The sequence below is a fragment of the Mustela putorius genome, unplaced genomic scaffold, assembly GCF_011764305.1.
Source record: "Mustela putorius furo isolate JIRA1106 unplaced genomic scaffold, ASM1176430v1.1 tig00000592_pilon_pilon_pilon, whole genome shotgun sequence".
NCBI lineage: Eukaryota > Metazoa > Chordata > Mammalia > Carnivora > Mustelidae > Mustela > Mustela putorius.
Window position 1 is genome coordinate 12,684 of NW_025421426.1, and position 69,853 is coordinate 82,536.

General features: G+C 55.1%; 1 protein-coding gene across 1 annotated transcript; it reads left to right on the forward strand.

The window, feature by feature from the left end:
• The first annotated feature begins 1,412 nt into the window (after positions 1-1,412).
• On the forward strand, positions 1,413-57,277 carry LOC101685224 (bone morphogenetic protein 7). The gene is made up of 6 exons (XM_045082044.1): positions 1,413-1,657; positions 27,306-27,454; positions 41,447-41,644; positions 50,325-50,401; positions 51,819-51,929; positions 55,208-57,277. The coding sequence occupies exons 1-6, from the start codon at positions 1,428-1,430 to the stop codon at positions 55,355-55,357; spliced, it is 915 nt and encodes a 304-aa protein (XP_044937979.1). The 5' UTR covers positions 1,413-1,427; the 3' UTR covers positions 55,358-57,277.
• The last annotated feature ends 12,576 nt before the right edge of the window (positions 57,278-69,853 follow it).

Sequence of the window (69,853 nt, forward strand, 5' to 3'; positions counted from 1 at the left end):
CTGGGCACATTTCTCCTCTATTTCTTGTATCCCTGGTTGTCCCCCCACCGTAGGCAGGAAGCAGAGATGGGGCTGTGTCTCCCGGGAGAGGAAAGGTATCTGCAGATGTCACACACTTGCTTGAACTTGGCCCTTCTGCATCTTTCCAGCCCTTGATTCCCAGCTTCATCCTTGCTCCGTTTTGGACCAAAGGATACATGAGCCTCGGGAATCACAGGCCCCTTCCAGAAACACTCTTTTGGGGCTTACATCCATTTAACATTTATTATCGATGAAATGGGCATAATCTCTCAGTCTAGTCTTACTGTCAGTATGAAGGAGAAGAGTTGAGGCCTTTGCCTTGTTTTATCCTGAAGTCATTTTATTTTATTTTATTTTTATTTTTTAAAGATTTTATTCATTTATTTGACAGAGAGATCACAAGCAGGCAGAGAGGCAGGCAGAGAGAGAGGAGGAAGCAGGCTCCCTGCTGAGCAGAGAGCCCGATGCGGGGCTCGATCCCAGGACTCTGAGATCATGACCTGAGCCGAAGGCAGCGGCTTAACCCACTGCGCCACCCAGGTGCCCCTCCTGAAGTCATTTTAAAAAGCATACGCCCGACCTTGCTGTTCGCTGCTTTTTCTGCTTTTAGTCTAAGGCCGTGGTTGGAAACTCTGGCGGTTGTTAGAAACATCTGGGGTGCTTTAAGAAGTACGGGTTTTTGGGCCCCCTCCCCAAAGATACTGAGTCAGTTGGCTCAGAGTGGGATGAGCACAGCCCAGCCCCCCATGTCAGCCTCCCACCCCCCATCTTCAGTGATTTCGCTTCGGGAGCTTGAAATCGGCCAAAATGGAAACTAACAGACACGACCGATAAGGTCCCAGAGACCCAATTCCTCAACATTGACCAGCGCACCACTGAGACAGGGCGTCAGCGTTTTCCCACAGCCCCCATGGTGATTCCCACCTGCTGCTGGGGCTGAACACCATTGGGCCTCAGGGACCCCATGACAAGCAGAGTGAGGTCTGTCTACACGCGTCATAGCTCACCGTTGTCAAGCCCTCCCAGACGCTAAGCTGCCGGTGTTAGGTTTCTTAGCTCTCCCAACAACCCATGCAGGATAATGATCCTCATTTTTGGATAAGGAAAAGGAGGTCTAGAGAGATTAGCAGGTCTTGTGCAGGCCTGCCAGTTAGTGGCTGACCCTGGATTTGAACCCAGGACCATGAACCAGAGTGTGTCCAGGGCCTCTGGGATGGCTTGGTCGGTGCCCCACTCTTCCCAGAGGGTTGATGCCGAGTCACTGCTCTCGTTCAAGGGGACCACAGGGCCAAGGCTGTGTGTCTCCAGGCTTCTGCGGGGCAGCGTAGAAGGGGTGGTGAACACCAGGAGGGTCCAGCCGTGGGTGGGCTTGGACTCTGCGGTGGGAGAGTGAGAGCCGGGAACTAATGAGCCCTTGGTGTGGCGTGTGCTTCCTCCCTCCAGTGGAGCACGACAAGGAGTTCTTCTATCCACGCTACCACCATCGGGAGTTCCGGTTTGATCTTTCCAAGATCCCGGAAGGGGAGGCTGTGACCGCAGCCGAATTCCGGATCTACAAGGACTACATTCAGGAGCGCTTTGACAACGAGACGTTCCGGATCAGCGTTTACCAGGTGCTGCAGGAGCACTTGGGCAGGTGGGTGCTGGGACCGGTGCTGGGGAGGGGTGCTGAGCTGCCCTCAGCGGCAGAGGAGGGAGGGAGTGGTGGCTGGGCTGGGGCCGGAGCGGTCGGGCCATGTATGTCCCGGGCTGCCAACCATGTGCCGGGCCCTACACTGCACCGTGAAGCCCAGCACATGACCTCAGACAACCAGTGAAGGCGGCGATCCGTAAGAAAATGGGATCAAAACTCTAACCCAGAAATAAACAGGCAGAGAGAGAACTCGGCCTTCTAAGAATCACGAGGTCAGGAACCCAGATCTTGGGTTGGAAGACTTGACTGTCTGGAGACCCTTTGGTTTCGAGGTCTCCTAAGAGGTCAGGAGGCTCAGAGATGGGCCAGAGCATGGAGTGAGCATATCGGTCCTTCCGGAGGTGACTGTGACCCCACCCCCCCCCCCCCCGCCCTGCCTCAGTGGGGCTCAGGCTAGTGGACTCCTGTCATGGCCGGATGCCATTCCCCAGTAAGGCATGGCGGGAAGTTGCTGTGGGCGCCTCCTGATGGACAGTCCCAGCATTTGCAGTGGGAACGGGGACCTGTTACCACTCTGGGGACAGAGGAGACGTCACCACCTCCTTCACGGGTCATCTTAAAGACTAAGACAAGACTAAGACAACCAAGCCTCTCTTTCTAAGGGTTTCCATTGTTTTGCATTTGTTACCTGGTTTGTATTCCCGCAGCCCTGTGGGGCGCCGCTCCTGGATGCGGGGAGCTTTAGGAGCTGAAAGCCGAGGGTGAATCATCTGCCTGCTGCCACCCAGGGAGACAGTGGCCAAATTAGGACTTGTACCTGGGTGTACAAAAAGTAGTTCTTTTGAAAAGACACTTTTGCGTAGGTAAGACTGTCACGTTGTCACATGGACAAGAGAACAGCAGCTACAGTGGCCAGGAAGACTCCATCCCGGCTCTGGGCCCCGGGCCCCACCCCCCAGGACGCCTCTGCTCCCTGTTCCTTGAGGTTCTCCACCCGTGTGACAGGCGGGAGGCGCGTTATTTTTGTGGACAACATTATTTCACACCGGCGCGTGTCCGTCAGCTACAGCCCCAGAGATAGAACCGTGGGGTCCGAGGGTGCACACGTCGGTAACGGTTCGATTTTGCTGGACGGCTGTCCTCGGAGGTTGTGTCCGTTTATAGCAACAAGCCAGGGGGAGGCCGATCTCCTGTGTGTCACAACATCATCTCTGATCGAGCTGTTTTGGTCTTTGTCAGTCTGATGGGCGGGACCAAGTCTGCACTGAGGGCCCCGGCTTGTGTGCACGGCCCCACTCGCCCTATAGGGAGGCCAGCAGACGCTCCTGGAAGGAGGGTACCAGAAGGAGGGTGTGCTGCGGGGGAGGCGGCAAGCGGTCTTGGGAGGCACCTCCGAATCCTACGATAGGCATTCCGGCCCCCCAGTGAGCCCCGACATCGGTGCCCTGCCCCTCAGACCGAATATAGGAAGAAGGATGGAGTTCGTTTTGGGCCGTGACACCCGTTTGTTTGCTCTGGACTCTGACAGACCCCCCAGGACTCCTGAACAAAAACATGTTTGACTTTTCTCCTGAAGGCTGGCGAGGACGCAGGTACCACCGGCCATTTGTCACCAGCGCCCGATCGGCTGCTTGTGCCAACACCAAGCCGCACTCCCTCCCCGCCCCTCCCGGCAGGCTCCCCACACCTGCCTCAGGAGCGTCCTGCAAGAGGCTTCACCTCAGGAATGGCTGCTCCGAGTGGGTTTGGCTGAAGAGAATGCAAGGGTTGGCTGGTGTCACCTGGGCCGCTCTTCTCCGAGTTTCCTGAGATGCCGGACAGGAAGGCCTTTGCCCTCCCTGGCCACTGCAGTGTCCCCAGGGTTGCCTGGGATGCGGCCGCTTCCCATGAGGGGCGTCGCCACACATCGGTCCCTGAAACGGGCAAGCCTGGTGTGACAGGCACAGGACCTCCTTTGTGGGGGTCCGAGGCCGCTGTACTTGGAGAGAGACGTGTGAGCCCAGAGATGTGTTTCGCCCACCCCCCTGCTGAGCACCCACAGGCCAGGCGCTGGATTTGGAGCTGGTCTCTGGGGACATTGGTGGCTGAGGAGAGGACTGGTTTTCCGGGGCTGTGCTCACAAAGTCCCACGAGGTGTGTGGCTTAAAACCATGGAAATGGGCTCTCGCAGGGTTCTGGGGGCTCGGAGTTGGAAGGTGAGGTGTCGGCTGCCTCTGAAACCTTTGAAGGGCAGGGGTGGGCTTCCTTCCTGCCTCTTCCAGCTTCCAGGGGTGTCTGTCCATTGTCAGTGCTCTTGGCTTCTAGCTACCGCTGTCTGTCCTCTCTCTGCTCTCTTTCCACGTGGCTTTGCACCCTCGAGGGACCTTCTTCTGTGTGCCTCTCTCTTCTTGGAAGGAAACCGGCCATCTCGACCTCGGGGCCCTCCCTGCTCCCATGCGACCTCACCTTACTTAACCAAGCGAATTAATCTGCAGAGACCCTTTTCCCAAATACGGTCACATTCACAGGTACCTGGGGTGGGACTCGAGCGTATCTTTTTGGGGGGTGCACTCCACCCCCCAGCGCGGGCTGGAGGAGATGGGCAGCAAACCGGGAGGCAAGGATGCAGACAAGCTGGCCTCCTGAAGCCATCAAGCGGTCATGGGTGGCCGAGGCCGTGCTGAGCTGGGGTGTCGGAATGACAAGAAGGCTCTGGCCATGGGGCGTGGGCTGGAACGGCAAAGGCCGTGGTCCTAAGGTGGGGACAAGCACGGGCTCTGGGGAGGACAGAGGGACGTGAGAATACCCAGATGGGGCGAGCCACTTGGTCCTTGCTTAATGAAACACGAGCCTTGGCTTCTTCCCCACCAGGCTGCCAGCAGCTGCTTGTCTTTCTGCCTGTGTCAGCCTGTTGGCATCGTGGGCTCGTGTCCCGTCACGGTTTGAGGCTGCTGCCTCCTCGGCCCTGTCTTAGTTCCGTGGGGTGGATCCAGAGGCCCTCGGGGAGGGGAGAAGGCCTGAGTCACCGTGGTTGGAAGAGGGACGGGCAGGGCAGCTGTCTGCGGCTCTCCGGCAGGTGGCGAGGGGCAACGGGCTGCCCCTTGTGAGCAGCTTAGCCACAGGCCCCCTTTGGGGGCTGTGAGCCTCGCTTTGCGTTCCTGACTCTGGGGGCATTTGGTTTGCTGGGAGACCAGGTTCCTCCTTAGCAAATGTCTGATCACCTGCTGTGTGCAGGGCAGCGGCAGCAGACCCACACCCCTGCCCTCCGGGAGCTCCTCGGGCCGAGGAGATGACCTGGCAAGTGCAAAGTAGAAAAGAGGCAGGGAGCGGAGCGCGGGGACGGGGCTGCGTCTTCAGGTGTCTAAGTTTCCTTTCTGTCCCTGAAAGAAGGCTGTAAGGCCTTTATTCTCCAGAAGTTAAAAGGTTAAAAAATTTTTTTGAATTATTTATATGTGTTTTCTGGGTGGGTTGTTTTTTTTTTTTTTTTTTTTTTTAAATCCAGAAGCCATATGATTGTATTGTGTAATTCCCCGGGTGCGTCACCCAGCTCTTGAGGGTGTGGATTCAGATCCTGACACCACCTACCAGCATGGCCTCTGGAAGCAATGACCTTGGAGCCTCAGGCTCCTCCTCTGTACGATGGGGATGATAACGTCATCCTACCTCCCAGGGCTTCCTTAGAACTCAGCGGGTGCTCAGTAAAGGTTCAGTGTTATCAGTATCACCACCATCTCTGTCACCACCATCAGTATCACCACCATCTCCACCACCACGACCACCACCACCACCACCACGACCACCACCACCACCACCACGACCACCACCATCGCCTACATCCCCGCCGTCTGCTTCACCATGATCCCCATCATCTCGGGGAATCAGGGGTCTTCAAAGGAAAATGGGGGTGGGGGCATCCAAGATTTGGCTGCCACGGTGCTCCCCCCGCCCCCCGCAGCCGTCTCTGCCGAATGCCTCATTTTGCAGTCTCCGGTGGGCCGCAGGCCGAAGCGTGTGTGGCGGCGGGGGCTCGTTTGCGTTCCCCAGCTCTAGGGCCCGGGGAAGGGACACGCATCCTCTTCAGGCTGAAGGCCTGTGGCTGATCTGATCCCCCGAGAAGCCCAGATCCTGTGGCTGCCACCCCACTTCGTGGCCAGCCTGCTCCCTCTGCCGAAGGGTCTGGGGTCTTGCTGCCGTCAGCCGCCCAGCTGTGTGGGGCCGGGACATCTGGCTCACTGGCGATTCTCTGCCTGAGCTCCAGGAAAGCTCTGCGGTGCTGGGGATTAGCCGGCTTTGGTTTAGCCTCAGCACCTCTCCCCTCGTGGCAGCCACTTCCCACCAAGTCCTCTTGATCTCTCGGAATCCAGATTAAATTCCGATAATGAGCCGAGCTGGAGGCCTTGCACAGCCCTCGGGCCCTGCTCGCAGCGTTGCCCCGGACAGCTGGGGAGGCCACTGGAGCCACCCTCGACGGGCTGTGGGACGAGTGGGGCTGTGAGGGGCTGTGGGACGAGTGGGGTTGTGAGGCAGGTCTAGGGACGGGGGCCTTGGCTCCAGTGGCCTTGCTGGGGGAGTAGTGCTTGGGGGAGCAAGGGGTCAGAGCCTTTCCTCCTCTTCTGAACCCCAGGACTTAGGGTGGACCGGCTTGGGCCTGGCTTACAGGGGATCGCATCAGTTAATCGGTTTCATTCTGGGCTGGACTCGGCATTTCCATCCTTACCCCCCCCCCCCACACACACCTTGGGTCCAAGCTTGCTTCCCCCAGGGCTGCCCCATCTGTGGGGGATGCAGGTGCTTAATGAGAAACCCCCGGAGGGGGCACACAGGCCTGCTAGGACAGCAGAACCTCATCAAAGGGTGTCAGTCACTGCCAAGGTCGAGATGATATTGGCAGCTGGATGAAAAGTGTCCCTCGGTCAGTCTCAGGGACTTTGGTTGCCAGGAGGGTGACCTCAGAGTGGTCTCCGGGGCCAAGGTTGGCTCAGCCACAGCCTGAGTCACTGAGGAAGAAGGAGCTGTCCCCGTGACAGGCTGGAGTGGGGGCCGAGGGGCCGTTTGCCAGGGCAGCCGGCAGGCGAGGAGAGGGAGGAGGCAAGCATGTGTCCCTTTGTTGCTGGGGCCGGGGGAGGGCTCTGTCACACCCAGTGGCCCTCCCCGGGTTCCCCCAGCGCTCCCGGCTCCTCTCATGGAGGGAGCATCCTGGGGCTCCTTGGCAGTGTCCTCAGCACCCCCAGAACCCTCACACCTGCCACAGCTCTGACCCCTCCCTCTCGAGAAGGAAGCCCAGCAGTTTCCTTGTCCTTAATCAGTTTGGTGACAGGGCTCCTGGAGATCTGGTGAAAATGCAGTCAAGTTCACTTCTATGGGGCGGGGCTGGGGTGTGTGTGGGGATGAGCTTCTGCATTCTGGCAAGTGCGCAGGGGATGCCCTTGTGATTTCCATTCAGGGAAACAGGGGTGGGGGCAGAAGGTGCATGGGTGCTGGGTGCAGAGCTGGTCTTAGTGGGAGAGCACTGAGGGCTCCGGGGCACAGCTCTCTGGACCCTTCGCCAGTCTCCCTCGTGCTACGTAAAGGTTAAGGACTTGGTAGCAAGACTGACTCTTTTCCTGACTTTCATCACCATGAGCATGTCTGGGCAGAGGGACACGGTCACGCACCAGAGCACCTCCCCACCCCCTGCTCTAGGCTTGCCATCATTTGGTGCTTTCTGGAAGTGACTGTGCCGGCCACTTCTGCTTCCTTACGTACCTTGGAAAGGATCCTTGGAAAACTTGGTATCCCCACTTTCCAGAGAAAGTCCCCAGCCAGAGACTGGCTCAGGGAGAGGGAGTAACTTACCTGGGCTCACACAGCTAGAAAGTGACAGAGTTGGGACTTGCTTGAACTTGGGTCTCTGGGGTTCCGGGGCTCGCGTCTTTGGCTACGACAGCACCGTGGTGCTTCTCACGTGTCCTGATTTCCTCACCTGGGCCTCAAATGGTGATTGTGATTCCCCAACTTTGGTTCTCGCCCTTGGCTGTGGGCTAGAATCACTGGGGGGAGGGGGAAAGCAGGTTTTTTTGTTTTTGTTTTTTTTAACTCCAGATAAGTCAGAGTCGTGGGGGTGGGGCTGGGCATTTTTGTCTAGCTTGCGGGCTGTGGACAGGAGGCGACCAAGAGCTCTCTTCGCTCCTCTCTGTGAGCCTTCTTCTTTGCCTGACAGACAGAAGGGGACAGACAGACTGCTGTGTTCCCTTTAGCCTGGTTTCTCAAAGATAACTGTTTTCCTCTGTAGGACCGAGCCTGAAGTGCGGTCCTGACCCTGACTGACAGTCTCAGTGGCACAGGGAAGGGGCTGGCTGAGGGTGGGGATACCCTCGGGCTCTGGCTCCAGAGGCTTCCGGAAGCTTCCAGAAGCAGTTTTCTGCTGCTCCCGAAGGCCTACGTGCCTGGTTCCCCGTCTCCTGGCTTGCACGTCTCGCCACTACACCTCAGCCCCAGGGCGGGAGCTCTGGTTTTGTGCTGCTTTCTCAAGAGCAGCCGACTCAGCTCTCTATAGTCTTTTCAAAAGGCAGGAAAGTAGGCACCCGCCAGACATGCTGGAAGGTCAGGGGAGAGCAGGGCCTGGGGCAGTCTGGTCAAGGACCCTTTGGTACGTTTCTTAGTACATTTGTCAAACCCCAGTTCGGAGCTGCTTGGACAGGAACAGAGGCCCCTGATGCCTCTTGGGGTCCCCTTGGGGTCCCCTCCCGTGTCCGGAGGGATCACTCTGGAAGAAGCCTGCATGTAGGGACAACCTGCTGGGCAGAGACTGTGTCCAGTTAGCGCCTCTGGCTTCCGGTCCTGCAGGCTGTGGCTGACTGGTGGGCCTTGGTGGTTTTCCTGATCTTTGTGCTTTTGTTTCCTTCCATCATTCATCCCAAGCTTGTCTTTGTGGGGAGAGTCGGGTTGGTGGGGAATCAGTGACGACAGGTTCTGTGCCTGTGACTGACCCGGTCAGCGCTTCGCAAGCCAGGGCCCGCGTCCTCCCAACCCCCTCCTGATGACCTCGAGAAGTCCATATTCTCCCATTTTGTGGATGAGACCGTTGGGGCACACAGAGTGTTAGGTGACCCTCCCGAGGTCACACACGAAGGTGGAATTCAAAACCAGGTAATACGTGCCAGCTGGGGTGCTGGGGTCCCACCTGGACAATTCTGATGTAGCTGGTCCTGGTGTCACCTTGACACTGATAGTTTTTGAGGCTGCCCGGAGTGGACTTGCTCCCTGCCCTGGCTGTTCCTTTGAGGATCTGCGGGACCTTGGATGAGTCCCTCATCCATCCCGTGGGGGCGCGGATTTCTGTCCTGCTTCCCTCCCGGGCCTCGAGGATGGTGCGCCGCGCAGCTGAGTGGCAGGTAGCGTTCCTGAGGGGAGTGGCCGGGCCCAGCCGTCTTTCTCCAAGAGGACACAAACGATTCCACCACGGGGCATGCCTCCGCCGCTGCCCCACTCTGGTCACTCCAGACGGGTTTCACGCCTGACGGCTAAGGTCAAGGTGAACAAATGTCCCCCCATGAAGTGGTCCCCTTGCAGACCTGCCTGCGGGTAAGGGCTGCTGCTTGTCCGTCGGCATCCATTTGGCTGATGCCTTCCATTACGCTTGCGCGACCCTGGCCCCGCCCTCCTTGGGGACACCTCTCTGAACGGAGAGGAGAGGCCGGCCTTCTGGAACAGCAGTGATGCCAGAGCTAATTGCCTGGAGTAAATGCCGTGCGGCCCTCTGTAGTCCTTCCCGTCACAACCCCCTCCCCAGGGAGGTACCACTACCCATCTCACTTCACGGACAGGGAAACTGAGGCACAGTGCCAGGTTAGGGATTAAGGAAAGGAAGCTTGCATCTCTCTCCTGTCCGATCTGTTTTTCTTCCTTTGCCCTTACGGCAGTCCTAGGAATCAGGAAATGACGGGGGGAAGGAAACTGAGGCAGGGAAGACAAAAGACCTGACCCGCGTGTTCCACGATCCTGCATGATGAAGAGGGAAAGACTGGGGGCTTTGGAGATATCTGGATCCACCCCCATTCCACCCCTTGGAAGCTGGGTGGGTCAGAGACCCTGGGGGAGCCTCCCCGAAGATCTGAGCCTGACAGTTGCCCAGGGGCTAAGCAAGGACAGGTGTCTTGTGACGGTGGGAGTTGGCTGTATTTTCCCCATTGTTCTGTTCTTTGTACCAGGAGCCTGGGACACAGCAGGTGCTCTGTAAACCCTGTGAGTGTGTGTGTGTGTGACTGGAGGAAAACGTGTGTAGCCTTCTCCCAGGCTGTGGACTTCCTGAACTGGGGGACCATGGCCGCCTCCTGCCTGCAGGTGTCCCTAGCTCCAAGCCAGGGCCTGGCATGAAGATGCCGGGGACAGCCCAGTTGTCTGAGTGCTGGCCGAGGAGCCCCGGGGCGGCCTCGCGCTCTCCCAGCTCCTCCCAGCTCCTCCAGCCTGGGACTGGTCCCTCCCGGTAAACCTTCCAGCGAGTTCTCTCTTCCAGGGCTGAAACTCGAGAAGGCCTTGTTTGCAGTCTTTCTTCAGCATTTGAGCCCAATTTCCAAAAAAGTGAAAATTGCCTGTAATTATAATACTTTTCGATCTTAGGGAGGTTTCCCTGTGATGATTATAATTATATTATTTAGAGCTGTGTGCCAGAGGGTACCCAAGGGTGGATTGGTTCTCGTCTGCACATAGGGGAAATGTCAGCATGTGTGCCGTGGCCCTGGGTTTCCCACACTGGAATGAATTTCGGGAGAATGGCTTTTGCATCGGGGGCTGTCTGTATAACTTGATCCGGCACTTTAATTCCAAAAGCACTTCATACTTGGACCTCTGCTTGCCTATAGGAGCCTGTTTTTCCAAATGTATTAACATCTGTGTTTCATATCAGGGCCTGTAATTGCTTTAGCCTTTTTGGCAGGAGACAAAGAGAATTAATATTTTTCAATTTGGTCATGAGCGGTCATCTGTAGCTGGGAAGAAAAGGGCCTGCTCAAATATGAACTCAGTGAGAATGGGAAAGGCAGGCTTACCCAAAAGATGATGTTTTGAAGGAATCAGCCATGCTCATGGAAGTCCTTGGTTGTTTCAAGTTCATGGTGGAAATAGGCGTCTGGGCAAATGCCCAAGGTTCTTGCAAACACTGGTTCTTCCTTCCTTTGTCTTCCTGCCAGCCTGTCAGCACCATTTTCTTCTCCCAACCCCCCAGCCCCTCACAATGCCCAAGGCATTCCGTTTTCCCACTCCCAGAACGGAGGAAGGAAAGCCAACCCGAACCGAACCCGGCCTACACGCCCCCTCCGGGATCCAAGGCAGGCATTGCTAATGGATCACGGAGCTCCCTCCTGCCTGATCCTCAGCGGGACCCCCAGGCAGAGAGGAGAGGCAGCCGCTGCTGGCTGAGCGAGTTGCCGTGGAGTGAAGCCCACTGACCACTGGAAGCTTGCCCCAAGACGAGAATTGTGTGTGCAAGTGAGTAATTAGAAAATGTTTCCAGCAAAGGAAGGAGCACCGGGAAGTGGTGGGCAAAGGCACGCAGCCAGGCCACCTAGAGTCTCAGGAGGGTGACTTTGGCTCCCTCCTCCTGCAGAGGCTTTGGGAGTCAGAGTCGCACCCCTTACCACCCCTCCCCCCCACCGTCAGGGCTCAAGGGGCTGCAGAGTCCATGCCGCCACCTCTGTCAGTAGGGTGGGAGGCTGGGTCTCTCAGGCGTGGCTGCGCCGACGTGCTGTGGTGTCCCTGCGGACCCCTGCATGAGCTGGGCCATCCTGGGCATTGCGGGGAGGTCAGCAGCGTCCCTGGCTTGTACCCGGGAGATGTCACCCCCAAGCGGCAGCAACATAAATGATCTCCAGGTATTGTCACATGTCCCCCAAGAGCAGGACGCCCCCTGATTAAGAAGCACTGGTGTGGAGGTGGATAGGCAGTCCCCAGGCACTTCCAGTCTGGATGCTGATGGGCGCAGAGTGTGTGCTGGCATCTGGGAGGGAAGCTCCTGGGGGCCGTGGAGCCACTTAGGAGGGTCTGAGACGCTGGGGTTCTGGACAGGCCGCAGGGGTGCTGCTGGCTCTGACGCATGCTCGGCATAGGAAGTTCTACCCCATCCCTGTCTTCCTCTGACCTTCCTGTTCACCTTGACCGCTCTCCACTCCCGAAACACTGCTTCGCACCTGTCACGCACCTGCTCACAGGCTTCTATGGGTCCCAGGGTCTGGGATTGTAAGGCCCAAATTGAGTTGTCCTTGGAACCACATGGGAGCAGGTTTAAAGAGAAACGTAGAGGGGCGCCTGGCAGAGGCTCAGTTGGTCAAGTGTCTGCCTTCAGCTCGGGTCATGATCTCACAGTCCTGGGATGGAGCCCACATCGGGCTCCCTGCTCCCTGCTCCAGGATTCTCTCTCTCTTTCTCTCCCTCTGCCCCTCCGGCCACTCAGTCTTGCTCTCTAGCTCTCAAATAAATAAATAAATCTTTAAAAAACAGAGAGGAAAAAAACCCCAGAAATTCTCATTTCTAACCCCAACAGGACGGGTGTTGAGACTAGAAGTCTTCATGTGTATTCTTTTTATTTTTTTAATCTTATTTTATTTATTTATTTATTTGACAGAGAGAGAGAGAGAGAGAGAATGATATCACAATAGGCAGAGAGGCAGGCAGAGAGAGAGGGAGGAGGAACCTGGCTCCCCGCCAAGCAGAGAGCCCGATGCGGGGCTCGATCCCAGGACCCTGGGATCATGACCTGAGCTGAAGGCAAAGGCTTTAACCCACTGAGCCACCCAGGCACCCTTTTTAATCTTATTTTAGAGACATTTTAGGTACAGAGGATTCCTCTTAAACCCCCTCGCCCTACACATGTCAACATCCGCAGCCAGAGTGGGACCACTGTTACCATGGGTGAACCCACATGGACACGTCATCATCTCCCCAAGCTTGTAGTCCACAGTAGGGTTCCCTCTTGGTGGTCTCCATTCTCTGGGCTTTGTCCATTCTCTGGACTTGTGTCCACCATTATGATGTCATCCTGAGTATTTTCACAGCCCCAACAGTCCTCTGAGCTCTGCCTCTTCATCCCTCCCCTCCCCCAAACCCTGATGGCTCCTGTTTTTCTTTGAATTGTCTTTATAATTTTGCCTTTTCCAGAGTGTCCATAGTTGAAATTGTACTGGAAGTGGCTGTTATTATCTGATGGTTCAAAACAAGCACCTAGGACTGGCCGCATCATTTGTGAGACCCAGAACAAAGTGAAAATGTGGGTCCACTTGCTAAGAATGTACCTTGGATTTCAAGCTGGTGGTGGCAGAGCATTAAACCATGCAGGGAGTCTTTCTGTGGGTGGGCCCCTGAGTAATGGCACAGGTCCCCTGCCCGCGGAATGGGCCCTGCTACTCTCTGGGCATGGATGTCTGCAGATGTGTGCGGATAGCCGTATTCACCTGCACACCCTGCAGCTTTACCTTGAAATGCTTCAGTCCGGGGCGTGCCTTCCACAGCCCAGCTCCCGCCTCATTTCCAGCTGCCTCCCGTACACAGACACATTGACACACACACACAGACACGTGCACACACACACACACACACACAGGCACGCCCATCCACAAAGGCACAGGGACACACAAAACACACAGACATATACACAGGTACACCGTGGCGGCTGCACACACATACGCGCACGCACACACGCCCTCCGATATGGCCAGGCTGGCATTTGCCTACCCCCTTTGCTCTGGACACTTCTTGTTTTCCGGCCCCTGCTTTGCTCACCCCATCTCCCTGTCCGTCTGGTCTATTCTAGTTTAATTCCTGCACCTATACTGCCAAACCAGCTTTTTGAAAAAAATATAATTTACTTTTTCTTATTAGACTATTTTTCTTTTTAGAACTTTTAGACATAGAGAAATTGGGTACGTACGGAGAATTCCAGTATGCACTGTGCCTGGCTTCCCCCATCAGCCGATGACATCAGTATGGTGCACTTGCTGTGAAAAATAAACCCATGTTGGGGTGCCGGGTGGCTCAGTCGGTTAAGTGTCTGCCTTCGGCTTGGGTCATGATCCCAGGGTCCTGGGATCGAGCCCTGCATGGGGCTCCCTGCTCAGCGGGAAGCCTGCTTCTCCCTCTCCCACTCCAATCATGTGTTCCCTCTCTTGCTGTGTTTCTCTCTGTAAAAAAAAAAAGAACCGATGTGGATGCATTGTTACCATTAACTGAGGCCAGTCATTTATCCAGATTCCTTTTGGTTTCATCCTCACGGCCTGTCTTCTCTTGCAGGATCCCACCCGGGATACCAGCTGACTTGTCCTCGTCCTGTCTCCTTAGGCATCTCCTCCTACGAGTTTCTTGGACTTTGCCCTTTTCTGAGACCGGCTTTTCGCCGAGTGTGCATAACCCTTTCCCACTCCGGCTGGTCTGTCTCAACCCTACCTATCGTCTTTTTAATCTGACTGTTTTTGTAGTTTTTCTGTTTTCTTTGTATTTTATTTTTTAAGTGCATTTCCTTATTTCAGTCATCGCTACACCGGGAGCGGGGCTCACACTCATGACGCTGAGGTCGAGAGCCTTGCGCTCCTCCTGAGTGGGCCAGCCGGCTGCCCCCACGGCACTGCCTGCTTTAAAACGAAGCTCCACTCCCCCGTCGCGGCGCGGTCTTGCTGTCTTGAACCCGGGCAGCTGGGAGTCCAGATCACTAGGTCCTCAGCCCGGAACACCCGGAATCTTTGGGGCTTTCAACCGCCGGCCCTCCAGGGCCCGGCTTAGAGCGGACGGTTTTGCTTTTTGAATGAAGACTGGATTGTAAGAGCCTTTTAAGGAATAGGACTTCTTTGGCCACTGACTCTTCTTTAGGGCTAAATTAAGGACTCTTTGAAGATGATACCTAGGTCCAAAAGCAGACGTCGTTTTTCCCCTGGATGTTGTGGGGTTGGGGATTTGCACTCGACCTTTGGCTCAGGGACTGGGCCGGCAGGTGGAGACTGTGGAGGAGGGGGCAGGGTGGTTCGGGAGTCAGGTAGGACGAAGAGCCAGAACCAAAAGCCTCCAGAGAAACCTATTGTCAAAGGAAAGGAAATGGGGGTTCTTCTTGGAAAGCTTTTGCTAGCAGAGTCCTGCTTCGGATCCCTTTCCCGTCAGAGGGCCCGGGGTGCATGTCCAGACCCTGAATTTCCAGGTGAACCTGTGACCCCCCAGTCTTGCTTCCTGGGTGTTGCCGCCTTCCTCTCCATCACCTTCTCCGCTCGCTGGCACCACGGCCACGGGTGTCTTGGGTGGATGTCCTGCCCGCTGTCTTCCTCCTCCAGCCCCTACCGGCCATCTCGGGGGGGTGTGTGTGACTCCTGTCATGTCGGCCTTGCCAGCTGGGCCTCGGACAGAGCCCCCGTCCCTCCTCAGTGCGGTGGCCACAGACCCGGGTGCTTCCACTCAGCACTGGCCTCTCCTGCCCGAGAGTCTTCTCAGACCCTGGGACCGTCTGCAGCCCACGGAGGGGCGGAGGCCCCCGGGGGCAGCCCTCCGTTGCCGGTGGTCAGGGATCAGTCCCGCACTCTCCTGTCACCTTGAGGAGCACCACGCGGAGAGGTGTTCGCCCTCGTCCTGGGGGCCCAGAGGTGTGAGCCCCAGCTGCACACGGCGTCCTGTTGGGGCTTTCTTTCATTCCTTCCTCACGCTCTCGCTCGTGTCCAGGTGGTTCCTGGGGGGCGCCTCTCGGGCTACTTGCATTTGAGTCCTTGACTCGGGATCTGTCTTTGCGGAGGGCCCCCGAAATATGACAGAAGATACGATGGGGTGTCCGGCCGGTGGGGCCCTCGGTGAGCTGTCTCCTCAGCCTCCCCTCTGGCCACCGATCTTCCGTTTCAGGATCTGTGGCCAGAGTTAAGTCTGAGACACCCCGTCCCACTCTGCATGGAGGCGCTCCCATCTGGCCTTTGTTTCTGGAAGCCTCAAACCTGGCGATCGTGATCCCTGTGTCTGTCCGCAGACCCTGCTGCAAGGCTCACTTCCCTTGCCCGTCATCTGCCCGCTTCACTTGACTTCCCTGCCTCTGGGTTTGGAATCTTAAAACAGCCTGTGGTTCTTAAAAAAAAAAAGAAAAAGAAAGAAAGGTAGGGAGGGCGACCAGCGTGAAAGCTGTGTTTGTGTCGGTTTGTTTATTCCCTGAGTGTGCGTGGAAGAGGCAGCCTTGACCTCGGTCTATTTTGGTCTGGCGCTGGAGCTGGAGGAAATGGGGCGACCGGGGAAGGGCTGGGGAGATGAGTCTGCTGGCCGGGGAGTCTCCTCCGCCCGCCTCCGCGGTGCCAGGTGGACGCAGCCGCCCAGCCGCGGGTTTCCAGAGCCGCCTCCGAAGCCTCTCGGGCTCCCCAGCAGGCCCTGGGTCTCTGCAGGGCACCCCTCCCCCCCGCCCTGAGGCCTCTTGGTTACTGACGTCACCCGCACGGCTCACCTCTTGTCCTTTGGTGTCTGTGTGGCTTGTTCCTCGGTTGGACGGAGTGACAGGGCCTCCAGTGTCTGGCAACTCGGGGGCCCAAACCCAGGACAGGAAGCAGAGGGGAACAAGAGTTGGGGCCAAAAGTCACTTGGCCTTTGGCTTTCTTCCTAGCTGTGGCTTCCTGTCCATCCGTGTCCTCCTGGCTTCCCCGGACACATCCCGATGAAGGAGCGGGTGCCGGCGGTCACGAGGGCACAGGCATGGAGGGATGGAGCCTACACCCCCGGCAGCTTCCCGCTGGGGCTCTGCTTGGGTCATCCGGCAGCCCCCCGAGGGCACAGGCAGGCCTGGAGGGTGGGCTGTGCAGGGCCCGGGGCTGACCGGTGGCCAGGACCAGGCACCCCCCATGGGCAGTGGGGTAGGGGGGAGCCGTGGCCTGAGGCCCTAGGAACTGGGGGTGAATCCGTTGCTGAAAACACTAAAGTCACTTGAAAAGGAAACCTTTGCTTTTCCTCTTTTATTTTTTTTTTATTTTATTTTTTTTTTTTTAAAGATTTTTTATTTATTCATTTGACAGAGAGAGATCACAAGCAGGCAGAGAGGCAGGCAGAGAGAGAGAGAGAGGAGGAAGCAGGCTCCCTGCTGAGCAGAGAGCCCGATGCGGGACTCGATCCCAGGACCCTGAGATCATGACCTGAGCCGAAGGCAGCGGCTTAACCCACTGAGCCACCCAGGCGCCCCGCTTTTCCTCTTTTATTAACACAGACGACAGGACATGAGCCCAGAGACCGCCCCCTGGGCTGGTAGGAGCGCACCGATGGCACAGCACGTTCGCTCAACAGCAAATTGAGACCTACTGCGTGCCACGCGGTGTTAGGTGCCCGGGCTACGCCAGCGGCCGGCAAAGCAGGCCATGTTCTTGTGGCCTCGGAGCTCAAAATCCTGGTCGGGAAAGAGGACGCTTCGAAGACCTCTGCAGACTAATTTAAACACCAGCCCGAGTGCTGGAAAAGAGAGGCTCGGAGCGTGTCTCCGGACAACGTGCCTCTCGGGTGTCGGTGGAAGCTTCCCCGGGGGGCCGAAGGAGGCGCAGGTGTGCGGGAGATCAAAGGGCGGGGGACCGTGTTGCGGGGGCCTGTGTAGGCGGAGGCCCTGCCCAGACGGGCGTGACGGGAGGCAGGGAAGGCTGGAGCCGTGGGGCCGGGCAGGGGTGTCGGGAGGCAGGGGGAACACGTTCGGGACTCTGGGCTTTTTGTTCTAAGAGCTAATCAAGGGTTGAAGGCAGAGCAGTCACCTACTCAGATAACGAGGCTCCGAAGGCCTCGAGGGTTGCTGGGGGCCGAGGAGGTCGGGGCAGGAAGGCAGGGAGTAGGGCCCCCGGGGATCCTCCTGGTGGCAGCTCTCCCTCCACCACCAGAACCACTGCTGGCTTCCCTGAACCTTCGCCTCCCACCTGTGGAAAGGGCCACAGCCCCTGCCTCGAAGCTGTCGTGGGAATCAGCAGCCCCTCTCAGGATCGGGAGCCAGGCCTGTTCCAAGATCGTTGCATCCTGAGTGAGGGTCCCAGCTGGGCTGTGAGCTCCCTGCTTTGGGGCTGAGGCAGCTCAAATCCGGGGCGGGGGTCGTTTCACTCTGCCTTTGAGGTCTGCTCCAGCCCAGAGCCACGGGCCTTGGACACTGGCTGGGCCCTCCTGACTCTGTCATCCCATTTAATCCATTTGAGAACAGTCCTTATAGTTAACCCATTTTATAAATAAAAGAAGCTGAGGGAGAGGAGTAGGCTTGCCCAGGGTCACTCCCCTGGGATTTTACTTTAACTTTCCTAAGACCCAAAGCCTTGTGTTACAATACCTATGTCCCTGTCCACCCAAAGTGTGACCCAAGGACCAACCAGGGGGCTTCTTCACAAAGAGGATTCTGGACTTCACTCAGACCTCTTGATTGTTTTCTTCTGTCGGTTGCTGCATCCCTAATAGGGGAGAACCTTCTATTTTTAGCTCTGCTCCTCCTTGTCCACTTCCTGCCTCCATGACCCATGGGCACACACATGTTTGAGAGCCTCTTTATCACATGCCAAAGCCAGAGTAGACGTTCTTTGCAGCAGGACTTCTCAGAGCCTTTAAAGAGCTAAAGCACATTCTGAAATTTCTCAAGGAGGGGTGTTGTGGTGCATTCCACCCTTATTCGAATATAGAGCCTTTTCATTCTTGACCATCTCATTTTCCTCTCTTGGGTATTCAATTAATGGGGGCAGTTTTTAAGACCTTGGTAAATTTCAGACCCTTCCTCTTGAAGGTGGGGAAACTGAGGCCCCGACCTTAATGGCTGCTGATCTGCTTCCTGACTTCTGACAACACGGGCCTCCTGGACTGCAGACAGGAGTGTTGTTGACTGTCCTGTGAATGCCCAGACGAAGGGGCCGAGGCGGGAAGGGAGGAGGGAGAGAGAGACAGTCAGAAAGACAGACAGATGGTTCTGGGGTGGGGAGGCCGTGGGCTGGCGACTCATGCTCCGGCCCTGGGCGGAGGGTACCATGCTTCTTTGTGTATTTTTCCACCTTCCTCCCAAATGACTTAATTTTAGCCTTCCTGGATATGCGTAGTCTTAAAGCGTGTTTAAAAAAAGCCTCGGACCTCCCCGACTTCATCTTTCTGTCCCCGGGACGCCAGGGACTGTTTGGGTGACTTGCTAGAAGGGCAGGGCATTCCCTGGAGCCGCAGGTGGGGTGCTGGGGACCTGGGCTGGGTCCGCCCCAGCCGGGGGCCCTGGAGGGGCACTCCCCGCGGCGCCACGCCCGACTTCCCCCCTGGGCCCTTTGATCTCCTTCCCAGCGCCCCTGCGGGCCTGGTGTTTGCGTGCTGGTCCGACTCCAGGTGCACGGGGGCTGCTGGCTTCCCAGCCTGACTCATCCTGGGCCGAGCAGCAGCATGCCCTCTTCCCCTCTGTGACATCATGTCAGCCCGGGAAAGCTGGGGGTTCCCCACCGCGCTCGCTCCTGCTCTGTCTTCTGGGGCATGTTCTCGAGGCCCCGCAGTAGTGCAGCGTGCGGAGATTTAAAGTGTCCAGCCCTGCAGTGTTCCAGAGGGCCGGGGGGTGGGGGTGAGGGTCAGCGCAGGGGTGAGGGAGGGGAGTCTGCTGGTAACCCCTGCTGGAGACTCTTCCCCCAGCTTCCCCGTTCTCTTTGGACCAGAACCTTCCCTTGGCTGCAGGCTCCCCTCCCCCTCTCCCCTTGCTTTGCATCCTCTGTTCCCTCAGCTGGAATGCCCTTCCTGCCCTCCTGGCTGCATTAGCTCTGCCCATCCCTCTGACCTGCCTCAGGAGACCCTGGACTGCTTTTCTTCCTCTGCTGCCCTGGAGGACTCCTTCCTCTCCTCCTGCCCCCTGATCGGGGTCTAACGGCCCTCACTGGGTGATGTGCTCAGCTCATCTGGGAGCCCGAGCCCGCGTCTGGCTCCTCACAGAGCACCTGAGACCTGGGGGTTGGTTTCAGGAATGAAACTCCATTCGTTCTACGGCTCTTGTGACAAATCACAAATTGAGTGGCTTGAGACAATATCTGTTTGTTTGTCATGTTATGTCTGTGGGGGTCGGAAGTTCTAGATGGATCTCACTGAATTACTCTGAAGGTGTGTCGGGGCTGAGCCCCTTCTGGACGCTCCAGGGGGGACAATCTGTCGCCTCATCTTCTCCAGCTTCCAGAAGCCACCCTCATCCCTTGGCTCACGGCCTCTGGCTAGCAGTCACGTCCCTGTGACACTACTGCTGTCCTTAGACACTAGAGACAGAAGTGTCTAGTAGTGTCTAGAGACACTACTTCTCTCACACCTCTGTCTCTGGTTGGCGTGTCACCCTTTTTGCCTTATAGGGACCCTGTTGACGATAGGGGGCCCCCTAAATCACATCAGCAGAGCCCCTTGACTCGACAAGTCACAGGTTCTGGGGGTAGGATGTGGGCTTCCGGGGGTGTGTGTGTGATTCTGCCCAGCACCTAGTCAGAAATTCATTTCTCTTTCTTGGATGGGGGTCACTTGGCCTGGGGCCAGCCACATTCTCTTGGATTCTCTCTGCGCCCTCTAACTCCTGGGAAGATTCCTGGCGCAGGGTGTGTGTGTTGTGTGTGTGTTGTGTGTTGTGTGTGGTGGGAAGGAAGGGTGGCTCTGTGTCGCTTCTTATCTGGGGCCTGCCACTCCCTGGCTGAGGACAGTTTCTTAACTTTTCGACCCCTTCACTGTCTCACCTATAAAGCGGGGTCCTGACCCTATGTGCCCCGTTGGAGGAAGGAGCATTAGGTAAGAGAATGTCACTCATTCAAGCAGGGCGGCAGGAGTGCTCCCAGGCCTCAGTGTCGGGTGCTGGGCCTCTCGCTGCCAGCCAGGCCTCCTGCAGAAACCCTGGGTACCTCCAGGTGTGGCCCTTCCAAGCCTCAGCCATGGGTGCTCCCCAAAGGTGATGGGCTGTGTCTGAGGGACGCGGGGTGGGGGTGGGGGGATGACTGTCAAGCCGGGTCTCAGGCTAGAATGGTGAGAGACTGTTTTCGGACATACCCCCTGAGACGGAGGCCCAGAATTGGCTATTCACGTGTGGCCACTGGTGCCCTGTACTCCAGGTCTGGCCTCCCCAGCTGAAAATTGAACCAGTGGGAGCAGATATCCCAGGCTCTGTTCAGCTCTTAAGACCCCAGACCGCTGGGACCCTCAGGCAGGAGGGGGAAGGAGGCTTCGTCCCCACGTGGCTCCAGTGATGAGGCCATGGGCACTGGGGACGGGACGGGATGGGGCCCGGCTGGGTTTTCTGTTCCCTGGGGCTCCTGCCTGGGGTGCACCGGCCTAGAGAAACCCTTAGACTTCCAAGCTTCCTGGTTTGCAGTTTCTGGGGCTGTCCCGATTGGGGCTGGTTTGAATGGCGCACTCATCTCCCGGAGGCTCCGGTCTGGGAGGGGGTCATGGTGAAGGCCCTTGAGATCTGTCTCCGAATCATTTCTAAGGAGCCACAGGTGGGGGGGGGAGGACTTTCCACCTTCCCACGCTAGAGACTTAAAAATACCCACTTTTCCAGTGTCGTGGAACTTTCCGGGGGAGGTGGGCTGGAAACCAGCTCTCGTGGTGGCGGGCCGCCCTCCTGCTTCTCCCTGTGGGTTAGCTTTCAGCTTTCTCAGGGCTATCCCCGGGAGCAGGAGGCCACCAGCCCCAGCAACTCCCTGTTCCCAGGCTGGTGGTTAAATATTAACACCCCTCCGTGCCGCGACGTTGGGGTCACCGGCGGTTCACGCCTCACAGAGAGCAGGGTTTCGGGGCGAGCTCGGTTTCAGGAGGGAGCCGTTCACCTTCGGGGTCTCGAGGCTGCTGCTTTCATCGGGAGCAGCTGGAGAAGGTGAGGCAAGGCAGGCCGCATATGCGTCCCAGCTCCAGGCCCCTCCGAGAGCCTGGAGGGGCAGGCACGTGGTCCGTACCCACGGAAGGGGGCTGCGAGCCAGGCCACCTCCCTCCCCTCGGGGTCATCATGCTGCTCCGGTGGAGCGTGGGAATAGGTTGTCCCGTGTCAATCTTGCTTCTTTCAGAAACAGCAGGTGCCCACTGAATTAGACGCTATTGATGAACACGGGCCGAGGAGACAACGTGTTATGGCATAATGGCTCTGTGTTCTGTATTTCAGGCTTCAGTTGGCTATATCCCTTTCAGAAATAAAGCTTTATTGATATAGAATTCACAGATGATATAGTTTGCCCTTGTAAAGAGGCTCAGTGGTTTTATTAGTCTGTTCCAAGCTATGGGACCATCACTCCTATTCCACATTTTCATGAGCCCAAAAGGAAACTCCGTGCCCGTCAGCACTCAGCCTCCCCCTGTGCATCTCTCCCAGCCACTGGCAACTACTGAGCTTTCCGTCTCTGTAAATTTGCTTCTCTGGACATTTCATAGACATGGACTCGCACCAGACACGGTCTCGTGTCTGCTTTCTTGAACTCGGCATAATGATTTCCGAGTTTATCCGTGTAGTACCGGGTGTCACTTGAAGATTCCTTCTTACTGCCCGATAATTTCCCATTGTGTGGATTTACCATACTTTGTCTATCCATTTATCGGAGCATGGATATTTGAGTTGTTTCTGCTTTTCAGGACTATTACGGATAATGCTGCTATGAACATCTGTGTGTAAAATTTTGCATGGATCTATTTTTTATTTCTGTTGGGTGGTAAAATTACCCCAAATTGTAGCTCTGTGTTTCACCTTTTGGGAAACTGCCAGACTGTTGTCTGAAGCAGTGGCAGCATTTCCCAGTCCCATGAGAAGTGTACGAGCGATCCAGTTACTGGGTATCCTCGTCAGCACTTGTTACTGTCTATTTTGGTTTTAGCCATCCGGTGGGAGAAAGTGTTATCTTACCGTGGTTCTGAGTTGCATTTCCCTGGTGACTGACGATGCTGATCTTCCTTTCATGGGCTCCCTGGCCATTCGTGTATCTTTATAGAGACGTCTGTTCCCATTGGCCGTGTCCGTTGTTGGAGGCCATGGCGGACTAGATTTCCCCACCTCGTCCTCTCCCGTTTTCTTGACCGATTTGTACAAGCAGGAATTGTCAGTTGATAATCTGGCGATTTGGGTAAAAACACAGTGCAAAACCATTTGGGGACCGCGGGTGAGAAAGACTTTTCATTTCTGTTATGTTGTGCGTCTCCAATTTTCTATTTCTTCTTTTCACCATTTTTTAGCATTTGTATTTCTCCAGAAACGTACATGCCACACATTCTGTTTCATAAAGCCTTTTCGCTTAACACCCTTTCATCAGGAACTCCCCTCATCAGGAAGCGTTGATCTGTATGGAAGCTTGTACGTACCACCATGTCTTACCAGTGTTTCTTAGTAGGTGGTTCTCAGGTTTTCGGTGATAAACGGCGTAACCATAGTTTGGGTTCTGTCTCTGTGAGGGACAGACTACCCACAACACCGTGTAACTCAACAGTCATTTTGTTGCTCAGGAATTTGGGCAGGGCTCAATTAGGACACTAATTGAGATTCTTGTACTTTCTACAGCATCTGCTGTGGTCAGTGATGAAGCTGGCAGCTCAGCTGGGGGCTGGCTGGGTTTCTTTCTCTCTCTTTTCTAGACCCCTTCCCCCGTGGCCTCTGCCCCCTTCCAGGCAGTCTCTCTCCTAGCACAGAAGTCCGATTTCGGGATCCACGGCTAGCTTCCCAGAGAGCAAAAGCAGAACTGCTAACCCTCAGACAGAGCAGGGCCTCTCTTCCACTGGGTCCTACTGGTCACAGCAAGTTGCAAGGTCAGCCCAGACTTCAGAGGCCGGGAGCAGCCCCCACTGATTTATGGGAGAGCTGCCCGTGGGTACTGAGATGAGTGGCCCCATTTGCAGAAAGTCTACGACCCTGACCATCCTGTCAGATGAACCTGGAGTCGAAGCGCACATTCTTTGAATGGATATGCAGTCTACTGACTTGTGGATTTGGGGACTCCATATCCAGCAGGGAACGTGCTCCCGTTCCTACGTGCCTGCTGTAACTGCAGGGTGCCCCGACAAGCCATGAGAATTTGCTGCCGAGCTGGTCTTCTCTTGGGTCTCCCCACTTGCTCAAGAAGGCGGCATCAACCCCACTTTACAGAGGAGGAAACTGAGGCCCAGCAAGCTGCTGGCTCAGCCTGCTCTCCTCCCTTCACCACCGTCCAGATCTCATACTTTCTAGCATTTTCTCCGCTCCACACAATGTTGTGAGAGTAAGAGGTGTCACACAGAACCCAGCCACCCCCTGGGTCTCTTTTCCTTTGGTGAGAGGTGAGTTAAGGAAGGGGCAGGGCTCACATGCTCACGGGTCAGACTTCCAGTGCTGTGCCTGGTTCTGTCCTTTTAAGGTCACTGAGCGTGGGTGGTGCTTTACTTCTCTAGGGCCCACTGTCCTCATCTGTAAAATGAGAACAACCGTCTTAAGGTTGGGTGTCCAGAGCATCGACATGAAGGAAGCGCCTGGATTTCCAGCAGGGTTGAGGGTGGGGGAGTGCCGTCGGGCTCCTTGGGGAACCGTCACCCCGAGCCTTCCCCTCCTCTGCTTGCACCTGGCCTGGGTCGGGGGGCCAACGTGTTCAAGGTAAATAACACGTCACAGAGGTCCTCCCCAGTGTGAGAACCACTGTGCTCTAATGAGGTGCTCAAGGTGACAGCTAGACGAGCCCACTCTCCACCTGTCCCTGCAGACTCAGTCGCAGAGTCATTCCTCCATTGTCTTTTCCTGTGGGCCAGCCTTGTGCCTGGACCTTGGGTGCAGAAGCACAGCCTCGCCGAGGGTGTCCTGCCCCAGTGCCTTTGAATACGGCTCTGCGTCTTCCAAGCAAGCCCGGAATAGACGACCGCAGGCTGAGGCCCCGGGGAGAGGAGCCCGTGCGTTCCCGCTGATTCATAGGATGAGTCAATGCGGGCCGGTACCATCTGGCGCTCAGTGTCACGGCCTGTAATAAGAAGGTTTAGTATCGTTTGGCAAGACGTTCGCTGTTCAAGAGCCCCAACTTACTCTTTGTTGCTTTACTGCCCATGAGGGCTTACCCAGATATCTGGTCACATTTTCCGGCAAGTAACATTTTCCAGCAAAGTCACCACCCAGACTTGTGACTTCTGGGCCGTGGTGTGGACACTTCCTACCGGGCCCGGGGAGCCGGTCTGAGCGGGGGAGCTGTTCTGGTTTGGGCTGGAGTTTCTGCTCGCTGTTATTTGTTGAGAGCAGCTGATGGTTCGTTGACAGTGCCGGCAGGGCCCGGTAGCCGGAGGGCGTCGTCGAGGCACACCGGAGGTGAAGACAGCAGGGAGCTCTTGCTTGGAGGCAGGAAACCCACACAGGTGTCCCCCAAATCGGTTCTGGAACTGCCCGTCCAGGGGCCAGGGAAGAAGTGGAAGTGATGTGGTCGTGCAAGACTGTCTTGTTATTCTTCCACTGGGGCAGGACGGGGCCAAGTTAGCGTCTCCGATACCCTCTGTGGCTCCAAAAAGCTATCGCTCCTTCTAGCATCTTCTAGCCTCTCTGTGTGTCGGAGCGGGGAGTGGGCTCAGAGGGACCGGCGAGGGGACAGTACACATCCTGTGTTGGCTAGGAGATCCCCAGTCATGGTTCATTCCCACACGTTGTATAATATAACTCGGTATTTTCTCAGTCAGGTTCTGCCATTGTTGAGTATCACCTACAAAGAGATTTTCGCCGAGACAGATGCCGATAACCCCTCTTGCTGTCTTGCGGTCCCGGTGAGGCCGCCCCATCCCCGTGGAGTGCCGTGCCCTCCCACGGCCAAGGGCTGGGCACCTCCTTGACTCGGCCAGCTAGGCTCTCTGCTCTCAGACTTGGGGCTGGAGCGATGCCCAGAGAGCGGTAGAGCTCGGGCTCCTGCCGTCCACAGCTGTGCTGCACGAAGCAGCCCGACATCCTCTCCCCTGCCTGGGCTCCTTCTCTCGCTGAGGCTGGTTCTCCATCCCTGTGTCCGCCTCGCTGAGGACACGGGACTCTCCCCGTACATTTCCAGTGGGCTCTGCGTTCAAGTAAATTTGAATGCTGGCTCAAATTACTGCTTTATTTTCTGCGTGCCTTCTCACGACGCCTGCACACACGAAGGTGACTGGTGGACGTCCGTGTGTTATGGCAGGCAGCAGAATTACAGTCCGGCAACCTCACGAATGTGGAGCCTCCAGGGCACGCGGTAGAGATGAATGATGGGGTGATGGGTAATAGGAGAATCGGGGACCGGGGCCGATAGGAAATGTGTGCCTTATCCTGGGGGGGCACCTGCTCCTTGGCGTCCAGCCCACGGTTCAGTGCCTTACAGCACAGTGAGTTCGATTTGCCAGAGGCTCTGAAATGCCGGTTGTCACAGCTGAGCAGAGGTAGTGTCCAGAAGAACTGTGTCGCTGGGTGGTGGCAGGCGGCCGTCTCCCTGGATGTCAGCCCTACCTTGGCTCCGTCTTAGTCCACAGAAAACCCTAGTCACCCCAGGCAAACAACTGGGCCTTTCAGAGCCTCAGTTTTGGGGTCTGCACACCCTAATATCCTCCTCACAGACTTGTCTTAAGGACGTAGTGCTGACATGATGCTGGTCAGGCATTTCAGCCTGGAGTCTGGAGCGTGGTAAGTGCTCAGGAGTCAGAGAAAATTCACCGTAATTCCCCGGAAAATAAGATCACTCCAAGGTCTGATGGGATGGAGATGGTCGATGTCCCGGGACAGGGGGTTTAGATGTTGTTCACTGTTGTACCCCGGCGTCTGGCCCAATGGGGAGGGTGGGCTCAAATACTGTACCTGATGATTAAAGACTCCAAATATTGAAACTTTCAATGTTTCTAAGTAAAACTGCGCGAGATGTTATGAGACCTTGTATACTAGAATTCTGCTATCACAAAGGTAAAAATTCACCAACCCACCCACCCAACCACCCATCCACCCAACCACCATTCACGTACCCAACCATCCACCCCTCCAGCTACCCATTCCCCCAACCATCCATCCATCTTCCAGACACTACAATGTCATTTGTAGTTTTTTTTGCTACTGCAAAATGTGAGGAAAAAAGAGGATTAAAGGGCTATCTCTGTACATAATGTCAGTCTAAGTTGGTCCGAAGGCTGTGGGTTATTGTTAAGCTGTTTAACATAATGTCAGTCTAGGAGCTCAGCTCCTAATGCTTGGAGGGCTTATGAAGACGTTGCATGGCGTGGAAATGAAGAGCCTGTTCACTGGTGCTCAGTTACCTGAGCTCACACCCTAACTCAGTAGCGTCCTGGCTAAATGACCTGGGGCAAGTCATGGCCTCCCCGTAGTCCGTGGAGATGACAGTCTCACTACCCCGTAGGGTCGTGAGAGTTGAATGAGATAATGTGTATTGAATTCTCGGGGCAGTACCTGGCACATGGTGAGTAATCTAACAAGTGGGGCTTCCTCCCCGAGACTCCCAGCAGCACGGAGGCTATAAATCCCTGCCATCCTGCCCCCTGTCCCATCGGTGTGCCGCCTAACATGTGGGAAGGGTGAGTTGGCCTCAGAGCAGCTCCTTGTCCGCTGTGTGTATCTCTTTATGCTTCTTCCACACTCCCTTTCCCCATCACAGCTCCGAGGGTGTCTCTAGGCCTGGATCTTGCTCTGATGCACCCACTTTTGGGAGCCCGGTGGCCCTCCTCCTGCCTCCCGTACGCCACATGGTCCTTCTCTCCAACAGCAGCTGGCCGGTGACAGGGTGACAGAGCCATGGCCTGCTGACCTGGAGCCTGGGTTTCTCCTCTTTTGCAGGGAGTCAGACCTGTTCCTGCTAGACAGCCGCACGCTCTGGGCCTCGGAGGAAGGCTGGCTGGTGTTCGACATCACTGCCACCAGCAACCACTGGGTGGTCAACCCACGGCACAATCTGGGCCTGCAGCTCTGCGTGGAGACCTTGGATGGTAGGTGTGCGGCCACCATCTCCCTGCTTCTAATGCAGCCCGTGCTCCTGGAATCACGCAGGAGCCTGGCAAGCTCATGCCTGCTTCCGTCAAAACAAGGCCCCCCAGCCCCGACCAGCCAGTACTCACCGTTCAGTCTTTCGATCCCAAGCAAAAATAACACCCACCCCCTTTGTAAGAGATGGTTACACGGTTGACCACAGCCGGGTCGGGTGGGGCCCCTTACAGAGTGAGGTCCCACACCAGCAGGGTCAGCATCGTCTTGGGAATGCAGACTCTGGTCCATCCCAAGCCTGCTAGAACCAGTGCTGTGCCTGGGGCCCCAGGTGCTCGCGGAACACATTATGCATCTGAGACGCGCTGACCCGGGCACCCCCGCCCGGGAGACGGAGAACATCCTGCATGCCCCGTGCATGGCAGATGTCTAACAATACCCCTGACCTCTACCCACTAGAGGCTGGTAGCATCTCCCAAAAATGTCTCCAGGTGTTACCAAGTGTTCCCTGCTGAACAAAACTGTCCCAGTGAAGGACTACAGCACCGGTGCAAGGAAGGCATGAAGCCCCTTCCAAGAGACCCTGAATGTGGTTCTGAGTCCCAGATGCTTGGAGAATCCACGGTTGGTCTGTGTCGCCCTGCGCCTCGCGGTCACTCTGCGGGCACCCGCCTGCTCGGACAAGGGTGACCAGAAGGCGAGTGGGAAGTCGGGTAGGACTGCTCGCGCCCACGTCTTCCCCCAAAGCGTGTTTCTTATTAAGTGTGGGATGGCTTTGGGTGGGTAGCTTCTTCCTTATACCAGCTTTCAGGGGAAAAAAAAAAAAAAACCTAAACTAGAAACACATTTATTTTAGAGTAGGTAATATTTGCCAGTGGCTCAAAATGCAAGTTACAGATACGCGTAACCATGCGCCTCTCCCGGGCCCGTCTGAGTGGCTCACTTCCACCCCGGGGGCACCTGCCCTTTCCCTGTTCCAGGCTGTTTTCAGAGATGCCCTCTGGGTGTTTAAACAACTACATATAGATTCTGTTTTGCTTTTATTTTTTCCCTCCCGCAAGTAGTGACGTGGCACATACGGTGTTCTCCGCCTTGCTTTTTATCACTAACCTTGACGGCTGGCCCTTCGCAGCCCTGGACGAGCTGCCCTGTTTGTTTGGGGGCTGTTGTGCCGTCGTGTATGTGTGCAGTTGAGTGTAGCTCTGCCACTCACTCGCCTTGTGACTTTGGACAACTTCCCTCACCTTCCAGAACCTCCTCCTCTCCAACACACAGGGCCACAGGGGGTGTTAATGCTAAAGAGTTTTAAGATAGTGACCCAGTGCGCATAGGAATCCCCCCGGGGGCATCCTGGTAAAATGCAGATTCGGATCCAGCAAGCCTGGAGTGGAGGAGAGGCTGCCGCAGAGGCTGCTGGTCCTGGGCCACGCGTTGGGAGGCAGAGCTGAGTCTAGACCTGATGCCTCGGACATGCCCCACTCCAGGGCTGTTTCTCTTGTTATTCATGGTGTTGGTGTCGTTACACTGCTACTATCCGCGCTGACTTATCCAGGGCCCCCTTGGGAAGAACGTGTAGGCGTTTTCTGGTCCTTTGCTCTTACGAACAGGGCTGCAGTGGAAAACCTCAGTGCACATGTTGTTGTCCACTGAGTGTAGCCCTGGGATAAATTCCCAAAGGGGACATTATCTGTGCGTAGTTTGGACAGGTGTTGTCAGTCTGCCCTCCTTGGGGCTCCGTCTATTCACGCCCCCATCAGAGCACATGAGGGCACCTGCTTCCCCTTCTTTGACAGTACACGTTCCCAAACGTGTTCATCAGGGAGATGACAAATGGGCTCTTGTAGTTTTGCTTTGTTTTCTTCTCTGCTCTGTGAGGCTGATCCCCTTCTCTGGTGCACTGCTTGCAGTCAACTCCCTGCCTGCCATGCGTTTATCCCCTCTGCCCATTGCTCTGACAGAGCGTTGGTCTTTTTCTTCCTTAGAGTCTAAGGACACCTGGCTCTTTGTGATTTAAGCTGCAAATAATTTGTCAGTTTTTCATTTTTCTCTTTTACTGTGGTTAATGCCAGGTGCCAAATGGATTGGGGTGATGTAGCCAAATTGTCTCACCTTTTGTTTTATTGCTGCTGGGCCGTGCCTCTCTTCTTTCCTATCAGAGGCCACCGCTTTGGTCTGGAGCTGCCCCCTCTGTCTGAGACTGGCCTGAGGCCATGCACCCTGTGGGAGGTGCAGCAGAGTTTAAGACTGTGCTTGTCTCGCTTCCAGGCTGGTCTTTCTACTGGTGGAGCCTTCAGCCTCCCTCTCCTCCTCTTTCCCCTCTCCATGACACATAACGAGGGGAGGTCCTGGAACTGCTAGAGTTTTCCATGGCACTATATTGGATTGGCAAACTATATGCCCGGTGGTCCAGATTCAGCCTGCACCCTGTTTCTCTGTGGCTTTTGAGCTGAAACTAGTTTTCACATTTTTAAATGGAGGAGGAATATCAAAAGAAGAAGACTATCTCATGATATGTAAAATTATATGAAATTCACATTTTGGTGTCCATAAAATTTTATTAGTACACAGCCACACTCATTTATGTATTATCTAGGCCTGCTTTTATGCTATCACAACAGAGTTAAGTAGTCGTGACAGAGACTGTAGTCCACAAAGTTGAAAAGATGTATTATTTTCAGATGATTATTTATAGACAAAGAATGCAATCCCTGCTGTATGCCAGAACTTCTCAAACTGTGTCCCATGAAGTGTCAGTGGGTGTCCCAGGGTAAAGGGAAGGATTCATGATCAGTTAAGAGTGAAAAGGCGAGGTTGGATAAACTAAGCAGATTTCTCTGCAGGACTTATCAGAATCTTTATTTTGCAAATATCCATTGTGAATTTCCTGATGGGGCACAGAGCATAGAGGAATTCTAAACTTATTTGACAACAGACTCATTCAACTCTTCTTTTTACTTAAACTCTCCCGAGGAACATATTGGAGATGAAGTAAAAATGGGGCTAGAGTAGATTTGACTCCTCTCTTCAGAGTGGCCATTTCCCTGGACTCCTGGATATTGTCTAGATCTTCCATCTTGACCTTGATGGGTCCTGTGCTTCTCTGCCCTGTCTGCCCTGCTGGCTTGGGGTGGCCCAAGTTTGGTTTTTCTCTTAACTGACACCCAACCCAGTTTTCCTAGTGTCAGGCTTGCCATTATCTTTCTCTCCCAAAAATCTGGGGCTTGTGCCCTTATGTCCTCCAGCTTCTGCTTCCCCCCAGAATCCAGGTGAAGCTTAGCACGCAGTGAGATGGCACAGCCTGATGGTTAAAGCTTGGACTCAGAAGGCCAGACTCACCAGGTTCAAACCCCACCTCTACTGTTTCTACCCACATGATTCGGGGTGAGTCACTTAATGTCCCTCATCTGGAAAGTGGGGTTAATAATAGTTTCCACCTTCCAGGGTGGGTGGTGAAGGATCAGATGAGCTCATGTAAGTGAAGAGCTTAATTGTTCAACTCGGGACAGCAGCTGAGCCCAGAGTCAGTGCGGAATGCCATAGCCTCTTGTCCTTCCCACCACGGGGCCACTAGGCACGTGCTGCCCGTAAGATCCTCATGGGACAGTAGGCCCCCGGCAGGTGTGCGACTCCATATTCGGGCCGATCCCTGGGGATCTCTCTTCATCTAAGGGGAGGCTAGCCTAGTGCTTGTAAGATGCTACCCAGGGTCTGAGCAAGGATTGGAAACTGTACTCATGACTCAGGGCCTGTCTCCTCCCCTCCCGCCCCCTCCTAGATGGGGCGCCCGGAGCTGGGCATGGATGCCTCCACTCAGGAATAGGGCTGCTCTGTCCAGGCACTGTGCATACCCAGCCGACAGGTTTGGCCTGGCGGCCTGGGTTGGGAAAGGACCACCCACGCAGACCATCAGAGAGGGATAGAGTGAACTATGGCTAACTGGGACTATGAATTTGGGGATCTTCGTGGGAATGAGATATAGCCAGTGAGCACGGTGTTTCTGAAACCACGGGCTCCTGGCTATGCAGCTGCTTTCCCTCTGACCCCAGTGTCCCTGATCGCCTGGGGGGCACGTTGAGGCTAGTGATTCCTGCCCCCACCCCAGACCTGTGGGTGCTGAGTCCCTGAGGGCTGGGCCAGGAAGCTGCCTTTTCTCATGAGCTCCCTGAGTCACTTGGGGCCTGGCCCAGTGCTGACCTGCTGACACAGTCATGCCCCGTGTTTTGGGGTACCTGCCAATAAGACCGTGCTCGGGCTGAGCACCCTGTCAGGTTAAATCCCTACCCCCGTGAAAGACCAGCAGAGCCTGCTGGGGAGTCCATGGATTCGGGGCTCCGTATGCCGGTGCACCACGGCTGTGCCGCCTGTGGGAGCCATGGGGTCCCCGCCTCGGGGGCAACTGCTGGCATTAACCCAAACTCAGTGAACATGGCTGCCTCCTGTGGTACCTGGGCAAGCCGAGTGCCAGGGCAGTGGCACCCGGGCCCAGCCCCCAGTGCCCCCTTTGGGAGGAAGGGAGAAGGAGCACCGAGACAGGTCCGACAGGGACAGTGTAATGCTGGTCCGGACCCTAGCAGCACCTTGTAGCCGCTAGCTGGCTGCCGGAATACGGAGCCTGTCCCATCTCAGAGGCCTCAGTTTTCCCACCCAAACAATGGGCCTGTTGATGATAGTTATACTGGTGAGCTGGCTTCCAGCCTCGTGAGGCACAGATGTCACAGATATTCTCTGAGAAGCTTTATGTTTGGTGTGATGTGAGCCTCCTGTCCACCGGGTCTCCAAGTCCCTCCTGAGACCAGCCAGGATGTGTGTGTCTGTTCCCTCTCCCAACAGCTGTGCCTTCCTGTTAGTGCCCCCGGGGAGCAGCAAAGAGCGTGCCTGTGCAGGGGAGAAGCCCATAAACGCGCCAGGCACCTGTGGCTCATTGGGAGCCAACGTGGGAGCAGTGTCTCATCCGGGGACAGGACGCTGGGGGAAGGAGGGCTGGCATCTACTTGTCTTTCCCTTTGCACAGAAGATAGGAGGAAAGGCAGCCGCCCCCGAGCCACACAGGGGGTCCCCCTGCTCCAGGGGCGAGTGAGTGGGAGCGAAGAGGAGGCAAGGACGGAGGGGTGCTGATGCCTTCCAGCTCCCCCGGAGCTAGAGAGAGCTAGCCAGCTGACAAGGGGGCTGTCCCCGTGGTGCCGGTGAAGGTTGACCCCTCGCTGCGGGCCAGGCTGCCGGCTCGGGGCTCCTGTGCAGACCAGGGAATGGCCAGTGGCTCCCACGTGGACCCTGGAGCCGGCAGCCCAGCCCTGCTCCTCGGACAGCCTCGTGTTCTGTTGGGCAGCTGGCGCAGCCTCTCCGTGCCTCATCCCTTCTTCTGTTCCACGGACGCAATAATGATCAGGCAGAAGAGTGAATTCCTGTGAGATGCTGAGCCCTGGGCCGGGCGCCCTGACCACACTCCCTCCTGCGAGCTCCTGTCAGCGTCATGGTTGCTGTCGACTAGCTTCGTGATCACGGTGACCCACCCAGGGAGTGTGGCTGTGAGCATCGACACGTTAGTGGACGAGGAGACCGAGGCCGAGAAGGGGGGTCCGCTAGCCTGAAGTCGCCCAGTTCCTCGGGCAGACCTGGGCTTGGCGCTGGTTCTGACTCCAGCCCCCCAGCCTGACTCGCTCTTTGCTGGGACGCCTTCCAGGAGATGTGGTCCGCGGGAACCAGGCTTGGGGAGAGCGTACCCCAGGAGCGTCCGCCGGGTACATGGCTGAGCCCTGGGGACAGACAGCCCGGGACCCTACAGTGTCCTGCTTCCTGCTGGGGGAGGAAAGTGCTCGAGAAAGAACCCAGAGGACAGTGGGCTTCCTGCTCCTGGGACCAACAGAAGTGGCCAGCGCTGCATGAAACTTTTGTAGGCTCCTCCCTCTGTTAAAAAGAAAACTAGTAAAAATGATGTTTCATGACCACGACAGTATAAAGATGAATAGAATCCTGGTTGGATTAAAAATGAAAACAATTTCTGTAACCCTCAAAAGTTCATGTGTCTTCTGACTTTAAGAGACATTAAAACATTTTCACGGGCTCCTGAAAGTACCCAGGCCTGGGCACTGTGCCTGCGGACGGGACAGCCCTGGGTCCGGCGTCCCAGGCTGGGGAGCGATGCCGGCCTCTCCCTGCCCCGGCACCTGGGTGTTAGAACCTGCTTCCTGTAGTCCAGAGCCTGTCCGCCCGCACTGGAAACACATTTCTTCACTCAGCAAGCATCTGATGAGCCTGGGATTGTCGCAGGCCCTGGGCTACGGCCTGAGGGACTTTGCCATCACGTCGCCCGCTATCTCGTTGGAGTGGAGAGTGACGAGACAGTATGCTAAAGGTCAGGGAGGAGGCGTGAAGACAAGTTCTGGGATCCTCAGGAGGGTTTATCCGGGGTTTTTCCACTGCCACCCTCTGTCCCAAGCCACAGGGAGAGGAAGACATGGCTTTGAACCGGAGGCACCTCTGTCCTTGCAGATGTGGAAACACCTGGACATTCGCTCCCAAGACAAGGACTTGGACTTGGACCCAAGACAAGGACTCAGCCTCTTGTTCTAGGTTATAGTGTCCTCCCTCTCTCTTGCCCAGAGAAGAAATCACTCGGAGGCTCAGGAGGGCAGCGCTGAAAAGCCCAACTCTCCAATCTGAGAAGACAATCTGGCGGTCCCTCCTACCCACCTTGCCTCCAGCTGCTGCTCTCGGACACGGGAGGGCCCCTTCTCCTGCCACCCGCCCCCGTGTCTCCTTCCTTGTGTTCTGGACGTCTGTGCGCAAAGGGTGCCTCGGGCTTCTCTCCTCGGGCGCGAGAGCACGTGCCTCTCTTCTCCATTTTCCCCGAGGGGATTGAATGGGATTGCAAGGCATTTAAAGGATTGAGGGTGTCTGCTGTCCCAGCGTTCGGCCGCGGCCGCCGCGCCGGGAGCGGGAGGTGAGCCACGCGCCCACGACAGCCGCGGAGGCTAAGCCGCGTAAAGCCGAGGTTGGCGAGCGCTCCCGCCCGCCGTGCAGCTGGCTCGGAGGTGCCTTCGCCCTGCGATTGCTTCACATCCTGTTTGTGCAGAAGCCGAGTGAGAGACAGGAGGAGGCCTTGATGACCCAGAGGCTGGGATGGGTCCTTCCCGGGTTGGGTGTGCGGCCATGGCTGGGACAACACGGGGTTAGTGGGGCCCGGCGGATGTCACAAGCCATACAGACCTTCTCACCCGTCACCTGGGCCTTGGTCCATGGAGACCAGCGGCTGGAGTTAACACGTTTTGCAGGATCCCGATCCACAAGGGGCATTCTGCTGCTGTGGGCCTCCACCAGGGGGCCTCCACGGGGGCTCTGGGCCTGGAAAACAAAGAAATTACAAAACCAAGATGTCGCTTTCTCTGTGATGGGGCTGTGCTCTCTCTTCTCCCAAGAGACCCCATTCGGGCTCCATGCCCCTTCCTTGGGCAGCTTCCCCGGGGCTGGGCGTGCTGATTCTGCTCCTGCCTCTCCAGGACCTGCCAGCAGTGGCCTGACGCACACTGGTTTGTCCCTGTCCTCCAGGCCCAGAGTCCTGCCCCCAAACCACCACCCACCTGGCTCCCCCCTTGGAAGACCTTCCTCCTCATGTCTTGGGGAATCCTTCCTGCTGTCTGAGGCTCTGTAGGTTGTCCACGTTCATGCCCGAGCAATCTTTTCCTTCCTGTGTGTCTATCCACCTGGACTCAGCGATGGTGTGGTGGTCAAGTTCACAGCTTCCACACAGCTTCTCCGTCTGTAAATGTGGGATCGGGGGCCTGCCTGAGCAGCAGCACGTGGAATGGCCCCAGCACAGTGCCTGGTGCAGAGCAAACACTCGGTAAGGCTTGTTCCTCGTCTATATTGTGAGCCAGCAACAGAGAGAACCAACTCTGCCGGGCAACTCTATCAGGCAAATGATAGACAACAAAAGTGCCTTATCTTGGGCAGTTATGGTTTCCTTTACAAGTCCGGAAGGATGCGGATCTAGGGTTGGTTAGAGCAGAGGTCAGCAAACTTTTCCCATAAAGTACCACATATTGAATTAACTTTTAGGCTTTGAGGGCCAGATAGACTCTGTCACAGCTCCTCAACCATGGCATTAGAGCATGAACGCAGGCGATAAATATGTGCACTAATGTGCAAAGAGGTGTTCCAATAAAACTTTATTTGCAAAACAGGCGGCAGGCTGGATTTGGCCCGCGGGCTGCAGTTGGCCAAGCCCTGGGCTACAGAATCAATAGTAGTCAAGATCTTCTCCCTCCTGGCTCCATGCTGTGTCCTAAGACTCACCACATCACATTTGGCGAGACGGCAGCCTCCACATTCCCAAGCATGGAAGAAGGAAGCAGGCAGGCTAGAGGATCTTCTTTCCTTCTGCCTGCCTTTTTAGGGAGGAGACCATCTCTGAGCAGCCTGCAGTGCCCATCCTAGGAGGAGCTGTGTGGGCCTGGGAAGGGTCTTGGAGCAAGAGCAGGTCTAGAAAGTGGAGTTCCTCTCCATCAGCATGTTGACATGGGGGGGGGGGCGCCCTCCTGAGCACCATACGATGTTTAGCACCATCCCTGACCTCTACCCACAAGATGGAGAAGCACCTCCCTCAAGTCATAAAGCTCCAAAATGTCTCCAGACCTTGACCAGTGTCCCCAGGAAGCAGCAGTATCTCCAGCTTCGACGCACGAGATAAAAGGCAGCACAGGAGCCATTCTGCATCCTGATCAGAGTGGTGACCACCTCAGTCTGTATGTTTGGGAAGACTCACTCATCTGTATACAAGATGTTCGTTTAAACACTAACATTAAAAAAAAAAAAAGGAAACCCAAAACAAAAACAGAAGTAAAGCAGCCCACAAAGAGTCAAGCAATGCGTTCCACCAAAGAAGAAGAAAGCAGTGAGCCTTTGCTCTGAGCCCACATACCTGCCTACGGGGTAGACCAGATGTCTCACCCATGGTGTACGTGTGCAGCCAGCACAGGGGATCAGATCTACTGCTACTTTGGGAAGACCGTCTTCTCCTCACTTGAGGAGGGCCTCTGGGCAGATTAAAATACAGGACATCCCATTACATTTGAATTTCAGATAAACAATAAGTTATTACGTAGCATAAGTATGTCCCATATACTGCCAGCATTATTCATTTCTCTGAAATTCAGATTCAGCCAGGCTTCCTGTACTTTAATTTGCAAAATCTGGCAAACCTGCTCTTGGGCAAATCTTCAGGTGGGTGGTTTTTTTTTTTTTTTTTAACTTATTAATTCTTAGCTGGACTATACATCTTTTCCAACTTCCCTGAAGACACAGACTTTATGGTTCAAGTATTTGGTTTCTCGTGCCTCCCTGTCTCCATCAGTTACTTCTCCCTGCAGCCATCAGCCCGGTGCATGTGGCCTGGCTCCCTAGTTGTGACACTCACCCTGGACATTTAGAAACACACCATCAAAACAGATGCTTGCCCTGGCTTATGCTACGGAAAGCCAATGCCCTGTGATATCATAAAGTGAAACAGAATTCTTCTGCCAGACAACCCACATGTCCTTTCCTCCAGTAAAACCCTTCTCGGCCCTTTTGGGGGGGGTATTAAAACAAAACCCCTATGCATGTACATACTTACGTATGTTGGTGTATGCTTTAAATTTCTTCTCTCCCAGATGTGGTCACAGCTTGTCTGATTCCACGCTTCCTTCCCCAGACTGTGAGTGTAACCTCCAGGGTACAGGGCAGTGCCTGGCCCCTGCCTGTGCACCATGAATATGTGTAAAAAAGATGAATGAATTATTTAGGTTCCTGGTCCGTTAACTGTCTGGGTAAAACACCACATTGTCTCTGGAGTTCTGCAGTTAAAAACTTGACGGCGAGGATGTAACTTTGTGTGTCTGTCCAAGAGTGGAGCTTGTAGGAGGATGTGTGCCAAGCTGTGGCTCGCCACCCGGGACCTGTGGCCTCCCAGGGGACACTTGTGGATGTGTGCAGACAATTTTGCTTGTCAGGACTCTGGGGGAGGGATGCTCCTAGGACATCTGTGCATCTCCTCTAGTGCCCCCCAACGGCCTGAGTGCTGGAGGCCCAGGACCAGCCACTGTGTCGCCGCCGTCTGTTTGGTGAACATGCTGTGGCCCATCTTGGAGCCCTGACCTGTGCTGGGGCAGTGGGTGGAGGGGACCACCCTGCCCTGGCTGGCAGGGCACGTGGGCAGGACCCAGAGAGGCTGCCAAAGCGGGGAGTCTAGAGGAGAGCCTGGAGGGAGGGGCTCATTTCCGGGCCATCGTCTTCCCCCCACACCAGCCTCTTTGGGCCTCTCACCACCAAAGTCTGGCCACATCCCCTCTCCAGACCCTCTGTGGCTGCTACAATACCTAGACTGTGATCCAGAGCCCCCACAAAGGCCCCCAGGGACCCAACCTTATCACCCCGCCCCATTCTGACCCTAGCCCTCCTCCCTGTTCTTCAAACACACATCGTGTGTTCCTGCCTCCTGGACTTGGCATTGGCCGTTCTTTCCATGGGGAACGTTCCTCCCCCAGAATCCCCGTGGCTAAGAGGCCTTCTCTCCCTGACCAGTGCCCCCTTGTCCCTGCCCCGACCCAGTCCTAGTTTCTTCGTGGCCACCATCCTCCACATCCCTGGGCTTATCTTCCTCCCTGGGGGGGCAGGGGGACCTTTGGGGGTTCCTCTGGCTCACTGCTGTGCCTGCACCTCGCACAGAGCGGGGCACACAGTAGGTGTTCACTAGTAGTTGCTGAATGAACAATGGGCCAATAGTGGGGTGGTTGTTTTAAGCCTGGGACGTTAACCTCATTGTCTGTCAGTAGGAGAGGATGAGGTAAAGGCATTTTCAGATGCGAGGCTCCTCTGTGGCCATAGGGGACGAGGTTGGGGTGTTTCGCTGATGGAGAAAGATGTCCACGGTGTATTGCATAAAACCCAGGTTTATAGGAAACAGTGGTAACCCTACCATCCCAATTATGAGGAACTGCGCACACCTGTTTTTGTAGACACACGTGTATGCGGCTTAGACTAAACAATCACAGGGTTTTAGTCATCTTGGTGGTTGGGGCAAGAAGGGGACTTCAGGACTGGTTTGATCCAGTGGTTCAGCAACGTCACCAGAGATCCTGTGTCTGTCTCTCTGCTCTTCCTTCCACCAGATCAGCCCCATTTGAAAATGTGATCCTCTCGTGGTGTCCAGTTGGTGGCCATTTCTGGGGCTCCGTCCATTCCTCCTCCTGTTTTTCTGGGGGAGAGAGAGGGTTGCTTTTGGATGCTAAGTGGGAAGTTTCTTCTCCAGAAAGTTCCATTCATGGGCTGCACTGGGTCCTAGGCCCATCCTTGAGTCAATCACCGTGGCTGGAAGATTAGTTGTCCGTTAGACCACAGGCTCACCCCTGTGACCAGGCCAGGGCCGCTAAGACACAAAGGCTGAAATGAAAATTGGGTTGGGTACCATGGAGAGGGGGCATGGGTGAGACAAATGGCCTCGTCCCCACTTTACAGATGAGGCCACTGAGGCCCCCGCATCCAACTTTACCTCTCTTGGCCCACACCGGGCGGTCAGCGGCAGATGCGAGTTCAGACCCCCCGGAAGTGTCCCTTCTTTCCTCCGTGTCTACCGATTGCTTCCCCGAGGCTGCAGGTCCCCGGGCCTGGCTGTGCTTGACCGCCACGAAAGCCGGCTGGACACCCTCCCTCGGTGCTGCGCAGCCCGCTTGCAGCCCTCGGATTTACTGTGCCTGGAACAGCATCAGGTTTTCAGGCGAGGCATTTTTATTTTGCCCTAAAAGCCTTCCAGGTGGGGGTAGGGCAAAATACAATTCCTAGGGGCTCCACTTTAATGGTTTCTTTTATAGAATCATTCGTATTATAAATGCATGAACTCGAGGAAACCCTTGCTAAAGAATGCAGGAGAGCCGAACGTTCCAGGGGGTGAAGGTACAACCGTGGGGTATGGGGGACGCTTGCTCTTTTAAACACGAGCTGTGAGAACACCAAAGCGAACCTCTGGTGCCGATCTGGGCCCCGGGAGGCTGGGTTTCCTGACTTGGGCCCGTCCGGGGGACTCCAGGTGAAGTTAATTCCAGATGTGGACGGGCCCGGCGCCCCCCAGAATCCACGTTCATTGGCCTCTGACCCCTCCAACCTAGCTGGATCTTATGTATTTCTGTCCCTCTTACACAGCCTGGGTCCAGACTCTGCTCGGTCCCTTCCAAGCTGGGTGTCCATGGGCAGGCTGTTCGGCCTCTGGGCTGTTCTCTCATGAGTGACATCAGCTTTCCTTACCCTCTCTCTTGCTTTATCTTCCTTTGGAATATTTATCACCCTGCGGCATGACACCCGGTACATATCGGGCGGTGGCCTTCGCTGCTGGCCTGTTCCCCGCTCCCAGCCCCAGCCCGCCCAGCAGCAGCACACAGGACACGGTCCTTGTTCCATCTGCTGTCTCCTCTCTGTCTCTCGGGTCCTGTATCCTCTGGGTGTCCCAAGTTCCTTCCAGATCCTCCCTGTCTGGGCACCCAGTGTGAATGAACCCTGCCCTCTCGGTGGTGGAGACTGGATGCCTGGGCTCAGCTGTCACTTCGCTGCCCAGCTACACCCTGTCCCCGGAGGAGCTCCTCTGTGTCACCCCGACCCACGCCCAGGGCCAGCATTTCTCGAGCGTGTCCGACGTGCAAAGCTCTGTTTTGAGAAGCGTCTGTGTTGAATGGCAGAGGCAACACGTGAATCCGGGAAGTCTGGCACCAGGCATGTTTGGTTCGGGGTCCATCTCTCCCCCCTGGATCAGGGGCCGCACTCCTGCTGGGATGGTCCTGTCCACCCGCCAGTTTCCCTCCGGAGACAGGTGGACATTGCACACAGCAGCCGCCGAACCACACTGCATTCTGTCTTCCACCCTCCCTTCCCCGGCCGAGTCTCTCCACCTCACCCCAGCCCTGCCTCGGTTTCCCCACCTCTGTAAACGCCCCTCCCTTCTTCCAGGTGCTCGGGCCCAGAGCGTGGAAGTCAGGGGTGACTCTGCACCTTCTCACACTCTCTGTCCAGTCCCTTGGCAAATGCTGTCGGTTGTTTCTCTCCAAGTAGACCCGGGCTCTGTGGTTCTCGGCTTTGGATATGCTCTAGTTATGGGACTGTGGGCTGGAACTGGGCAGGGTGCAGGGCACGTCCCTGTACATTTTCTTCTGCAACTTCCTGTGAATCTGTAATCATTTCAAAACAAAACCTTCAACATAAATTCCAAAGACCGATTTGAAAAATGAATCACCGAGGATCTGACTGTCTCTGGCCAGCTCTGCTCCCCGCCGCCTGGGGCCCACCCCGTTCCCTCCCCCTGATTTATCCCCCTGATTTATCCCACGGATCCCTCCTTCGTCCCTCCACACCCCCAGTCTGTGCTTTAACCCAGCAGCAGTCTCTTCCCTGTTGCTTGAACACCCCACCTCCCTCCCACGTCCAAGCATTTACCTTTGCAGTACACTCTGCCCAGAAGGCCTGTCCCCAGGACCCACATGGCTCCCTCCCTCGCTGTTACCCAGTCCTCTGCGCAAACAGCCCCTCCATGCCTAAGGTGGTGGTCACTGGGCCTGTTTACAACTGCTCCCACCCTCCTTGGGCAAACAGGGTTCTCCCACCTCTTGAAATTGGGTGGATCACATGACCTGCTTTGGCCAATGAAATGTAAGGAGCACTTCCATTAGCCGGAGCCCGCAGACCTCAGCCAGGTTCCTACACTGTGTGCACACGTATCAGCAGGGGCTGCCGTGGTCTGTGCTGCCTGCCTGACACCCTGCCCCACTGTGTGCACACCCAGAGGACCCCTCTGTGTGCTTCCCTGCTGTGTTCCAAGCCCCTGAGCAACCTGGCATAGAGTAAATGCTGAATAAGCACTTGCTGGATGTGGATGGACCGATAGCAGGTGCAGGAGTGGACCGTGAGGCGTGCAGCCCCTCCCCGCGCACTGCTTCTCCTCTGAAATCGATCTTCTGTGCATTTGCCTGCTTCCTATCTAGGGCAGAGCATCAACCCCAAGCTGGCGGGCCTGATTGGGCGGCACGGGCCGCAGAACAAGCAGCCCTTCATGGTGGCCTTCTTCAAGGCCACGGAGGTCCACCTTCGAAGCACCCGCTCCACAGGGGGCAAGCAGCGCAGCCAGAACCGCTCCAAGACGCCCAAGAACCAGGAAGCCCTACGGGTGGCCAACGTGGCAGGTATGCCTGGGAAGGTTAATGCACGGACCCCAGGGACCCACAGTAGGACCCCGGTAGGCTTGTGACTCAAAATCCCATCCTGCGCGGAGCTCACCGCCTTAACTGTGTATAAGTAGTAAGTTCATTTCGAAAGGCACGTAGCCAAGCATTAGTAGAACGAAGCCAGTCGTGTAAATTTCCAAGTAGTCAAAATGACAGCTACAAGTAAATGAAAGAAAGCTCTAGAAACATGAAGCGGGAAGACACCACTCCACCTTCCCAGGGAGGCGCTGCTTGAGAGTGAAAAGGAAGAAAAATGGGGGAGTTTGCTGTATTTTCGATTTTAGTTCTTAAAGCGAAAGATACTTCAAACTCATGGCTCCTTTGCTAATGGGTGGTAGTGAGTTTTTTGTGTATTATTCGGGATATTTTTAGGTTTGTTGGAAATATTTTGTTTTTATAAGTAAAAAAAAAAAAAAAGAGCACTAGATCTTACAGTGTATTTAAGGGGGTACTTTTCGGTTCATTGCCATGATGCATTATGGTAAGTAAAAACAAATTAAAAATAAAGGTAGCATTTTCATAGCTAGCAATTCAAAGATTAGGAGGAAGTACTGGCTAGTGCGTGACTTCGGGGCCGGAGGCATTTAGGTACTTGCTGTAGGGTGTGCGTGGTGTTCTGTGGCTCTTGAGGCTCTGAGGAGGATGGTCTCCCATCTGATAGCGGGGGCAGACGTGGGGCTCGGAGAGGTTAAGTAACTCGTCCACGTGCACAAAGCAAGTGAGAGGCAGCCCTGGGATTTGAGCCTGCTTGGCTTCACCAGGATGCGCTCTGGTGCCCCCAGTGATCCTGTTAAGTGTCTTCTGATGATTTACCAGGCATTTGCTGAGCCTCACTTGGGCCTGCCTTTGCCAGCCTCAGGGCTTGGCTGCCACGTGGTCCCTTTCCTCCAGGCTGACCAGGCCCGAGGATGTTGCTGGCATCCTGTGGCCTGGGGTTGCTGGGATGGGTTTGGGAGCCGGGTGGGCCTGGACCGGCCTCTTCAGCACTGGGGGTGCCTATGGCCTGCAGGCCCATGTCCTGATCTGCCCCACAATCTCCAACACGTTGAGCGCCGCCTCTGAAAAGATGCACCTTGATGCCGATAACTTCACCACCAAACCATCTTCCCCACGGACTGCAGAAATGACCACCCAGATCCCAAGAACCCAGCTTGTGGCTGAAAGAAAACTCCTGCCCCGTCTCCTCACTGGGGCCAGCTGTGTGGCTGTCTGAGGGGTGCTCCCTCCGCTCCCCAGATGTCCATGTCTTAATCCCTGGGACGGGTGAATGTCTTACCTTACAAGGCACAGGGGGCCGAGGCTGCCCTAGGATGCAGGTTACCCATCAGCAGACTGTGGAATAGGGAGATAAGCCTGGATGGTCCAGGCGGGCCCAGCACCCACTGTAATCACGGGGGTCCTTCCGGAGGGAGAATCCAGCCTCACGTGGTCAGAGAGCTGTGAGGCCAGAGGAGAGCGGAGAGGTGTGACGTCACCTGCTTTGGAGGTGGGGACGGAGTGTGGCATACGAGAAGGAGGGGGAGAGACAGGGAAGTGGATGTCTCCCTGAGCCTCCAGAAGGAACACGGCCCCCTGACACCTAGACTCCAGCCCGCATTGGACTTCCGAACCACAGAGCTGGAAGGAGATGAACGGGCGTTGTTTTCAGCCGCCGCGTCTGGGGTCGTTTGTTAACGCAGCGGTAGGAAGCGGAGCCACCACGTTTTACAGGGTGGTTTACGCCGCGTGTCCCTGTGCCGTATCAGGGCTCTGGGTGGGCTCCAAAGCCAGGCAGGGTCCACAGCGGGAACCAGGCTGCCAGCCGCGTGGGGAACTCGGACCCGAGCTTCTCAGCTCTGCCCGCTCCTGGGCCCTGAGGCTGGCCCAGAGGGGCATGTTAGGGGGCGCACGGTGGCCAAGAAGCCCACACTCCCAGACTAACCTTATATTAGCATCAGCTAATTTGGGTTCACTTAGCCAGTTTTTACATTTCTCTTTATTTTCCTTTTTGAAGGCAAAGAAAGGACTGGTCGCTTATGCTTGGTCGAGTTTTTAGAGCAGGGTTTCCTGACCCCCTGGGCCCCGGATGGCTTCAGTGTCTCTGAAGCTGGTGTGCAGGGACTCTGGAAGGCTTCTTCACGGGCCGGTGCATCCACTCTGCTTTTAGGCTTCTCGGAAGGCTCTGTAAGGCCTCCTGTCGAAAATCCTGCCGAATCTCTTAATTTACAGTAGAAACCTCTTCCGTGTTGGCTCTAGCCATTGGGGTCCCTTGGGGAAAGCCCAGCTATGGACCACCCTCGGGGTCTGGGCCAGGCTGGAGGTGGCTGTCCCTTATGAACAGGCCTGAGAGGCAAGGGATGGTGACTAGGGGATGGACACGTCCTGGAGGAGGGAGCTGCAGAGAAGGATGCCCCACCAAGAGCTCGGGGACCAGCAGGTACCCCGAGGCCTGGATGAGTCCGCTGGACCAGAGTAATCCAGGGAGTGAGACCCACGGGCAGAGAGGCCTAGGCTGGGAAGCAGTGGGGCTCCTTTGAGGAGAGAGGGAGGCCGTGGAATAGGAGGAGGGTGGGGCTGGCAAGGTGAGCGAGATCAGGAGTTTTTTTAAGAGTCACATCTTGAGTTTGAATTTCATCCAAAACAAATTTGGAAGCCTTTGCAGAGCTTTAAGCTGTGGTGTGGGGGCAGGGATGATCAGATGATCCTCCTGGCTGTGCTGAGAATGGCGGGGAGCAGGGTGGGGTGCTCAGGAAGGGTCAGACGAGGGGAACTTGCCAGATTTCTTTCCATATCAGTCAGGCAGCATGTGACGGCACAATCCATCCTGCGGACTCCAGCATCTTGCAGGCCTGCTGGGTGTAATGAAGGCAGAGGGACCAGGCCTCACGCTGAATTCAACACCTGACTTCTTCCTGCATCCACACCAAACACTCATTTACATAATCCCCAGGATGTGCTCTCACTCCCTCACATGGCAACCTATCTAGCTTGCCTGGAATCTGCCTCCATCCTGGGACTGACTGGCTTGCTTGCTTTCTTTCTTTCTTTCTTTTTTTAATTTCTTTTCAGCATAACAGTATTCATTGTTTTTGCACCACACCCAGTGCGCCCTGCAATCCGTGCCCTCTATAATACCCACCACCTGGTACCCCAACCTCCCACCTTCCCGCCACTTCAAACCCCTCAGATTGTTTTTCAGAGTCCATAGTCTCTCATGGTTCACCTCCCCTTCCAGTTTCCCTCAACTCACTTCTCCTCTCCATCTCCCCTTGTCCTCCATGCTATTTGTTATGCTCCACAAATATGTGAGACCATATGATAATTGACTCTCTCTGCTTGACTTATTTCACTCCGCATAATCTCCTCCAGTCCCATCCATGTTGATACAGAAGTTGGGTATTCATCCTTTCTGATGGAGGCATCATACTCCATAGTGTATATGGACCACATCTTCCTTATCCATTCGTCCGTTGAAGGGCATCTTGGTTCTTTCCACAGTTTGGCGACCATGGCCATTGCTGCTATAAACATTGAGGTACAGATGGCCTTTCTTTTCACGACATCTGTATCTTTGGGGTAAACACCCAGTAGTGCAATGGCAGGGTCATAGGGAAGCTCTATTTTTAATTTCTTGAGGAATCTCCACACTGTTTTCCAAAGAGGCTGCACCAACTTGCATTCCCACCAGCAGTGTAAGAGGGTTCCCCTTTCTCCACATCCTCTCCAACACATGTTGTTTCCTATCTTGCTAATTTTGGCTATTCTAACTGGTGTAAGGTGGCATCCTGGGACTTTCTACTTCCTAGTCCTTTTGGCAGTTCATCTCAATCCTTCCCGGAAATGTAATTTTTAAAAAAAATACCAATGCCTGCCCCTCCCCCCCACCCCAAGGCTTGGTAAACCAGAATGTCTGAATGTGTGTGTACGCATACTTACACATCCTTTTGAAGGGCTTTACCTCACGTGATGGCTGGTATCCTGAACCCTCTCATGTGCTGGCCCTTCAAGTGTGGGGGGGACACATGCCCCTGCCTGTGGTCCGCTGCGAGGTCCCTGTAGACTGATCACCCCCCACCCTGCCCCAGAGCCTTCCCCTGCTCTTAGGGGGTGTGGTTTGGGGTTGAGAGACTGGGTCCCACTTTTTTCTCCCCTCCCATGTTTGCACCCAACCCCCTAGGAATTAAGCATCTTCCCCAAATGATCTGGAGGTTGTAACTTGTGAGCTGCTCGGGCAGGGGCTGGTCGAGGCAGATGAGGAACCTGTGTGGGTTCAGGGGGGCCAGACCAGAGGGATAGGGGAGCTGGGAGTCTCCTTTGCGGGCATCTCTTCTTCCCTGTCCTAGTCTTTCTGCTAATATGAGTTCGTCAGGAAACAGGACTTCCGACCGCTTTCTCTCACAATCCGAGGAGGCCTAGAGAGGTAGTGCAGGTGGCTGGGTCTTTGGTGGCAGGGCCAGCGCCCATCCCCCACTGACACCCACAGCTGGGCTCACAAGCTGCTCACAAAATCCAAATCCTGTTAGATTTCAGTGTCTTGGGTTTCAACATTCAGCCAAATATCATTGCTTTGCTTGAAGATAGGGTCGGGAAAAGTGACTCGCGGGCCTACACCTGCCCTGCCTCTGCTCATGGCAGACATTACTAATCAATGGTCGCACCACCTTTTCACTGAGCCTCCCAAAGCTTCCAGTCCCTGTTCACTCATGACATCAAGCAGCCAGCAGTGTTGGCACTTGACGTGAAACTTCTTTGCCTCGGCCGTGTCCCGCGCTAACATGTTCGGTCCTCCCACATCGCTGGCTGAGGGACGCTCTCCCTCCTTGCCCTGTACCTTCCACCTCCCTCCAGTGAAGAGGGAGAAGGAGGCCGCGCGCTGACGGTGCTACCTGCGGCCGCGCGCGTGGCCACAGCGATGGAGGCCGTCTTTGGACTTCCACTCAGTGCATTCTAGACAGTATTGCAGATGGTCCAATAGATCTCTTGAGGCTCTTCTCTGATGGCTCCCTTGACCTGGACCTTCATATCTTAATTACCACCCAGCCCTCCAGAGGCCCTCCTACGCCTGCAGCTAGAACCCCAGGCCCCTATTCCTTCTTTGTCCTCCCCGGGCGCCCAGCCTCGGAAGTCAGTCCAGCAAAGAAGACCGTCCGCCCCTCCCGCACTGCCTGCTGCTGAGCTCCGCTCATGCCTCCTCCTCCCTGGAAGGCTCTAGCGCCTGCGTCTCTGTCCTTGGTCAGCAGCTGCTGCGGTGAGGGTTCTTGCTGACCTTCTCGGTCATGGAGGGCACCCTCCTCTCCATTCCCCTACATCCTCGTCATAGAATTTTCCTCCTTTGGATGCTTCTCTGGCTGGCTAGTTTCCTTCTGGTTCTTACACAAACATCACTTCTTCGGAAGAGCCTTCTGTGAGGACCCCCCCCCCATCCCACAGCCTCCCTGGCAGCTCACCCTCCTCTTCTGTCTTGTTCTCCACCTCGACAGGATGCAGTTTCCGTTTACTCACTGGCTTACTGTCTGCCTCTGTCACTGGAAGACAAGTGCCCCCAGGCAGGGCTTTGTTTTGTTCATACCTGTAGCTCTGATGCCTAAAGCAGCATCTGTAAACCAGTAGACACTCAGTAATGGTTTGTATGAATGGATGCATGGATGGAGGGATGCATGGATATATGGACAGAAGCATGGATGGATGGATGGATGCACGGATGGATGGATGCTTGGGTGGAGTACTGAGGTGGTGAGACTGTGCCCACCCCACCCTCACTGAGGTCATCTCAGAAGCTCTGAATGTCCCTGAGGGCCAGGATCCCTCCTGTAAAGATACATGCAATTCTGTCATAATGAATTCAATGTGATTTCTCTCACTGGTTTGCAAATCTTTAAAAAATTGCTTTGCTGAACTATAGATATAAAGATATGTACAAAATCAGGAATATTCACAGAGGCTGGTGGCGGTGGGAATTGCACGGGATTGAACCACCCAGCCGTGCATATGTGCTCATCTCAGACCTACGCATTTCTAGAAGGCTTCTTGGAGACCATTTTCTGATCGCTGTGCCCTCTGCTGCCTCCCGCCCTGTCTTCTTCTCCTTGACCTTGTTCTTCCTTTTCGTTCTCCTTCCCACCCTCACCCCCTCCCTCACCACTTCATTTCAGATTTGTTCCTAGCCTCGGCGTAGCCCGGGTGCCTGTACATTCATTACTTCTAGGACAACATAACGCCCAGCAGGTGTCTAAGGAGATCTTCCTGACTTACAGTGTATGGTTGCCACATGTGGCTCACACCCATTTCAAGTCTCACACCCATTTCACAGATGGGGAAGTTGAGGTCCAGGGAAGGGAATTCAGTGATATCCTTTTTATCTTATTGTTTCTCATTGACCTAGAAGCCATACAGTTAGACTTCCTGGGGACCGCAGGAAACTGATGGGTATTTCACTTCTTCCAAATGTAGCTTGGTGTTGGGTTTGGAGGAAGCGATCATTAACTCCAAATGGTTAAAGAGTGTGGGTGGGGGGTGAAGTGTGTATATAGTTTTAACCTTTCGTCGCAGGTGGGCTGGAAGGATAATAATCAGCCTCTGGTGGCTATGAGCTGAGCACTGTGCTAAACAGATTTGAACACACATGGCTGCCCCAGTGAGTGGGCACTTCCTCGTCGCTCTGCAGATGAGGAGCCCAAGGTCTAGGAGAGCCAGGGTCTGACTCCGGAGCTGGAGCCACACCCCCTTGCCTGGTCCTGACCCACTGGTCAGACTCCACTCGGGAGCTAGTTTGCTCTGGGGTCTATCTACACCACCATGGTCTTACCTGGGCTCTAGCTGACAACCACCCCCACACCAGATGCACCTTTCCAGGCAGGAGCCCTTGGGTGGTTTGGCTGCAAGTCTCAGAAACACAGATCAGGTGGCTTCAACCACTAGGAAAGCCACTGACTCCCAGTGCAAGGTTGGGTGGGCATGAGGGTTGGTTGATCCAGGCTTACTGTCCTTGGCTTACTGTCCTTGTCCCCCATGTTCAGTGTTGGCTTTTCCTCAAGGCTGTGGCTGTAGGTAACCATCAGCGCTCCTCCTTTGCTGTTCCCAGGCAACAGGAGCAACAGATGAGCATCTTTTCTCATGGTCTTCCTTAAGAATTAGGAAACTTTTTCCAGAAGCCCCCAGCATGCTGCCAGCATATCCTTTTGGCTTGAATGGGATCCTTTGCTCTTATCTGAACCAATCCTCACTCTGAGGATGAGATAAGAACTGGTGAGCTCAGTCCTGGCTTCTGAACCAGTCAGTGACAAGGGCTGGGGTTGCCACAAGCCCCTGAGGCCACCAGAAGGGCCATTCACCTAGCCATCTGAGAGAACTGACCGGGCAGGTAGAAATAGGTGCGTTTGGATGGTTCCCAAGTGCAGGTCAGGCAAGCAGACAACCCTGGGTCGTCTCCTGGACTTTCCTCTCCACCCTGTGAGCCGTTCTCCTTGTGTCCCTCACCCACTGGTGTGTATTACCTTCTGGGACTCTGAGGCCTGGAAGGATCACAGCCATAGACAGAGGCATTGACTTCTTTATATGTGTGTTAATGACACAAATATTGATTGACACTGGGCTCTGGGGACCCAGTGGTGACCTCACAGTGTCGAAGAGGCAACATATGAGGAGAGATGTGAATATCAAGTAGAGCCAGACTCAGAAAGATTACAAGAAGAAGCATTTCGGGTGGATGAGACAGCAAGTGCAAAGGTCCTGAGGTAGGAACAGGCTTGGCAGTACAACCACAGCACAGAAAGAAGACTGTGGCTTAGGAATCAGGGCCATATTGGGCCATACAGGCCAAGGGCAGGTGTTGAGACATTGCTCTGAGCATGAAAGAAAGCTCCTAGAAAGTTCTAGCTGGAGGAAAGACAAGGCATAGATAGGGGGAAAAAATATTCATAGCTGCAAATGAAAAATTGTGCAGGAACACCAGAATGTGTGTGTGTGTGTGTGTGTGTGTTTGTGTGCGTGTGTGAGAGAGAGGGGGCGGGGGCAGAGCTTCCTACATGTTCCAAGTGCTCAAACCCTAGCCCAGATGCCTGCAAACATTACATACTTCTGGAAAACCCCAGTGCATAGTTTTCGCTCCTCAAACAAACCTCAGTAGTGGTAAGTCTCTCTGGGAGGTCAGTGGGATTGGCCTTTCCACCCTCTCATTTCTTCCTGGTGGTGGGGACTTTGTCCCAGGCCCGGTCTGTGTCCCTCCCTGCTGCCCTTGAAGAGGGTGAGTCTCGCAAGGCAGGCTGGCCTCGGCAGGTGAGCTTGACCAGAGGCAGACCCCTCTGGCAGGCCCCTGCAGCCAGCGTGGTGGCACGTGGGTTCCTATATGGACTCCCGGCAGCGGTCAGCATCCGGACAACACCTGTGCACCGAAAGACCAAGGTCCACGGACGGATCCGGAGAGTGCTCGGGGCTAAGATGGCACAAGAGGGATGGGGGTGACGGCACTGCCCACCCAGGCTGCTTGCTGGGGGTGAAAATGAGGTCTAAGGCTACGGGTCCTCAAACAGCTGTTGTGTTGGAAAGGTCTCCTTCTAGCTGAGTCTGTCTGTGTTCACACCACTGCCTTAGACTGAGGGAGCCTTAATATGTGTGTGTGTTTCCTCTCCCCCACCCGCACCCCTGTCTCCCGCCAATGCAGAAAACAGCAGCAGCGACCAGAGGCAGGCGTGCAAGAAGCACGAGCTGTACGTCAGCTTCCGCGACCTGGGCTGGCAGGTAAGGGCGGGCGGCCGCACGGGCCCCGATGGCTCGAGCGCCGGCGTGGGTGTCCCTGCGCTGTTCCCCACAGCAGCGGGCCTGCGTCCTGTGTGTGCAGTGAGTCACGTTTCTCACCAGAATCAAGAGTCCTAAGCAGGTCGAGACGTCAGGTTGAGGGTCGCCTCATGGCATGCAAGAGCAGAAACTTGGGGGGGATTCAGGAGAGAACCAGGAGCCCCCATACTCTGGACTCCGAGCCTCATTTGCTGTGGGAACTTGAACTCCATCCTGCGGCTGGCTGCTCCTCTCTGATGGGGCAGAGCCCATCGCCTGCAGGGTCCCCCCATCCCCCGCTGCCCTGTCCATCCCTCCCCTTCCATGATTCAGATTCCCCGCGGCAGGGGTGGATTGGCCCAGCTCGGGTTGGGTGCTTGGTCCGGCACCTGTCACCTGTTTGGGGATGAGCTTGTGTCATAGGACCGTGACGGCTCCTTCTGGAATGATTCAGACAGAATGGGACGAAGGGCAGGGGATGAATCCTAGGACAGGCATGAGGGTCACGTACTCTAATGGCTGTTGATGAGCGTCTCTGGCATTCTGGGCACTCTTCCAGGCTCAGGAGACGCAGCAGGGAGTGTGACCCTCTGCCTGCCCTCATGGAGCTCAAATATCTGGAACAGGGCTTTGAGATCCCCGAGACCAGTGGTTTTGTTGTCCACTCCTCAGCGGGCTTGTGGTTTGGTGGGGGAGTCCAGATCCCTCCCTGGGGACCGTGCACTAGTGGGACAGTAGCCCACAGCCTGTGTGGAGCCCTCCTGTGGGTCTGTGCCCCACAGGGCGCCTGGCCGTGCCTGCGTCCTGGTGCTGGAGCCCGACCCCAGGCTCCAGCTCCTCTGTAGACAGAGTCCACGGACTTGAGTCCGTGAGGGGTGTGCCTGCTATCTGAACGGCATCCCCGGGCTGACCCAGCCCTAAAGGCAGGCCTGGCTGTGAGCATCCTCGACCAAGCCACGCATGTGCACCAGGCGCGGGCGGGTTTGTCTACACAGTCACTTCATTCTCAGTGTTGTGGGCGAGTCGTCACTCTCCCACGTTGCTCAAAGCAAACTGCCAACTTGTAACCACCTCTCACAGCGCTGGAGTTGACCCCCCCCTTCCCCCCAGCCCCGGTCACACGTCTCTGGGCCACCTCCCAGCAAGGCCGTGCCGGCGTCCATTCTGGGCTCAGCCCAGCCCCTGGGGGTGGTCTTTGCCTCATCTTGTCTTCTGCGGGGACTGTGATCGTCCAGCCTCCGCCTCTCCCGCTCCTGTGGGACCCCCAGCTGCTCAGGACGGTGTGGGCTGTGTCTTTGTCCCCTGGAAGCACGGAGCCTGGCCCGCAAGAGGGGGCTGGGGCGTGAGAGGTCCTGTGGGGCTTATGCTGTGCCTCCCGCAGGACTGGATCATCGCTCCTGAAGGCTATGCTGCTTACTACTGTGAGGGCGAGTGCGCCTTTCCTCTGAACTCCTACATGAACGCCACCAACCATGCCATCGTGCAGACGCTGGTGAGTGTGGGCTGCACGGCCTCTGGGCGGGCCAGCCAGGGCAGGGGCGCGTGGGACTCCTCCCGACTGGGGCCCTGACTTTTCACGGGCCTTGGGCTCTCCTCCTGGCGTAGGCCCCTTCCTCCACTAAAAAAAAAAAAAAAAGATTAAAATCATACTTTATAACAGCATTGGCGTAAAGATGTGTGTAGTCTCTGACCCTAAAGTTCACAGATTTCTCCCGATTCGGAAAGAAAGAAGAGCAGTTTCAGGAGCTCCTAAAGGTATCTTGGATAATGTCCCTGTGCCTCATCGTGACATTAGCCCTGGCCCTGCCTCTCTCTGGATGACTGTTCTCGGTTGCCACATGTCTGCTGGTCATCCATGAGTGTCCCCACCCCCGGTTCCCAAAGCCCGGGCTTCCCTGGGTTCAGGCCGGCTGTTTATAAACAGCTCATAAACAGTCTCGCCCCCAAGCTCAGGTCTTTGCCTCCTAGCCTTGATCTTTGGGGTTCAGCCATCCAAGGGCATCTCCTGCAGGTAGACACCGCACTGGGAGCTGAGGACACCGCAGGGAGCAGCACAGACCTGTTCCCTGCCCTTGGGGCTCAGTTTCCAGGGAGAAGTAGTCAGGTGAGCAAAGGAGGAAGGACGAGGAAGCTGGTAGACAGGACCGCGGGCCAGAGAGACGGGGCGGGGCAGGGGCCGTTTCAGGCTGAACTTCCAGGGGATCCTTGGAGGATTCACTGTGATAAGAAGATAAGCTCTTAACAGGGTACCCAGCCCTGCTGACTCTTGGGAGAAGTGATTAACGACTCTACGGAAAACAGCAACAGTGATAAAAATTCGGAACTTGGTTCTTTGCCTAGAATCTGAGGCTCAGGGATCTTGGTTATCTAGCTCCTTGCCATGAACATCATGGGGTCCTTTCCCTGGCTTGAATGCTCCTGGCGATGGAGAGCTCACGACCCGGGGCCATCCCTTCTGTCCTGCAGTTCTGTTTGTTCTGAAGCTTTTGGCTTCTTTTGTTCAGTGGCAAACTTGTTCCTGCCTCACATGTTATGTCTTGGGAAAAAAAAAAAAAAACCTATTCCTTTCATTTGGACCTCTCTCTGCCCTTCGAGGGAAGGCTTCTCTGGCTTCTCTTTTAGCTGTGCTTTTCCAAGGCCCTTCCTTCCCCAAAGGTAAACTCTGAAGTCCTGCTTGGGATTGAAAGGCCTTGAGCTGGAAACGAATCGTGCTCCCAACCTGTCTCTTGGCCTGGGCCTGTTCTCCCATGCCCGCGTGCGCCCTAGGGTCCAGCCCTGATGCCCCTGGGAGGTGCCGGGGGGGGGGTCTCCTGCCTGCCAAGGGCACACCTCTACCCTCCGACCTGCTTCATGGCCCATACAGGGGGAGCCCGGCGTTCCCCTGATCACCCACTCAGTCCGCGTGTCGCGAAGGGGCTCTGGGATCAGAACGAGCTGATTATTCTAAAAAGAGGTTCTGTGGTCCTGCTTAAGAAGGGGGAAGGGAAGGAAAAATAAAGAAAGATGAAAATCGAGAGGGAGGCGAGCCATAAGAGACGCTGAGCTCTAGGAAACTGAGGGCTGCTGAGGGGAGGTGGGCGGGACAACAGGGTCGCTGGTGGATGGACACGAAGGAGGCATTGGCCGAATGAGCACTGGGTCTTGTTTGCAACTGATGAGTCACGAAATTCTACCTCTGAAGCAAATAAAAAAAAGGGGGGGATCTTTGCCTTTGGGGGTCCTGGTGAAAAACACAGGAAATGAGCTGATGTCTGGGATTCGCTTTCAAATTATTCAGGGATGGAGGAGCTGGGGGGAAGGTTTAGATCTGTAAAAGTTTGAAATCGTCCATAATAAAAAAGCTTCTAAGTGTGCTGTCTTATGTCAGAGGTCACAGGCTGGAGGCTTCCAGAATGCTTTCACTTGGCACGCGCAGTGTGTTGGAAACCTGGAAGTTTCACATGCAAACAAAGCAGAACTAAATCGCTGGCCTGTCCTGGACCCTGGGCACACCCAGCTGCACTGGCCTTGATTGGCGGAGGTCCGAGGGCAGCATCTGCCTTGGGTTTGCCCCAACCCTCACTATCCCCTCTGGTCTTACTCCTTGCCTCCTTCACTCGTCGGGTGGTGCCTGTGTGTCCCCTTCGGGCCTTTGAGTTTGTTTGCCACCCGCACCCCCGCCTTTGCTGTGAGGTGCACAGAATCCCAGAGCAGGAAGGAGCAGGAAGCCCGGCGGCATCTGGCTTCATCTCTCATCCCTCCCTTCTGGACCCCCTTCTTTCTCGCGGACGTCCAACCAAGTGTTTGCCCAGTTTGGTCCTCCAAGTTTTACTGCTCAAGAGGCAGGAGCGTCTAGGACAATGTAGACCTGCACCATCCGATCCGGTAACCACTTTTACACGTGGCTCTTGAGCCCTGGAAATATGGCCCATCCGAATCAAGGTGCTTTGTGTAAAATTAACATGCTAGGTTTTAAAGACAGAAAAAAAAAAAAAAGATTCTTTGTGATAAGTGCGTGTTGAAATGATAATATGTTTGAGATACCAGGTTAAATGAAGTACTGTATTTAATTTTACCTATTTCTTTTTCATCTTTCCAAACGTGGCCGCTAGAATGTTTTAAATTACACGTGTGACGTTCATTGTATTTTTCTTGGACAGGACAGGTCTAGCCCAGAGGTCAGCCGCCTTTCTCTGAAAAAGGCCAGATGGTAAATATTTTTAGCCTCGTGAGTCAGAAGGCCTCTGTTGCAGCTCCTAATAAGCTCAGGCCTTCGCAGGGCAGACGCAGCCCTGGCTACTCTGGAACCAATGGGCTTGGCCGGGTGCTAATAAAACTTTATTCCCAAAACCGGGCCTCGGGATGGGATTTGACCTGCTGGCCCTTACTGTCTAACCCAGGTGTTCTCCACTAGGGACAGATCTGCCTCCCAGGAGACATTTGGCAATGTCTGGAGATGTTTTGGGCGGTCGTGGTTGGGGGCTGAGGGTCTCTGGCTCCTGGTGGTGGAGCAGAAAGACGCGGTGAACGCGGTGTGGTGCGTAGGACCACGGGGTGGTGGAGAGCCACCTGGCCGCTAACTCCCCAGCTGTGGACACCTCTGTGCTCTGGTCCCCTGGTCTGTGCACCAGAGGTTATGTGTCACGGGCCAGAACTGGAAGTGTGATGTGTGGTCACTCTCAAGGGGGCATGTCACGTGCGTCATTTTGTCCAAGCAGCTGACGTTCCTTATAGAACGGGAGTAGGGACCCAGCGCTGCTCACCGATGCCGCCATTCTTTGTGTGTTCCAGGTCCATTTCATCAACCCCGAAACGGTGCCCAAGCCGTGCTGTGCCCCCACTCAGCTCAACGCCATCTCTGTCCTCTACTTCGACGACAGCTCCAATGTCATCCTGAAGAAATACAGAAACATGGTCGTCCGAGCCTGTGGCTGCCACTAGCACCTCACAGAGGTCAGACCCGCTGGCACTACGCTGTTCCGGGGTCCTTGGTCTCCCACCAGCCAGTGCCACCCACCACCCAGCACCGCAACCGCCTTTCGCGAGACCTGCCCCGCCCCCGTCCCCAACCTTAAGGGCGTAGGAGGATTAAGGAATTGGAGAGGCAAATGCCTTTTGATCAGGTTTTCATCAACCTCCCATGGACAAGATCCTACACGCTGCTGCAGGCAAAACCTAAAGGAAAGAAAATATATAAAGAAAAATTGCCCGGCCCTGATCATGGGCTGTGAAGTCTCAGCCATGCACTGACTCGTTCCCAGGGGTAATTAGGAGCACCCTTCAGCCAGGCCACCCAGCAGCAGGAGGAAGGGGGCATGGCCAGGGGTGGGCACGTCTGTGTCTGTGCTCAAGGGAAATTGACACGGAAGTTCCTGTAATAAATGTCACAATAAAACAAATGAATGAAAATGGTTAGGATGTTACAGATATATTTTCCTAAACAATTTATCCCCATTTCTTGGTTTACTCTGATTTCATAAACAGAAGCCGTGGACGGCAGAGGCAGGGGAGGCCCCCTCTCCGTTCCGTTCTGGTTTCATTCTGAGGCTTGCAGAGGCCTGCTGTTTACATAGACTTGCCCAAATCCAAGATGTGACTGGGAAGGGAGAGGGCAGATTTCTGCTGGGAGGAGGCGGTGTGTTAACCTTGAAGGAAAAATACGTCCCGTCCTTCGGTTGGGTGCATGGTGGCGGAAATTAAAATAGGCGTGAGAAGCGCCGACAGATGTTTGGAATTGGTTTTCTAGCTCTCCTAGTGGTAGAAAATCAACATGGAATGAGAGGACAGCCACCGGGAGAGCCCACACCTTGACCCTGAACTCTAGCTAACAGGACCTATTTTAAGAAGTGTCAATGAGCCCTCACTCTAGATGGGGGTGGAGTGGGCAGGCATGCTGTCCCTCCCCCGGGTGGGTTCCCCTGTTGGTCATGATTAGCAGCATTCTGGAGTCCAGGTGCCAGCCAGGGCCGCTATAGCCACTGTTCTCATTTGCAGACCCCTCCTGAGCACTCTGCAAACTATCAGCTCCTTGAGGTAAGGAGCCGATGGCACGGTGGAGATCTGCTAGGGGCAGGATACGGTGGACGTGAATCTCAAATGGAAGGATCTAGAAACTGCCTTGAGAGTGACGTCCTAATTGAGTCCTCCAATTCAAAGGTGCCATCTCTGATGTGGCTCTTGGCGTGAGCCTCCCTCGCCTTGGCCAGCGGGTCCCCTAAATGCTGGGCACCCAGCCTCCAGCTGCCATGCAGGCCTTGTGGCGCTCTGGGCTGTCTGTAAACAAAGAGCAGGGTTCCCCCGGCAAGGCCTCTGCCCTTGGAACCCAGTCCAGCAGGGAATCATTTCTCCATCTTGATTAAGTTGGTTCCTAGAAACACTGGGGTCCCGTTTTTATTTTCTTTTATTTTTCTTCCTCAGTAGCTTAGGCCGCAGCCTCCAATCTGCCTGGTCAGTGGGGAAGAGTCACTGTTTTTGCCGTGCTTTATTTTATCTGTTGGCAGATCTGGGGATTTCTGTGTGGTTCCCTCTCGGTGCAAGTTTTCTCCCCATCCACGCCCCACCTGGTTTCTGGCTAGCATCCTTTGTACATTGAAACATGTAAATAGTTGTTACAAAACAAAGAAATTATTTATGTCCATTGGAAGCTCATTTTACACCCTCCTTCAGTCCCTTGTTCAGGATGATGAGCTCGCTTTCCCCAGCCTGTTTGTTTTCTTATTTAAGACTATTTATTAACGATCAGACCAATGTACCTTCAGCTTTTGTATAGAGCAGCCTTCAGTGAATTTTCTGTATAAATAGACAAAATAAAAAGGGTTTTGACTTTTCAATAAAAGAAGACATTTGGTTCTGATTCTTGGGGCCATGTATGTCCGTGTGTTGTCTTTTCTCTCAACTCCTGGACTTTGGAGTTCTGTTGGTTTGCTAAGAACTCTCTGCCTTGGCCCTGCCACTAACACGCTGTTTATCATCCAGGCCCTGGGGAGAAAGGAGCGCTCGTCAACATTTGTTGCAGCTGTGTGGGGCTCCAGGCAGGAGAGATGGAACCCAACAATAAATGGGAATTTGGTAGGCTCCACTACAAAGATCCTTGATTGAATTACAGTGCAGCTGTCAACAGCTGTTTCAAAGAGGCAGGGGGTAAATTAGCTGTGTTTACTGCTAACATAGTTTAAAGATATAGTCATCCCAATAAAATAGAGGCGCAAGAAAGAAAGGAAAAAAAAAAGAAAGGCAGGGTGGGGGATGTGTACACCCAAAACTAAGGCAGCACAGGCCCCAGAGCCAACATTGTCCAGTGCAAATTATTTCAGTCGTTTGGGGGCTGCTATTAGCTCAAGCCATGGAGGAACCCCTGGGGGCCTGGTGGGGGCCGGGCCTGCCGCCTCACTATGCACAGAGCTCACTCAGCCATGCAGCATGGAACAACAGCTCCGGTTCCTTCTGCCTTTGAAGTGCACACTGAGGTCACCTGATGGATGTTAGAACCCCAGCTGTTACTTGGCCAGACTTTTCGCTCTTCTCCCGTTGCCTCCAATGAAGCAGCCGCTCCTAACAAGTTCCAGCCCCTGTGATCTCCAAACCCTCCTGTCACTGTCCCGATGCGCGAGTTAGCTTTTGTTCTGTTTCCAGGCCAAGGACCAGAGCCACAACCCAGAGGGCCAGATGTGGCCTGCAGACGTGTCTTCTCCCCACACCCCACGTGGTGTTTATACATCTTCAAAAAGTGAATCTGTGGCCAACTGTTTTTGAGAACCAGAAGGTTGGGGGTGAAAAAAAATCCCCAATTCTGGCTTCCCTGGAGAAATGGCAGAGCTGGCTACTTGGGACGCATTTCTGCACGGAAACTCTCGGCTGGAGCCGAAGTGTGGTTGTTGCCCCAGTCACCACGACTCCCAAGTGCCTCCCCCACGGAGCGGTGAATGGCAGTTGCTGTTTCAATACTTGCAGAGAGCTGTGTATTTGTTCCCATGTGTCTGTTAGGAGGAGGAGAGTAAAAGCGGGGCAGAGAAGGCCACACCTTCAGGAAGAAGCAGAAAGGACACATTCTTCATCCCTGGCTCACCATCCCCCGGGTCTGGCACCTACCCGGGCCCCTGGAGGCAGGTGTGTCTGTGGCTGCGGCACCACACGTGGCCTCATCTTTTGCCATCACATTTCCCTTCCTGCTTTCCAGCTCTCTTGCTCGGTTTCACCTTGGAGCCATTTCTTGTCGCCTGCTCTCTCGACCCTGCTCTCTGAGCTCCTATGTGGGGTCCCTCTGCTCCCACTGCTTGGCCTGATGTCCCCGCCGGCCATGCTGAGTGGGCACAGAGAGGTGAAAGTGTTTACTCAAAAGTCCCCAGTGACTAAGTACTGGATCTGGGATTCAAGCCCCAGAGCCCGGTCTCCCCTGAGCTCGCTGGACCTGAAATCTGGGGCTGCTTGTGGGGATCCCTGGCCCCCAGCCCCAACCCCCTCAATGTCCCCCAATCCCAGGTGTCAGTCCTTGAACGAGTGTCGACTTCCCGAACCACCAGTGCAGGCCTTGGGTCTCCCTCCTGATTCCTAGCTGCCCGAGCCTCTCCCTCGCCAGCACACTGTTGAAGGCAAAGTTCCGTCCCCGGGCTGGGGCTGGAGGCCGTCCCTGTGGGTCCTCCCTTGCCTGCCAGCAACAGCTTGTGTGGGCTGTCCTGGGAGGCTGGGGTCGGGGCGGGGGGGGTGGTTAGCGGTGGTCATGGAGGCTATCTGCTCTGAGAATTCTCATACGTACATTTTGAGTCCTCTTTGTTTGGATCTTTTGGAGAAGGGGAGTGTGTCCATTTCCTGGGGCTTCGTTTCCTGGAGTGGCTGTGGCTGGTTCCTCCAGAGTGGGGGCCTAAAACAGCAGAAATGTATTGTCACCAAAAGTCAGGCCAAAAGTCACCCATCAAGGTATCTGCAGGGCTGTGCCCCATGCAGAGGCGCACTGGAGAATCCTTCCACGTTTCTCCTGGCCTCTCGGGCTACTGGCTTCCTCGGCTTGTGGCTGTTCTCACTCCGGTGGGGCCATTGCAGCACAGGAATCCAGGCCGGGTCAGCCCTGGGGGAGCCAGCAGACCACACATGGGGATGACCGCGGTGGAGGGCAGCCGAACCACGGTGCCCTTCATAGGAGCGGCGATCACCTGGAGGAAGCCTGACCTGTCTCTTTGGCTGGAAGCATTTCTTCACTCCCCTGCTCATGTGCTAATTCCCGGTGGATCCCAGCGCTCTGGAGATGGGGGACAGGGCAAGGTATCTGCAGCAGGAAGCTTGCATCCGGGGAGCACGGGAAGCAGACGGTACCTGGCACCAGAGCATGGCTGCCCGGAGCCGCCCTTCATGCAAAAGCATGCAAATTCTGTTTTACGACTATGTTGGAACAAAGATGAATATAAATCAGGCTGAGTCACGTTTATTTTTTATCTCCCGATTCTAAAAGACGTTAAGCCATTTTGTGGGCCCCAGGGGGTACCCCAAGCCCCGGGCGCTGTGTCGGTGGTGCTGGATGGACAAGCTTACACTGACGGTGAGCGATTTAGTGGCAGGGAATGATGTATCGGGAAGAAAACAGTGAGCGGGGGAAAGAAGTGAGGGGTTGGCAACCAAAGTCCTCAGATGGAGCAGTCAAGAAAGAACCCCAGAGGCTGAGACCCTGAAGAAAGGAGAGAGCACGCAGCTGAACCTCTCCCCTCCTCACCTGCAGAGGCTGGAGCTGGGGTGAACACTGATGGCCCTTACCCGCTGTGTGGGGTGACAAGTGATACCTGCTCAAATTCATTGCTGGAGGCTGCCGAGAAGACCCTCGCTCACCTGCTCTAGAGGAAGACCGCTGCTGCTTTCTTCCAAATCTCTCTCTGGAATGGAGAATTCTCATGCCACCAAGTCAGACGCTGTGGGTGTGGGGGAGAGGGGCCTGCGTTCAGTTACTTAGCTGTGGGACCTTCACTGTGGGCAACTCTCTACCCTCTCGGTGACCTTGGTTTCCATTCTACCTTTCTGCTCTGTCATCCCAATTCATGGTTTCTATCTTCATAATCTACCTCATGTTCTAGTATGGTTGCTGGAGCACCAGCCATCATGTCTGTATTCTAGGCTGTGAATGCTCCCTCAAAGCAGCTATCCTAAAGAGCAGACACAGAATACCCATTCACCTCCAAGTAACAAAAATACAGTCACATGACCACACCTAGCTGTAGAGGAGACTAGAGACTAGTCGTTTATTCTAGGTGGCAGTCAGGGGCCTGTCTCTATCAGAACTTTAGGGATGCAGGAGTATCCCAAATAGCAATTAGCTATTTGTATTAGTTTTCTATTGCTCCAGACCAATTACAAAATTTGTTGCTTAAGTCATCACCCACATATTATCTTACTCCTTCTGTGGATCAGAAGTGTGGGCAAGGCGTAGCTAGGTTCTCTGCTCAGGAGCTCACAAGGCTACAGTGAATGTGTTGGAGGCTACATTCTTACCTGAGGCTGAGTCTTCTTCCTAGTTCATTCAGGTTGTGGGCCAAATTCAATTCCTTGCACTTTTAGGACAAAGGGCCCCATTTTCTTGCTGGCCGTCAGCCATGGGTCACTCTCAATTCCTAGAGGACACTCTCACCTCCTTTACAAGTGGGCTTCTCACAACGTTGCCACTTCATTCCTCAAAGCCAGTGGGAGGATCTCTCGTCTTTTCGAGATTCACCTGATTAGGTCATACCCACCCAGGATAATCACCCTTTGATTAACTTAAAGTCAGTTGGTTAGGGGCCCTAAATGCACCTGCAAAATCCTTTCTTCTTTGGAAGCAATCATTATATGTTGGGCAAACCTCTTGGGGGGTTATGTCCGTGTTTTTCCTTGTATCTCACCTAAGTTCCACTGCACACCTTGGGTTACAGAGGAGGTTAGAGGCACCACGGACACAGACACACGAGAGAGCGATGACCAGAGCTAAATGTAGGGTCCTCCCACTGAGAAGCCCCCCGCCCCACCAAAGGAGTGGTGCAGTTTGAGTTGTACCCAGAATCGTTAGCCGAAATCCCCGAAGTCTTTATAAAGCCCCTCACCACCTCACCTACTCTCATCTGTGCCTGGAAGGACGAAGGACTGACCTGTCTGTGTGAGCTCTGGAGCGTTCCCTCTGGGCCGGGGCCCGCCCAAGGCATATGGAGCACGTTACACTTGAGCTCGCTGAGCTCTCAGGACAAGCCTGACAGCCATATACTGACGGCCCCCAGCCCCCACTGAGGGAGGTGGAAACCTTAGGGAGGTGGACACGTTTGCTGGATGTTGGTGGCCTGGGCTCTGAGCACCTCCAGGGGGCGCTCTTTATCGAGGGGGGAGATCAGTGAAAGCTGTGCTACCACAGCGGGGCTGAGCAGAGGCAGCTCAGCCCCAGCCCTGACTCAGGGGGCCTCTGCCAGTGGGACAGACCCTCTCCCAGGGGACCTGCTCCTTACCGGGACCCGGCCCTACCCTCAGGTTGAAGTCCATCCATCGCTTCCAAGCATTCTCGCTGAGACCTCTTCCAGACATGTTTCCCTTCGCCTGCGGATCAATTCACCCTGGCTCAGATGGCTTCAGAACTCTGGCCCTGGCCTCTCTTGGTCTTAGATTTGAGAAAATAAAAATAGAAGAGGAAAAACACAGAGCTCTCCAAAGCCTTTGGGGTTGTGACAGCTGGTTGGACGGAGGCAAAGTGCACCTGGCCTGGGGGGTCGGCGTCTGCCCCGGCGGGCGGCCCTCTCTCAGGCTCAGACTCGCTGCTAGCACGCCCAGGAGCTGCCCCGCGGGCCGGGGCTCCAGTCACCGGCCCCCCACCCCGACTCCATGGAGGGCAAAGCCCAGAGCTGGCCCTCCTTGAAGTGCTGTGTGCCCTCAGGTGTGGCCACAGATCTTGTCAAAACACTGGGGACAGTCACTGCAACACGGTACGAACTCTCCCCCTTCTCCGACCTCCAGGGCCGGCCTCACGGGCTGTGCGCCCAAGGCAGCTGCATGGGGCTCTGTGCTCCGAATGGTCCCTTGTTGGCTTGGATGTGCTGTTGTTACTGTCCCACAACTCTTCCTGCCTTTTAAACAAGCCCCTCCCCCTCACCCCGTCCCCCGCCGGCCCTCCTGTGCCTGGTGAGTAGAAAGACTTTGACGCTCAGTTCGGTCCGCCGCCACCTCTGCTGTTCAGCGAGTGCGTTTTGAGCTTGGAGGCGCTGTGGTCAGGGTTCTGGGCACCGGGGACACACCATGACCCACAGGGAGATAGGGGCCCCGTGCTCTTAGACAGCACATCCACGGGCAGCGGGAGCAGGAGACAAACAGCCAAGGAAAGGGGCTGACAACAGTGAAAGCGTTGGGTAGGACATGGGGCCCAGAGGGGCACAGAAGGCGCTCACATCAGGGTGGCTTGAGGAGGGCGTCAGGAAGGGGGTGCAACATGGGTGCGTGGGCAGAGTGTGCGGCAACCCCACGTGTGACGCCGCCTGCCTACAGGGCTGCCTGCAGACCCCAACCGAGAGATGCGAGGCCGGCCTGTGACGGGTGGAGGGTGATTCTCAGCCCTGACACCACGGCCACTTGGTGCGGGTCATTCTCTGTTGCGGGGCATCCTGTAACCTGTAGGATGCTCTGCAGCATCTCTCGCCCCCATCCTCAGGATGCCGGTAGCAAACCCCAAGTTGTGAGAGCCACTCATGTCCTCAGATATTGCCAGATGTCCCCTGGGAACACAGTGATCCTGGGTGAGAGGCACCGATGGAGAGAAACTGAAGTCAAGCCCAACGAGACAGGAGCCTGCCTGGTAACTTGGGAGACAGTTTAAGGGACGGGAGCCCCCTCCTGCCTTCCGGAGAAGCCCTGTGATGTCCAGCCTGCTGGATTGGTGTCGGAGTCCACTTTCTGGCATTGCCTGCCTCATCAGAAGAGCCATGAGCACCTGCGGGAGGTGATGGGGGCAGGGTGGGGGACAGTAGACAGCTGGGCATTTGTTCCAGGGGACAGTTGAAAGAGAGCTCCTCTAGCAGGTGAGGCCACTATACAAAGGACCCTGTGTTCCCCGTTAAAGGAAGGACGTGAGCCTCTGGAGAGCTGGCACGCTTCAAAGCCCCACATTGGGACCACATAGCTCCCCGAACCCCCAGCTTCCTCTTCTGTAAAATGGGCACAGTAATAATAACCTCTTAGGGACACTGGGGATGTTAGAGGAGAGGATGTCAGCCGAGCACTTCCCTTGGGGCTTGGCTTACAGCTGCAGCCAGCGCAGCTCCTAAGCAAGAGAGACCTCTGCTCAGAACCTTCCCCAAGCCCCGCTTCAACTAAAGGCACCCGAAAGGCCCACAGCAGCTGCCCCTCCCTTGGTTTCCCGGGACTGCTGTAACAAGTGCCCAGCAGCGCTGCATTCCAGCAGCACAGACGTGCTCCGGACAGTTCTGGTGGGCAGGGGGCTTCTCAGCCCTCAGGAGAGGGCTGGTTCCTTCCAGAGCCTGGGGCGCACCCAAGTTTTCCAGCCCCTAGAGTCCTCGGCCCCTTCCGTATATATATATGGTCTTTGTCCCCGATTCCTGGCACAGAGCTGCTGCTAAAACCCTTGGAATGTCTGGAGGGATGGGAAGAAGGCATTTTCGAGATGTTGTGATTCCACAGCCACATCTGAGTTTATGCCGCTGAGCTGACTCTTGCCTGAGCCAGAGGGCCAGACCCTGAGGTTACAGGGTTGGAACTTTCAGCCCAATCCCTTGACCTCCGGGAGGCGAGCGGGGCTGGAGATTGAGTTACTCTCCTTTGGCCCATGGTTTACCCAATCCTGCCTACTGAATGGGACGTCCATAAAAACCCCTGAAAACCCGGGTTTGGGGAGCTTCCTGACTGGGGATCACAGGCGAGGGCAGGGAGGGTGGTGTGCTGGAGAGGGACTGGAAGCTCTGCTTCGCCCTTTGCCCCCATTTGGCCCTCGGCATCGCCTCCATTTGGCTGTTCCTGCCCCATACCCTTTAGAACACACCGTCATAAGAAAATTTAACTTGTGAGTTCCGTGAGCTGTTTTACCCAACGATCAAAACTGAGGAGGGGTAGTGGAATGCCCTGATTTATAGCCGGTGGTCGGAAGTGCAGGTGACTTCCTGGGTTTACACCTGGTGTCTGGTGTGGGGGTGGTCTACAGGTGAGCCCTGAGCCTGGGGGTCGGCCCAAGCTCCAGGTGATGAGCGCCAGAAATACAGTGCAACATGGGACACCCAGGTAGTGTCCGAAGATTTGAAGACGTGGTTGGTCTGGGGAACTCCCCAACTTTACTACCATGTTTGGTGTCGGAAGCTCTATAGGTGAAAGCAGTTGACACAAAGTAGCATATGTCATCTCTGCAAGGTACCATTTTCAGAGATTCCAGGGATTAGGATGTGGACAGCTTTAAGGAGAGATTCATCAGCCCCCTGTACCTCACCCATCTCCTCTCCCTGCATGTACTCTGCTACTGCTGCACACCCTCCTTGCCCTTCTCAACACCCTAGGCGTGCCCTGCCTCAGGACCTTTGCACTGGCTCCAGCCCCTTCCCAGGAATGCTGTTCCTCAGGACAGCTTCAGCCTGTTCCCTAAGCTTCATCTGTTCTTCGCCCTAGGTCACCTGTGCAGGAGTCCTACTCCGGGCAAGGACCTTTGTCTGTTTCGTTGGCTGTGTTGTTCCCTTGGCACATAGCATAGCTTCCTCGACAGGCTTGGAATTAGACAGGGTCTGCCCCTTGTAGCTGCATGAACTTGGGGAGGCCTTAACCATGACCCTCTGTGTCCCTCCCTTTCAGAGGGAAAGGACCCCAGTGGCGAGGGCCTGGGGTCTCTTAGTCGGCCTCACCTGATGGGCAGCTTCGGCCACATGTTGGGATCACCAGCGAGAAGTTTTCTCTGGTGTGTCCAGGCGCCCCAGTGGAGTGGTGAACCTCCTCGCTGACTTCATCCGAGACCCGTGGCTGTCTTCTCTGCTTTTGCTGCTCTGTGACAGAGAGTGGCTGGGGAAATTAGGAATAATGCCTCGGAACTTGTTCTCCCAAACTTGCGGCATTAAATGATGCCTCTGAGTAAAAGATGACATAATTCCAAGAATGGTTTGTGCGTGTGTCAGGTGGGGGTGGGGAGAGCGGTGGGGACCAAGGTGGAAGTGGGTGGGGGTGGGGAGGGTGGAGGCGGGGACCACAGTTTGCTCAGAGGCCTGCACCTTTGTGCTTGACCCTCAATGGTACATATCCAACTTAATTAAGTTATAGAAATGCACTGAATAAAAATGGTTTCAATTGTTAAAGCCAACAGAAAAATTACATATTTGAGCTCTGACCCTCTAACCGAATCCAGATCTGGGATCTTTCTATTTTAGGAGGCTTTAGCACAAGTCCTCTTACACATTCCTCTACCCCGGAGCTGGAGAGCAGAGGCTTCGACCTTCCACCCCGCCTGCCTGTGGGCGGGTGGGTTACCCAGAGGTGCTAGGAAGGGGTTGGGAATAACCGCTCTGAGCGCGGCTCTCCCCCGGCTGCCTTTGGGGAGGATGGTTTCTCCCAAAAAGCGCTGGTCTTTGTTCTACTCTTGCGTAGTGTGTTGATGAAGGACATGATGACAGCTGCCTGTGCCCCATCCCATCCTGTCCTTCTGAGTGGTCCCTAAAATAATACCATTAGTGGGGCCAAGCGGAGGCTCCTTATCTTTGGAGTGGGCCTGCTGATAACGCAGAGCGGGTCTCCTCGGAAGTCCTGGCCTGAGATGGGTCGGCGGTTGTGGGCTAAATGCCAGCAAGGGTCTTTGCTTCCCAGCCAGCCTGGTGACATTCCAGGGGTATTAATAGCCCAGGGGGCTGGAGGCCTGATTGTGCAGGTGTGACATGGGTGGCAGAGTCTGGACCACGTGGCCCCTGACACCCGTGGAGTCATGCTTGCACAGAGACCTGACACTGCTCCTACCACATGTCCTCAGCCGGAGCGGGGCCGCTGGGCGCTGGAGGGCTTCAGTGACCTCGCCCCAGACGGTGTTTCTTCTGGCGTCTGCCCCGTGGTGACCTCCTGTCCCGGCCGTCCACTGCACGTGCTCACTGTCAGCGGCAGTCTGAAGCCTCTGTCTGGCGGCATCTAGCTGATCATCAGAACGCTCCTGGAGCGAACCGAGTTATTCCTCCTCTTAGACCTGGAAACAGCCAGCAGCTCCCAGGAAGAGGTAAAACGTTGCAGAGAAAGCCAACCTTCTCCTCTCACTGCACATAAAATGCTATGCACATTTCTGTTCCTCTGGTCTCTTGATAAATGTCTGATCCATTCAACACACCAGACACCTGCAAGGACCTCACTCTGACTCCGCACCCGGCACTGTCCCAGAAAATGCACCTTCCAGTGCAAAAGGAAGACACGCTGGCAGGTGGACAGAAGACACCCTCCGCTGATGCCCCAAACCGGCAAGGGACAGCCTACCAGCCATGGAAAGTGGCTCACAAGAGAAACAGCGGCTAGGGACAAACGGACCATCACAGGGGGATTGGCAGTACTCTGGCCGAGTTAAAACAGGCTTTCAGAGACAATGACATTCCAGCTGAGACAAGATGCCAAGCGGATCTCCCATCAGCCTAGGCCCTGCCATGCCCTGGACAAGGGAAACACGGCAAGATCCTATCATGGCACTTATTCTCAATTTCCTACCGAAAGGCGACATCCGCGCAGAAGAGGGCACAAAATTGCAAAAGTGAATAGTCACCAAGTGAGCCGCAAGCAATGGTCTCTGCACTGGGCATAAAGCAAGAAATAGCATCATGGCCCCAAAAGACCTCTTCTGAGAGAGCCCTGCCTCCCAGGGTCACCATTGCCCTGATTGAAACCCCTGTCCCCATATTGGTTTTGCATGTCCAAGAAAGTTCTACAAACAGAACAGAATGATACCTGTTCCTGCGTCCCAGCCCCTTTCCCTAAACATTATGCGGTCGTCATCTACATATTCTCACTGCCGTGCCCTATTCCCAACACGGGAATGCAGCAAGTTCGTTCACCCACGCTTCCCTGCTAGTGGGCACGTGCTGGCTTGCAGTTCCTGCAGGAGGAGCTGCCGCCACGAACATCCTTGCATTTCTGCCTTTTGGTGAACTGTGCCCCTGCCGATCAGCTCTGGTGCTCGGAAGGGACCGGCAGAGCTGGGTCAAGGACCTGTGAATTGTTTGCTGGAGTTGACTCTGCCCAGCTGTTGTGCGGGGTGGTGGACACTAAGACATCCCCAGCAGCAGGCGAGAGTCCCACCGGCGTAACATCCTTGCCAGTGGTTGACCTGTCCGTCATTTTTAGTCTGCATAGTCTTGTGAGTTATTCCGTTCTGTTCTGAACGTTCTGTTTTGAATCGGTTTTCTGGTGAGACACAAAACTCTTTAGAGGTAGGGGTAGGACCAGAGACAGGAGGGGGGACATCTCTCCACTTATTGTTGCCCTGTGAGCTGTCGCCAGGGGCTGGTCTGGGCCTTTCCACTCACTGTCCCAGTCCACCCCGTGTGAGAAGCTGTGACTGGCCCCCAAGAATGTGTGGAGGGCAATATCTACCAAGGAGCCCCCCCATCCCTACTCACACAGAGGTGCTTGACAGGCTTGGAATAGACCCCAGGGAAAAAGTTTGTGGGTCCAGAAAGAGCAAGTCACTTGCTATAGTCACACAGCCAGGAACGGGGTTTGAACCCAGGTCTGTCGTGCTTCAAATTTTGCTCTGACCTCTGGTCCTGTTCCGGCCTTGAAGGTCACCAATGCTGGAACCCCGCATCCAAGAACTTGAACCACAATCCAGGGAAACGGCTTCTTGCCCAAACCTGTCCGTGGATGAATTAAAACGAAAACAATGACCTCACTGGTCATCTACCAAGCACAGCATGAAGAGGGGTTTTGGCAGGGCTCCTGCTCACTGACCACGCTCGATGAGCAAACCTGATAATTCAGGCAAAAGAATTCACTTTGCTGCGGTAGCCCCCACCCACGGGAAGCCTGGCGCGTCCGCTGGGAACGCCGCTCTCGCCAGGACAGCTGTGGGAAGGAGAGTGATGTGTTTATTTATTTAGGATTTATAGATGGACTGCTTCCCAAAAAAAGGTTTCGTGGGAGGCTTAACAAAAAGCTTAAACATACAAAAAAATAGGAAGATTAAAAATGAAATTGGAGTAGCGGTTGGTGAAAAGGCACGGTGAAGTCAATGGCCTGGGGCCCCTGGGGTGGGACAGCCACACGAATATTGGAGGGGCCGCCCCGTGGGAGGTGAGCGTGACGCCGGTCCCCTGGAAGGCAGACAAGAGAAACAGACACACTGGGCGCTCACTAGAGTGACCGGTCCTGGTTTTGCCGGGGACGGACCAGTTTCCTCCGAGGGTGGGAATTTGGGTGCTACAACAGAGAAAGTCCCAGGCGAACTGACTGACTTGAGTCCGCCACCCCAGCCCCCGGTGACATCACGTGAGCGGCTGAATCCAGCTGTACTTGTAATCAGGCCACCACCCTTGTCTCACAGATGTGTGCGCCAATGAATTCCTTGAATTATTTGTTCTTCCCATAGAGAACTGCGCTTTTGTTACTTTTGACATTTAATTTCTATTTATGCAGAGGTAAATAAAAAGTTACACTGAATGCAAGTTTATACTAAAGAGCAGCTGTGGTCTAGCCTCACTCCAGCACCGGCCCCCGCTCTCAGCAGGGGTACGGAAGGGTGGCCATCATTCTGAACTTTATTGCACTGGGCACATGACGAGCACTTGCTATGTGGGCACTAGTGTCTTCTAGAAGGAACCACTTTTTTTTTTTTTTTTTACTCTTTTGACTCTTTCTTTTCATACACCTATGTATTTCTAAGAAACAGACTCATGCTGTTCTTTCTTGATTTCCTATTTTAAGCATTATTCACTGACCTCTCATGCGGAACGTGAGGATGGAACGCCGTACCCTATCTCCGTATATAGATTTCTCCTCTCCCACATCCTGTCGATCCATGGATCCCAATTTTTGGTGAACTGAATGTTTAGTGTTTGTGTTACTACGGCCATGGAAACACTGTTTACCTTGAGGCCATGTAGCAAATTACGGCATTGTTTCCTTTCCTGCACAACCTTTTGTTTTTCCTGAAGTTTATGATCGCCTCTAGAACATAACAGACTCGTTTTTCTTTGCGCCTTTAACTACGTCTTTCTCCAACTCTCCAAGAGAATCTAAAATTTTTTCAACACAAACACATCAGGTAATTTACTGGGTGACTTTCTTTCTGTTTTAGTCTTTCCACCTTTCCTTGTTCCCTCTCTGTGGCTTCTGGGCCTACTTTGTGGCCGGAACTTGCCCTCAGCCCACCTGGGGATGAGCTTTCAGTTCCCCGCGATGGGAGGTCCCCGCGATGGTAGGTCCCCGCGATGGTAGGTTCCCGGTTCCTGGGTCCCAGGCCTTCATCTTTCATGGTTGATGCTGCTGTTGTATAGTTGGAAC

What these genes read in the sequence shown, in the direction of transcription:
- LOC101685224 (XM_045082044.1), top strand. Translation starts at nt 1,428, where the DNA reads ATGAGCCCTTGGTGTGGCGTGTGCTTCCTCCCTCCAGTGGAGCACGAC. An exon ending in CTGCGTGGAGACCTTGGATG is followed by an intron (nt 27,455 to 41,446) that starts GTAGGTGTGCGG and finishes CTTCCTATCTAG; the next exon opens with GGCAGAGCATCAACCCCAAG. An exon ending in TCCGCGACCTGGGCTGGCAG is followed by an intron (nt 50,402 to 51,818) that starts GTAAGGGCGGGC and finishes TGCCTCCCGCAG; the next exon opens with GACTGGATCATCGCTCCTGA.